Source organism: Meles meles, chromosome X, assembly GCF_922984935.1.
Source record: "Meles meles chromosome X, mMelMel3.1 paternal haplotype, whole genome shotgun sequence".
Taxonomy (NCBI): Eukaryota; Metazoa; Chordata; class Mammalia; order Carnivora; family Mustelidae; genus Meles; species Meles meles.
Window position 1 is genome coordinate 30,582,476 of NC_060087.1, and position 63,571 is coordinate 30,646,046.

At 36.7% G+C, this 63,571-nt stretch overlaps 2 pseudogenes; one reads left to right on the plus strand and one right to left on the minus strand.

The window, feature by feature from the left end:
- Positions 1-24,049: 24,049 nt before the first annotated feature.
- LOC123935078 lies at positions 24,050-24,602 on the plus strand (annotated as a pseudogene).
- Positions 24,603-41,053: 16,451 nt separating this feature from the next.
- LOC123934583 lies at positions 41,054-41,848 on the minus strand (annotated as a pseudogene).
- Positions 41,849-63,571: the final 21,723 nt, after the last annotated feature.

Consider the following 63,571-nt stretch of genomic DNA (forward strand, 5'->3'; position numbering starts at 1 on the left):
GAATGTAAAATAATATGACTACCTGGAAAACAGTTTGGCAGTTTCTTACATAGCAAAATGGTCCTGCTATAGAACCTAACATTCATACTTCTCAGTTAATTGAAAATCTATGTTCACACAAAAACCTATACATAAATATTTACAGCAGCTTTATTCATAATTGTCCCAAACTGGGAATAATCAATTGTCCTTCAACAAATGAATGGATAATCAGATTTTTGGATTTGGAAACAAAGGATACTAATCAGTGATAAAAAGAAATAACTGATTCACACCAGATGGATCTTAAATATTGCTAACTCAAAGATACCAGCTCCAAATGCCTATATATTGTATTATTCTGCTTATTTAATATTCTGGAAAAAAGCAAATTATAGGGATGGAAAACAAATCAGTACTTGTCAGGGGTTAGGAGGAACTGACTGACTACAAAGGGGACTCAGGGAAATTTTTAGGGTGATGCAACTGTTCTTTATATTACTAGGTGGAAAATACATGATTCTAAGCATTTGTCAAAACCTACAGAACAATTTATCACAGGGTAAAGTTTAATGTATGCAATTAAAAAAAACATGGTATTCCAGAATGGAATGTAGCCTGTGACAAAGAAATCTAACTGTATTACCTATACATGATATAACTGCACTGAAGGGGATAGAGAAAAAGGAGCTGACGTAAGTGACCTTGGAAAATGATGTTCTGATTGGGAAATGTAAGACTAAATGCAAAAATAACCACACATAAACACAATCTTAGTTGGTAAATTTGTTTCTCACCGGGTATGGTTTAAAAACATGAAATTACAGGGATGCCTACGTGGCTCAGTTTATGAAGCATCTGCCTTTACTTCAGGTCATGATCCCAGGATTCTGGGACCAAGTCCTGTGTTGGGCTCCTTACTCAGCGGGGAGCCTGCTTCTCCCTCTGCCTGCTGCTCCCCCTGCTTATGTGCTCTCTCTGACAAATAAATAAAATCTTTAGAAAGAATATGAAACTACATTCAAACAAGATTGAACAAATAAATAAATAAATGGTAAATCAAGTGAGTCACTATTAGTAAAAGAAGTTACAAATAAGCAAGGAGAGAAGGCTAGAATGAACTGTATGATATTGGATTAGAGTCATAGACATCAGTATAAACTCATGCTTAGTATGTATAGAGAGAGATACCTAAAGAAATTATAGATACGTGTGTATGTATCAGTTAGTATACATGCATATGTTTCTTAGCTCGATCTGCCTAGAGACTAGAAATAATGACCCCCAAGGAGCAACAAACACATCCAGCATCCAGATATTGGTTTCTAAATAGCTTTCTCCAAAATAATAACAACAAAAAAATCCAAAACATCCTTGGAGAATTGACTAATTCTAGGACTGGGGCAATGAAAATATAAGATGAACCTGAGCCATTATGTAATGCCAAAAAACAGGAAGTGCTCAAAAAGCAAAAGAATAGAAGCAGGTCAAAGAACACAGAAGCCAAACTAAAGGAGAACCAGATGGCCTACATTAGAACAATTTGAGCAATATAATTAACTAAACTTTAAAATTATTACACAATATAAAAGAAATGTCCATGAGTCCAAATTGATATACATACGTAAATACATAAATAAATGGGGAAGAAGGTACTAATCTTTCTTACGAAGAATTTAAAATAATATATGTAGATACTTCTCCCTTTAGGATGTGGGTTTTAAACACCCTCCTCATAGTATGGACTTGATTCAAAAAGATAGAGTATGAAAAGGGAACAATACTGGGGTGCCTGAGTGGCTCAGATGGTTAAGTGTCTGCCTTCAGCTCAGGTCATGATCCTGGGGTCCTGGGATTAAGGCCCTACACTGGGGTCCCTGCTCAGTGGGAAGCCTGCTTCTCCCTCTCCCTCTGCCTGCTGCTCTCACTCTCTGTGTCAAATTAATAAATAAAATCTTAAAAAAAATAAGGGAAAATACTAGCCTTACTTTACAGGGAAGAAATCTGGCAGACTTCACCTTAACTAAGTAATCAAGGTTAACATCACCAGTTATTAGTCATGCTAGTATCATGTACCCCCTCAAAACAATGTGATGAGAGACATTTCACTTTTATGGTATTCTTCCCTAAAACTCAGAATCCTGGTCTCTCATGACAAAAACACCCAAAAAAAACAAATTTAGGATCACTCTACAAAATACTTGGCCCAATAATTCTCAAAATTATTCTTCTGAAAGGTCATAGGGAAACATGGAAAGGTTAAGAACCTGTCAAAGACCACTGAAGACAAATGATGACAAGTTAATTCAATGTGATATACTGGATTGGATTCTGGAACAGAGAAAGTATGGTATTGTTTAAAAAAAAAAAAAGCCTACAAATCTGAATTTTAGCTTCTTGAGAGAAGCTAAAAGCAATACACCATTTTTAAAAGGTTTAATTAATTTATTTATTTTAGAGGGAGAGAGAGCGTGTAGCGGAAGGAGCAGAGGGGAAGGGAGAGAGAGGGGGAAATAATCTCAAACAGACTCCATGCTGGGCACAAGCCCAACACAGAACTCGGTCTCACAACCCTGATATGGGGCTAGAGCTCACAACCATCAGATCATGACCTGAGCCAAAACCAAGAGTAGGACACTCAACCAACTGAGTCACTCAGGCACTCCAGCAATTACCAATTTTTTTTTTTAAGTTTTACCGTATGTGTTACAATAAAATATTAACATTAGGGAAAGTTGGGTGAAGAGAACACATGGAACTCTCCACACAATCACTGCAAGTGTTTTATAAACCTAATACTCCAAAATAAAAGATTTAGGGTTTCTTTTTTGGGGGGGTGGTTTTTTTGAGAGAGAGAGAGAGAGAGTGTGAGCAAGTATGCTAGTGGGGGGCAGGGCAGAGGGGCAGAGGGAGAGAGAGAATCTTAAGCAGGCTCCATGCTCAGCATAGACCCTGATGCAGGGCTCAATCTTACAACCTTGAGATCATGACCTGAGGGGAAATCAAGAGTCAGCCATTTAACCAACTAAGCCCGGAGGCACCCCAAAGGTTTAGTTTTTTTTAAAGTGCATATTCCATTATGATGGATGAATATAGGATACCTACTGAGCAAACTAGAGAGAAACTACTACTCCTTTAAAATGCAGATTTTGTGGGCACCCTCTCCCCATATAAACTGTGACAGAATTTTCTAGGAATGAAGCCAAAAATATGCATTTTACATGGTCTTTCAATTATTCTTATGCACATCAAAATCTGAGTATTACTTTTTGAGAGCCCTGTGCCTTTTATAGGCCCAAGAGACTTTCAAAGGTTTTAAAAAACAAAGTAGTAATGGTATTACCCAAGGTAGCAAAATCTGGAGAAACTTAAAATTCGACATACACAGGAAGGAAAAAGAAACATCATATGTAAGTCATATATAAGTGTTTGTGTGTGTATATACATATATGTATACATACACACATGCACAAATATATATTAGTTCTGTTTCTTTGGAGAACCCTAATATACCGTCCATTCTGATTTTTTTCTAACAATAACACCGTGAGCATCTTTTATTTTAATGAGATAAAATGCTATTTTACCAATGCTATACCCACTGACATTATTTCCACAAGACATGAAATTCAAATAAATTATAAGCAATATGTAGACTTAGAGATTTCCGTTTTGTTCTTTGCATCAAATAGCACAGAATCACTATCCTATATCCTGGCTGAGTATTAGAATCATTTGTGGCACTTCTTAAAGGTGTGTATGAGAAAGTTTCATCCTGAATCTGCTCAACTGAAATTCCCTCAGTTGATTTTGATTCACAACCAAGGGTTGAAATCCCTGGGCATATAATCATTTGACCAGAATATCTCAGACAGAATATAGTCCAAGATCACTTTTTTTTTTTAAAGAACTTGAGACTAAGGGAGAACAAATGCTTTACTCAAATTCTTAATAAGAATGAACATCAAGCTAATATTTTTTCATACTTTTAACAGGTTCACTTTATTTTCTTATATAGATAAATTCCATAAAAAAATATGAAGGGTGTTTCTATCTCAGTGTATACATATTTGATTACCTGGTCCACATCTCTAATTCACTAATATAGATTATAATACACAGGTAATAAGCAGATGAAGTTCTATTTTATAAGGTGGTTCAAGCCAAGTATACATGAAATTCTCTGGTATATAGTTAGAAGACCTCTCAAGTAGCTAAAATCTTGGCCATTTTTTTTTGTGTTATTAAAGTAATAAAACTGTTTGAGGACATGTAAGTGTTACTACATTATGTCTACTGATTTAATCAAAAGAAGGCTGACGCACATTCCTATTGATGGAACTTTGATGGAAGCATTCAAAGAACTACCATAAATCTAAGCTTATTTTCTAATAGCTAGCAAAAAATTTTTCAGAATCATTTCATATTATGGATAAGAAAAATGCAGAATAATCAATAAACTCAGTTCTCTACTGGCTTAATCTTACTCCATTAGCTTCAAAATCAACATTTGTATTTTTTAAATAATCAAAAATTCACAGAAAATACACACATATAATCAGCTAAAATACATGTTCCTGGTAATTCTACTTTACCTGATGAATGTCCAACTTGGGAAGGGTGGAAAAAAATTCCATATTACTACTATTTATAAATTATATCACTCTAACCCAAATTATGAAATATAGGCTATTAATTCATGTTAATCATATGTCTTTAGAATAAGACATACTCATACCAAATCTATATTAAGGTCCAAATTTTAGCTAATATTAACATTAGCTATTAAATCATAATATGTACATACAAATATATGCATTCAATATATACATGCACATGATCTTCTAAGATGTTGTTGAACCTATCACAAATTATGAAATGAATGAATTATGAAATGAAATGAATAAAAGTAAAAATAGTCCTTTTATTATATTATTACCTGTTTTCTCTTGTTCATTTGACCTAACAACACTCCTTTGCAAGAAGATGGTCTTAGAGATGCTCCACATCATTCAGCTATTAAAGAGTTTTATAAAACCACGTGTCCTACAGAGATTTACTCCAATGAACTGGCTTAATTTAAAACGTAATCTAACCAAATATATTTAACAAGATAGCTAGGAGAATCACCACCATGGTTTATAAAACTGTCTCTGGGAGAAAAGAAAGTGGACTTCTGGTTCTGCAAAGAATCTTATGATTTCTATCTCCATTTCCCCTCCTACATTTATTAACAACTGATAAACTGAATATTTTTTTCATCTTGTACCTGTGATCTCTGATGACAAAACGTTAACTGAAATACTCTGATGTGATCAATGTGTTCACCAATCTGCAATAATGTAAGCATTGATTTTCGTATTTGGGGGAATACCTTGTACCTTGATTCATTTATAAATCTTTTTTCCCTAAAAATTAGGGACTGTTAATGTGAAAAAGAAAAAAGAATTAAGGGAGAAGGGCCACAATGGGAAAACTGTATTTCTCTGCAGCATAATCGAGGAATACATTTGATTAAGGACCAAAGTAATGTTTTAGGAGGGAATAAAAGCATTGATAATTGACAGAGACATGGCAAATAGGGAAGGAAGCACTGTAAATATATTATTTGGACACAGAACTGATATTTCCAGTTACCATTAATGTTTTAGTCTTCTAGTTTGCTAGGATCTCAGGAATGCTAAGGAATGTATGAATAGCAGCAGGTAAAAGAAAATAATATTCCCTGCCACCTGAAGCTGCTCTCAGCCCAACTTTCCGCTTCTACTCCAGGCCAGGACTTTACCACACACACAGTCAAAATGTTACCGCTCAGGAATTCTTTTCAATAGATTTCTCTCCCTCTCAATTGCAACAACCTCTATCCTTTCAAGAGGGCTGACTTTGGCCTCACCTTCCTTCCCAAATCCACCAGTTCCTCCACAGCCCATCTTTTTTTTTTTTTTTTTTAAGATTTATTTATTTATTTATTTGACAGAGATCACAAGTAGGCAGAGGCAGGCAGAGAGAGAGAGGAAGAGAAGCAGGCTCCCCATCAAGCAGAGAGCCTGATGCGGGGCTCGATCCCAGGAATCTGGGATCATGACCTGAGCCAAAGGCAGCGGCTTTAACCCACTGAGCCACCCAGGCGCCCCGCCACAGCCCATCTTTAATTCATGTTCTGAAAAAGAATGCTAGGTTTTGTCTTTGCACTAAATCTCTCTTCCAACACAACACAACACACACACACACACACACACACACACACACACACACACACACACACACACACAGTATAAATTCATGTCCCTGCCAATAATTTCAAAGAGTCAGCACTTTTCTGGCAGGACAAAATCAAGGGGTAACATTACTAATGGGCAACTGAGTATAAAGGCAAAAGTATTTGGCAGATTATTAATGAGCCTTTCCTCATCAGTTGTTTGTCATGTAAGAAATCATAACTTAAGAGCACCATCTACATAAGCAAAAGTGAAATGTTAAATAATCTTTCTTACTTAAAGAATATATCCTAATCCATTGACTCATTGAAATAAATGAGGTTTAGAATCATTTTGGCAGAAAGCTACTAAGAATCAGATATTTCCTAGGAATTTGAAATCCCCTAAATAGGCTGACACGACCTTAAATATTCAGAGATGTTTTTGGAATATGGCAAAGTCTTCAGAAAATAAGTCAAAGGACATCGTTTATTTTCCTGTATAAACAAGAACTGAAGAATTAAAAGCTCAAAGGGAAGATAATAAATGTGAATCATACACAGGAAGCACTTTACAAAAAAACTTCTGCTTTTCTAAGTTGTGATTTTCACTGAGTTTTTATATTTGCTTGTTGAAGTAATGACATTTTTATGAAAGAGGAAAACATCAAATAAGCCATTCAGAATGTGGAAGAAAAATTTAAAAATTCAAAAATGAGACTAAATCAGTTATTCATGTCAAATTATGAAGAATAGTGATCACATTAAATATAAGCTTATCCTATCATCACTCTGGGTTAATACTACCATAAGGTATGGAATCACAGGAAAATTTAAAAGGATTATGTTTTTCCCTAACTAGTCTGGAAAATCATACACCTGTGTTTAGTAAAACAAAATATCTATAGCTTTAACTAAGACATTCTGGATCTTTAGGTTGGTAAAACTAAGGAAATCTCATCTAAAACGGAGTTGGAAAGCCCTGAAGGGGGGAGCTCTCATACAATACCACTCACTGTAGATTGCAGACCCCAACTGGAAGAATCTGAGCTCACATTCCTCAGCAGAAAAATACTTAAGTCTACTACTCCAGCAGGAGGAAGGAAAATTTTCTTCTTGCCCATCAACAGCAACAGCCAATGAGAAAGTCCCACACTCAACCAATTAGAAGTCTGAACTCTCACGTTTCTCTAGTGGACTTTTGTCCTATATGGCCCCTCCCAATTTCCTTCTTTCATCAATAAAAGCAAGCCCCCCTCTTTTGCTCTCCAGAATCGCCTATGGTTTGTCATAGTTTGTCTGTCTTGAATTGCAGTTCCCCTATTATCCCCATATGAATTCATTGTGCTGGTAAAATAACTGCCCATTTCATTTTAAGGTTGACAAAGTTAACTAACATAATTTCACTGTATTTTCCCTAAACATAATTGCTATGCAGGAAAAGGTATGAGAACTTCTTTAACAATTTCTATATCTGTGACAACAGAAGTAAAGATTTGAAATAAAATATTTTTGAATACATGTATTTCAAACTAAATAAATACGTATTCTATTAATTATCAACTCATTAGCTACTGATGTTTTATTTGCCATATTTGCATTTTATTGGTGAACAAAGTGAACTGAAACAGACTCTTGTGAAATTAAAGTCAATGTCTGCTGCAATCATTCAGTACTTTTCACAAACCTGGACATTTATTAAATCCTAAATACTTACTGATTAGATACATGGTGTGTTCATGCCACCTAACTCAGTGTTCTCTAGCTGTATTTGTGAATTCCATGGATCTATTCTTGTCTTTACAACTAAATTAAAAATTACTAGAACCATTTTCAGGACCATCTTGATTTCCTCATAGCTCAATATGGCCACACAAACTTGATGGTCCACATTTGCATGTGTGCTCTGAATCATGTTGAATGTGACTGTTGTATGACTGGCATATCCTAGTGTAAAAATGACAACTGTCCCCTGTCCACCCTTAAGGTCATGTTGACTTGTTCTACCAGCTGCAAGGGCTGAAACTTCCTTTTAAAGTGATGACCAGGAAATGCACAATAGTTTAACAGAATGGAACTTCAGCACCATCAGTTACTGAAGTTACTGAGACTTTTAATACTTCATGAAATAAGCCACATCAGAATAAAGTATCACCTTATTTTATATGAGTTAATAAAAGAATAACATGAATGGACAATATTTAAATGATGACTTCCACAAACTGAAAGCAAATGTCAATCATTTGAGTAAAGAAGAGTGGCCAAGAATTGAGATGATGAATGAATATCGGGGCATAGAGGCACGGCACACTCATAAGAAAACTTGCATCTTGGCAACTAAATTTAGTCTCAGTGAAAACTGATTGTGCTTAAGACAAAAAGCATAGTGCAATACATAATTGGAACTTCTTAATTTTAATTTTATTAGTTTTATAGTATAATAAATATAAGTAAATATAAAAATATTAAATATATTTATTTGTATATATTTACAGTTATAAAAACATACCTTTAAGCATAGAGATTTTTATACCTAGTTTTGTGTTTATGCATACCAAATCAAAATTATAATAGTACTTTGTCACTATTGGTATCTGTGATTTTTTTCTTTCTAAAACAAATACAGTTTAAATACTCAAAATCCATTCCCACTCATTGTTTTAATTTAGAAAAATAATGAGACTAAAGCTTTTAATAGGCCTCTCAACCTTTTAATTCATGTTTTTGAGCCCCTACTATGTGAAATTTACCATCAAACAAGTTAAGTAGTCTTCGTCTTAAAAGAGCTCATCATGATGGTCCAGCCAAATTTTCTAAACTACCTAGAGAAAAATCAGTTCAGAATGTCACTGTCTGCTTTTACAAGATGTGTGCTTGAGCATACTATCTAATTCACAATTTTTTTACCTGTAAAATATGAGTGATAATTATAAAAATTAACTCAGAGAGTATCTGTAATACTGAGATAATACAGAGCAAACAGCCCAGAGACAGACTGACTCTGGACTGATACATCACTTTTCACTACCCCTTATTAAATGATTTTTTTGTATATGTGCATGTACACACACACACACATACAAGTTTACATATATGCAAATAAGCTTACATATATGCACATATACATATATACACATATACACATATTTATTACCAGAGAGTGACATAAGTCACCAACTGCTGCTATTTATGGTCTACTTACTGCATGTATTAATGTTTCTTTAATTTTTTTTCACTGTTCCAAAATTGTTTATGCACCACACCCAGTGCTCCATGCAATACGTGCCTTCCACAATACCCACCACCAGGCTAACCTCACCTCCTACCCTCCCACCCCCCACTCCAAAACCCTCAGTTTGTCTCTCAGAGTCCACAGTCTCTCATGGTTTGCCTCCCCCTCCGATTTCCTCCAACTCATTTCTCCTCTCCATCTCCCAATCTCCTCCATGTTATTCCTTATGCTCCACAAGTAAGTGAAATCATATGATAATTGACTCTCTCTGCTTGACTTATTTCACTCAGTATAATCTCTTCCAGTCCTGTCCATGTTGATACAAAAGTTGGGTATTCATCCTTTCTGATGGCGGCATAATACTCCACAGAATATATGGACCACATCTTCTTTATCCATTTGTCTGTTGAAGGACATCTTGGTTCATTCCACAGTTTGGTGACTGTGGCCATTGCCGCTATGAATATTGGAGTACAGGAGGCCCTTCTCTTCACTGCATCTGTATTATTGGGGTAAATACCCAGTAGTGCAATTACGGGGTTATAGGGTAGCTCTACTTTTAATTTCTTAAGGAATCTCCAAACCCAAAGTGGCTGCACCAACTTGCATCCCCACCAATGGTGTAAGAGGGTTCCCCTTTCTCCACATCCTCTCCAAAACTTGTTTACTGTCTTGTTAATTTCGGCCATTCTAACCAGCGTAAGGTGGTATCTCAATGTGGTTTCGACTTGAATCTCCCTGATGGCTAATAATGGTGAACATGTTTTCATGTGTTAGCCATTTGTATGTCTTTATTGGAGAAGTGTCTGTTCATGTATTCTGCCCATTTCTTTGACGTGATTATCTGTTTTGTGTGTGTTGGGTTTGAAGAGTTCTTTATAGATTTTTGGATATCAGCCCTTTGTAGTGTCATTTGCAAATATCTTCTCCCATTCTGTGTGTTGCCTCTTTGTTTTGTTGACTGTATCCTTTGCTGTGCAGAAGCTTTTGATCTTGATGAAGTCCCAAAAGTTCATTTTCTCTGTTCTTTCCTTTGCCTTTAGAGACATATCTTGAAAAAAGTTGCTGTGGCCGATGTCGAAGAGGTTACTGCCTATGTTCTCCTCTAGGATTTTGATAGATTCCTGCCTCATGTTGAGGTCTTTTATCCATTTCGAGTTTATCTTTGTGCATGGTGTGAGAGAATGATCCAGTTTCATTCTTCTACACATAGCTGTCCAATTTTCCCAGCAGCATTTATTGAAGAGACTGTCTTTTTTTCCACTGGATATTTTTTCCTGCTTTGTCAAAGATTATTTGACCATAGAGTTGAGGGTCCATATCTGGGCACTCTGCTCTGTTCCACTGGCCTATGTGTCTTTTTTGTGCCAGTAAGATGCTGTCTTGGTGATCACAGCTTCATAATAAAGCTTGAAATCAGGCAACGTGATGCCTTCCCCCAGTTTTCTTTTTCAACACTTCCTTAGCAATTCGGGGTCTCTTCTGGTTCCATACAAATTTTAGGATTGTTTGTTCCAGCTCTTTGAAAAATGCTGGTGGAATTTTGATCAGGATGGCATGGAAAGTATACATTGTTCTAGGCAGTATAGACATTTGACAATGTTTATTCTTCTCATCCATGAGCATGGAATGCTCTTCCATCTTCTGTGTCTTCTTCAATTTCTATCATGAGTGTTCTGTACTTCTTCAAGTATAGATCACTTATCTCTTTGGTTAGGTTTTTTCCCAGGTATCTTACAGTTCTCGGTGCTTTAGTAAATGCAATCAATTCTCTCATTTTTATTTCTATTTTTTCATTATTTGTGTATAAGAAAGCAACTGATTTCTGTGCATTGATTTTGTATCCTCCCACATTACTGAATTGCTGTATGAGTTCTAATAGTTTGGGGGTGGAGTCTTTTGGGTTTTCCATATAAAGTATCGTCATCTGCAAAGAGAGTTTTTCTTTGCCCATTTGAATACATTTTATTTCTTTTTGCTGTCTGATTGCTGTTGCTAGGACTTCTAGAACTATGTTGAACAACAGTGGCAAGAGTGGAAATCCTTGTCATGTTCCTGATCTCACAGGGAAGGCTGTCAGCTTTCCCCCATTGAAGATGATATTCGCTGTGGGTTTTTCATAGATAGATTTTATGAAGTTCAGGAATGTTCCTTCTATCCCTATGCTTTGAATCATTTTAATCAGGAACGGATGCTGTATCTTGTCAAATGCTTTTTCTGCAATAATTGAGAGGACCATGTGGTTCTTCTCTCTTCTCTTATAGATTTGTTCTATCACATTGATTGATTTGCAAATGTTGAACCACCCTTGCCTCCCATGGATAAATCCTGCCTGGTCATGGTGGATAATCTTTTTAATGTACAGTTGGATCCTATTAGCTAGGATCTTGTTGAGAATCTTAGCATCCATATTCATCAGGGACATTGGTCTGAAATTCTCCTTTTTGGTGGGGTCTTGGCCTGGTTTGGGGATCAGGGTAATGCTGACTTCATTAAAAGAGTCTGGAAGTTTTCCTTCTGCTTCAATTTTTTGGAACAGCTTCAGGAGAATAGGTATTATTTCTTCAAAAGTTTGTTAGAATTCTCCAGGGAATCCATCAGGTTCTGGGCTCTAATTTTTGGGGAGGTTTTTGATCAGTGCTTTAATCTCGTTACGAGATATTGGTCTATTCAGGTTGTCAATTTCTTCGTGATTCAGTTTTGGAAGTTTATAGGTATCCAGGAATGCATCCATTTCATCTAGGTTGCTATATAACTGTATAACTGTAGATATATATATATATATCTGTATATATAACTGTATATAACTGTATATATATATAACTGTAGATAATAATTTCTGATGATTGTTTCTATTTCCTTGGTGTTAGTCATGATCGCTCCCTTTTCATTCATAATTTTATTAATCTGGGTCCTCTCTTTTCCTTTGGATTAGTTTGGCCAATGCTTTATTGATCTTATTGATTCTTTCAAAAAACCAACTTCTAGCTTCATTAATGTGTTTTACTGTATCCCTAGTGTCTAGCTCATTGATCTTTGCTCTAATCTTGATTTTTTTCCCTTCTTGTGTGTGGGGCTGATTTAATTTGTTGTTGATTCTCCAGTTCTTTAAAGTGTAAAGAGAGCTGGTGTATTCTTGATTTTTCAATTTTTTTTGAGGGAGGCTTGGATGGCTATGTATTTCCCCATTAGGACCACCTTTGCCATATCCCGTAGGTTTTGAACTGAAGTGTCTTCATTCTCATTGGTTTCCATGAATTGTTTAAGCTCTTTGATTTCCTGGTTGAACCAAACATTCTTAAGCAGGGTGGTCTTTCACTTCCAAGAGTTTGAATTCCTTCCAAACTTTTTCTTGCGGCTAAGTTCCAGTTTCAAAGTATTGTGGTCTGAGAATATGCAGGGAAGAATCTCAATCTTTTGATATCAGTTGAGCCCTGATTTCTGACCCAGTATGTGGTCTGTTTTGTAGAAAGTTCCATGTGCACTCAAGAAGAATGAGTATTCTGTTGTTTTAGGGTGGAATGTTCTGTATATATCTATGAGGTCCATCTCATCCAATGTGTCATTCAATGCTCTTATTTCTTTATTGACTCTCTGCTTAAATGATTTATTACTGATGGTGGTGTGTTAAGATCCCCTACTATTAATATATTCATATCAATATGACTCTTTGTGTTGATTAACAGTTGTCTTATGTAGTTGGCTTCTCCTATATTGGGGGCATAAATATTTACAATTATTAGATCTTCTTGGTGGACAGACCCTTTAAGAATGTTGTAGTGTCCTTCTTTATCTCTGACTACAGTCTTTAGTTTAAAATATAATTTATCTGATGTAAGAATCGCTATCCCAGCTTTCTTTAGAGGCTCATTGGCATGAAAGATGTTTCTCCATCATCTCACTTTCAGTCTGGGTGCATCTTTAGGTTCCAAATGGGTCTCTTACAGACAACATATGGATGGGTTGTGTCATTTTATACAATCTGCAACCCTGTGCCATTTTATGGGAAAGTTTAACCATTCACATTGAGAGTGATTATTGAAAGATACATTGTTATTGGCATCATGTTGCCTGTGAAGTCCTTGTTTATATAGATTTTCTCTGTAAATTTCTGTTCTATGTCACTCTTGGGTTCTCTCTTCTTTTACAGAGCCCCCCCTTAATATTTCTTGTAGTTCCAGCTTGGTGGTCACATACTCTTTTAAACCTTGCCGATCTTGAAAGCTCTTTACCTTTCCATCCATTTTGAATGTCAACCTTGCTGGATAAAGTATTCTTGGCTGCATGTTCTTCTCATTAAGTGCCTTGAATATGTCTTGCCAGCCCTTTCTGGCTTGCCAGGTTTCTGTGGACAGGTCTGATGTTATTCTGATGGACCTTCCTCTGTACATAAGGAATCTCTTCCCCTCAGAAGCTCTTGTCTAAAATTATGATTCATCAGTCTCACAATCACATGCCTCGAGGTCTTTCTTGATTTGTTGATCTTGCAGGGGGATATTCTTTCTGCCTCTAGAACATGAAATCTGGTTCCATTCCCTCACATTGGTAAAATTTTCATCCAAAATTTGTTCAACTATATCTTCTAGTCTTCTCTCTTTCTCTACCCCCTCAGAGATCCCAATAATTCTGACACCGGAAAGATTCATGGCATCACTTATTTCCCTAATTCTGTTTTCATGTTTGTTCCATGCCTCCTCCTGATCTTTTTTCTCTATCAGTTTGTCCTCTAGATCACTACTTCTTTCTTCTGCCTCAGTTGCCCTAGCTGTTAGAGTATTTAGATTAGATTGGATGTCATTGATAGCATTTTTAACTTCTGCCAGGTTGGCTCTCACTGCCACCTTTAGAAATTCTTTGTTGTCACTAATGGTTTTCTCCAACACAGCCCTTGCCTGAATAATTGTTCTCGTGAATTCCCTTCCCAACATATTATTTATGTCCATATCCAATACTTCTGATGGACAGTGCACAGTCTCTGAATTTTTCCTCAGTTGAGTGTTCCTCTTCCTAGACATTTTGGTGAGAGATGGTTGAGGGGATGTATAGCTGAATGTATCAGCTGCAGTCCAGGCAAAGTTCACCCTGGAACGCTTCGGAGCAATCAGAAGTCACCACTAAAAAGAAAAAATAAAGAGAGAGAGAGAAAGAGAGAGAGAGAGGACCCAGTCAGAATGAGCCCCAAAGGTAAGATTTATAAGGTAAACAAACAAAAATGGACAAAAAAAAGACCAAGAAAAGTAAATGACAAGAAAAAAAAAGAGCCAAAATGAACCCCAAGGATAAGATTTATATAATACCAGAACAAAAACAAATACCTAGACACACTGACAGAAGAAAAAGATGGGAGGGTGGTTATAAATCCATGATGTGGGCGAGGAAGGTTATTTTGATTTTTCCTGGGTGTATCTTGATATCTTTGTTAAAGGGCTCAACTTTCCAGAGATACAGGAAGATTAAAACTGGTTTATATATAGGGGTAGTATTGATTAGGGAAAGAGGAGTACTTTGAAGCCTATGTCTATATGTATATTTAAAAATATAAAATAGAATACATGGAGACTAAACAGCATCATTCTAAAGAATGAATGGGTCAACCAGGAAATTAAAGAAGAATTGAAAAAATTCATGGAAACAAATGATAATTAAAACACAACGGTTCAAAATCTGTGGGACACAGCAAAGGCAGTATTGAGAGGAAAATATATAGCGGTACAAGCCTTTCTCAAGAAACAAGAAAGGTCTCAGGTACACAACCTGACCCTGCACCTAAAGGAGCTGGAGAAAGAACAAGAAAGAAACCCTAAACCCAGCAGGAGAAGAGACATCATAAAGATCAGAGCAGAAATCAATGAAATAGAAACCAAAAAAACAATAGAAAAAAAATCAATGAAACTAGGAGCTGGTTCTTTGAAAGAATCAGTAAGATTGATAAATCCCTGGCCAGACTTATCAAAAAGAAAAGAGAAAGGACCCAAATAAATAAAATCATGAATGAAAGAGGAGAGATCACAACTAACACCAAAGAAATACAGACAATTATAAGAACATACTATGAGCAACTCTACGCCAACAAATTTGACAATCTGGAAGAAATGGATGCATTCCTAGAGACATATAAACTACCACAACTGAACCAGGAAGAAATAGAAAACCTGAACAGGCCCATAACAAATAAGGAGATTGAAACAGTCATCAAAAATCTCCAAACAAACAAAAGCCCAGGGCCAGACGGCTTCCCAGAGGAATTCTACCAAACACTTAAAGAAGAACTAATTCCTATTCTCCTGAAATTGTTCCAAAAATAGAAATGGAAGGAAAACTTCCAAACTCATTTTATGAAGCCAGCATCACCTTGATCCCAAAACCAGACAAGGATCCCACCAAAAAAGAGAACTACAGACCAATATCCTTGATGAACACAGATGCAAAAATTCTCACCAAAATACTAGCCAATAGGATTCAACAGTACATTAAAAGGATTATTCACCACGACCAAGTGGGATTTATTCCAGGGCTGCAAGGTTGATTCAACATCCGCAAATCAATCAATGCGATAGAACACATTAATAAAAGAAAGAACAAGAACCATATGATACTCTCAATAGATGCTGAAAAACCATTTGACAAAGTACAGCATCCCCTCCTGATCAAAACTCTTCAAAGTGTAGGGATAGAGGGCACATACCTCAATATTATCAAAGCCATCTATGAAAAACCCACCGCAAATATCATTCTCAATGGAGAAAAACTGAAAGCTTTTCTGTTAAGGCCAGGAACACGGCAGGCATGTCCATTATCACCACTGCTATTCAGCATAGTACTAGAAGTCCTAGCCTCAGCAATCAGACAACAAAAAGAAATTAAAGGCATCCAAATCGGCAAAGAAGAAGTCAAACTATCACTCTTCGCAGATGATATGATACTATATGTGGAAAACCCAAAAGACTCCACTCCAAAACTGCTAGAACTTGTACAGGAATTCAGTAAAGTGTCAGGATATAAAATCAGTGCACAGAAATCAATTGCATTTCTGTACACCAAAAACAAGACAGAAGAAAGAGAAATTCAGGAGTCAACCCCATTTACAATTGCACCCAAAACTATAAGATACCTAGGAATAAACCTAACCAAAGAGGCTAAGAATCTATATGCAGAAAACTATAAAGTATTCATGAAAGAAATTGAGGAAGACACAAAGAAATGGAAAAATGTTCCATGCTCCTGGATTGGAAGAATAAATATTGTGAAAATATCTAAGCTACCTAAAGCAATCTAAACATTTAATGCAATCCCTATCAAAATACCATCCATTTTTTTCAAAGAAATGGAACAAATAATCCTCAAATTTATATGGAACCAGAAAAGACCTCGAATAGCCAAAGGAATATTGAAAAAGAAAGCCAAAGTTGGTGGCATCACAATTCCGGACTTCAAGCTCTATTACAAAGCTGTCATCATCAAGACAGCATGGTACTGGCACAAAAACAGACACATAGATCAGTGGAACAGAATAGAGAGCCCAGAAATCGACCCTCAACTCTATGGTCAACTAATCTTCGACAAAGCAGGAAAGAATGTCCAATGGAAAAAAGACAGCCTCTTCAACAAATGGTGCTGGGAAAATTGGACAGCCACATGCAGAAAAATGAAATTGGACCACTTCCTTACACCACACACGAAAATAGACTCCAAATGGATGAAGGACCTCAATGTGAGAAAGGAATCCATCAAAATCCTTGAGGAGAATGCAGGCAGCAACCTCTTCGACCTCAGCCGTAGCAACATCTTCCTAGGAACAACGGCAAAGGCAAGGGAAGCAAGGGCAAAAATGAACTATTGGGATTTCATCAAGATCAAAAGCTTTTGCACAGCAAAGGAAACAGTTAACAAAACCAAAAGACAACTGACAGAATGGGAGAAGATATTTGCAAACGACATATCAGATAAAGGGCTAGTATCCAAAATCTATAAGGAACTTAGCAAACTCAACACCCAAAGAACAAACAATCCAATCAAGAAATGGGCAGAGGACATGAACAGACATTTCTGCAAAGAAGACAACCAGATGGCCAACAGACACATGAAAAAGTGCTCCACGTCACTTGGCATCAGGGAAATACAAATCAAAACCACAATGAGATATCACCTCACACCAGTCAGAATGGCTAAAATTAACAAGTCAGGAAATGACAGATGCTGGCGAGGATGTGGAGAAAGGGGAACCCTCCTCCACTGTTGGTGGGAATGCAAGCTGGTGCAACCACTCTGGAAAACAGCATGGAGGTTCCTCAAAATGTTGAAAATAGAACTACCCTATGACCCAGCAATTGCACTACTGGGTATTTACCCTAAAGATACAAACGTAGTGATCCGAAGGGGCACGTGTACCCGAATGTTTATAGCAGCAATGTCTACAATAGCCAGACTATGGAAAGAACCTAGATGTCCATCAACAGATGAATGGATAAAGAAGATGTGGTATATATACACAATGGAATACTATGCAGCCATCAAAAGAAATGAAATCATGCCATTTGCGACGACGTGGATGGAACTAGAGCATATCATGCTTAGTGAAATAAGTCAATCGGAGAAAGACAACTATCATATGATCTCCCTGATATGAGGACATGGAGAAGCAACATGGGGGGGTAGGGGGATAGGAGAAGAATAAATGAAACAAGATGGGATTGGGAGGGAGACAAACCATAAATGACTCTTAATCTCACAAAACAAACTGGGGGTTGCTGGGGGGAGGTGGGATTGGGAGAGGGGGAGGGGGCTATGGACATTGGGGAGGGTAAGTGCTATCGTGAGTGCTGTGAAGTGTGTAAACCTGGCGATTCACAGACCTGTACCCCTGGGGATAAAAATACATTATATGTTTATTAAAAAAAAAAAATTTGGAAGGGGAGGCAAACCATAAGAGACTATGGACTCTGAAAAACAACCTGAGGGTTTTGAAGGGGCAGGGGTGGGAGGTTGGGGGAACAGGTGGTGGGTAATGGGGAGGGCACGTTTTGCATGGAGCACTGGGTGTTGTGCAAAAAGAATGAATACTGTTACGTTGAAAAAATAAATAAAAAAAAAAAAAGAAATGGGCAGAGGACATGAACAGACATTTCTGCAAAGAAGACATCCAGATGGCCAACAGACACATGAAAACGTGCTCCATGTCACTCAGCATCAGGGAAATACTAATCAAAATCACAATGAGATATCACCTCACACCAGTCAGAATGGCTAAAATTAACAAGTCAGGAAATGACAGATGCTAGCGAGGATGCGGAGAAAGGGGAACCCTCCTCCACTGTTGGTGGGAATGCAAGCTGGTGCAACCACTCTGGAAAACAGCATGGAGGTTCCTCAAAATGTTGAAAATAGAACTACCCTATGACCCAGCAATTGCACTACTGGGTATTTACCCTAAAGATACAAACGTAGTGATCCGAAGGGCCACATGCACCCGAATGTTTATAGCAGCAATGTCTACAATAGCCAAACTATGGAAAGAACCTAGATGTCCAACAACAGATGAATGGATAAAGAAGATGTGGTATGTATACACAATGGAATACTATGCAGCCATCAAAATAAATGAAATCTTGCCATTTACGATGACCTGGATGGAACCAGAGGGTATCATGCTTAGTGAAATAAGTCAATCGGAGAAAGACAACTATCATATGATCTCCCTGATAATAGGACGTGGAGATGCAACATGGGGGGTTAGGCGGATAGGAGAAGAATAAATGAAACAAGATGGGATTGGGAGGGAGACAAACCATAAGTGACTCTTAATCTCACAAAACAAACTGGGGGTTGCTGGGGGGAGGTGGGGTTGGGAGAGGGGGAGGGGGGTTATGGACATTGGGGAGGGTATGTGCTATGGTGAGTGCTGTGTAATGTGTAAACCTGGTGATTCACAGACCTGTACCCCTGGAGATAAAAATACATTATATGTTTATAAAAAAAATAAGAAATAAATATTAAAAATTAAAAAATATATAAAATAGAAAAGAAAAAGAAAAAGGTATATGTATGAAAAAAGTTCAAGTTAAAAGGTTATTATGGAATATGTTGTATTAAACCTCTAGTTGTAATGGTAAGTAGCTTAAAATACTTAAAAGAACAGGAATAGTGAGAACAAATTAAAAATAAAAGGTGTATCTATGAAATATACTGGTTTTAGGGCAATACCAGGAGTTTAATATATTGTTTACCCCTGATATTGGGGTTTTACAGTTTTATGGGGACCTTGTGGTGGTTGCCCTCTCATTCTTTTGGCTGGCTTTCTGGTGGAGGGGCCTGCTGCATTATTTTTCAGTCAGTTTTCCTTGGGTTGAGTCCTCCCACCCCCTATCAAGGGGCTGGGCTCTGTAGAAACTGGTTTTTCAGGCTTTTGTTCTCTGGAGGTTTTTGTTCTTTGGCAGATTTTTGTGGCTTTTAGGAGGTTTAGTGGTAAGCAAACTGCACCCAGAACTCGGTCTCAGAGAGAAGCCTCAGTCTGCTCCCGTATGTGTGGTCCAGAACACAGACTTCCCCTCTGCAATCTCCGTTGAGTCATGTAACCTCTCATAGGCAGCGCACATTCCCCCGCCACTGTCTCAGGGGTTGCCTGAAGTGCCTGCCTGTCCCTGCACCCTCCTGCCAAAACCACGAGCGATAATGGTCCAGGGAGCCCACTTCTGGCGGCTGCCTTTGCCAGGACTGCCTGGGGTAGTTCCTTTAAGTCTGGGCTGGGAGTGTTCAGATTCTCAGCCAATCCTAGGATCACCAGCTAGCACCGGCACAGAACACTCTCAAGCATGGGTGGGGAGCATGGTTCAGACCCCGGTTGTTGTAGTGAGCGCAGAGTGCAAAAGGTTGTGGTTCTAGAGAGTGCCTACCAGACTCCCTCAAGCTGCACAACCCTGGGGGCTCCGGAACCAGGAACTGGAAGCTGTGCGCTGCACTCCAGCATGGGTGGTTGCCAGCGGTGGCTGTCCTGGGCCCATGGGCTCAGGCCCATGCCTGATTCCACCAGTTGCCCCATAAGATCTTTTGTCCTTTGTGAGTGCTTTTAACCAGACTCCAAGTTAATGCTGGTCCCCAATCACAAGGCACTTTCATATTGGGGTATTACTTTCCAATAGGTTGCTTCTGGTGGCTCCTTCCCCTTTCTGTTTATCCTCCCATTTCAGTCCCATCATTCCCAGTATGCTTAACCTGTCCACTATTGTCTTCTGACCCACAGAGATCCAGAAGTGTATAATCCTACATCTCAGGCTGGTTTTATGGGTGTTCAGAGGGTTCTGATAGATAATTAGCTCACTTTAGGGGACCAGTTGAAACAGGGTCTCCTACTTCTCCACCATCTTGCCCCTCCTCCCCCTGCATGTATTAATTTTTAAAGAAGGGATTATATGGAACATTGAATAGCACATCACTGCAAAAAATGCAAATATGAATTTACAGAACAAGTTTTATGTTAGTATCTATAAAAATACCCAGCATACAATAGGTACTCACTAGAAATATACTGAAGGAATGAATATGAATTAATTACTGACACTGTTTCAGAACTTACTGTCTAACTATTAGTTCTGTAACATTTTTAAATGATGAATAGAAGTGAAAAGTCAAAGAGTTTTCACACTTATGGCACTCTAAGTTTTGTCTGTTGGCTCTGCACTTATTACGAATAATGCTATGATGGTTAATTTTACATGTCAACTTGACTAGGCCAGGGGTACCTAGATATTTAGTCAATTATTATTCTGTGTGTGCCTGTGAGGGTGTTTTTCCATGAAATTAACATTTTAAGTAGTGGAGTGAGTAAAGCAGATCACCCTTCCTAATATAGGTAAGCCTTTTGCAATCGGTTGAAGGCCTGAAGAAAACAGAAAGCTGACTACCACTGAGTAAGAGAGAACGCTCCCTGCTTGACTGGCTTTGACCTGGGACACTGATTGTTTTCCTACCTTTGACTTGAACTTTCTGAGTTTCCAGCCTGCTGGTCTTTGAGCTATACCATCACCTCTCCTAGGTCTCAAATTTGCCAAATGCAGACTTGAGGACTTGTCAGCCTCCATAATCATGTGAACAAATGCCTTATTTTTATATACATATACACACATTTATATGTATACACACATTTTTGTATATATGTATATATATGTGTATATATATACCTACTGGTTCTGTTTCTCTGTAGAACACTAATACAATACAAACAGTGACCACAAACATTTCAAGGAAGCCTTTATCTTACAGTCCTGTACTGATGTTTTTAAGAACCATCATCTGCTTTGAAGTTTCCTCATTCTATCTTTATACTTAGTTTTATATTCCTCATTTTAGAAAACTAAATGTAATGCTTTTGTTTCTATTTATATATATTTCCCTTGTGGAAATTTGAAGTTCCAGTCCATGCTTCTTTATTGATTTCCCTTAGAAAAGTTGGTTTTTAAGTCATGGGTTTTTCCTATTTATCATATATATTTTACCATTACCATCTCCCCTAGGAGTTAATGATGAGGAATGAAATATTTGAGAAACACCATTATCACCCTTTAGTAACCATTCAATAGTATTATTATTTTTAAGTATTTGAGGAATATAATTATAGTGATAAATTATTAAATAATCTTGAGATATAATGAGAAAATGTTCTACAAAATCCAGATCTCTTTTGCTTAAATGGATTCTTATAATGAAGACTACAATGGAATGTCCCAAGGAAATTTTGAGAGTCTACAATTATCTTAAGACTAAACACTGGTATTAAGCAAATAAGGAACAAAATTTTCTCATTGAGAAATTGATCATGTGGCACTTTCCCATCTGTAGTATGTGATTTTATCATTAAAATCAACTTCTCAAATAGATGTCTATTTATTTACAGAATCAACAATTAAATGCCTCTAAAACTGCATAGGTAAGTTTACATCATGACATTTGATATTTGATCCTTTGCTTTCATCATGAACAGTGATTATAAAATAGTGTAAATTTGCAAAGAGAAACAGAGACCAAAACAACAACAACAACAAAACCAAAGGTGCATTAATTAGAGCCATGGGATTAAATCTTTCAATAAAAACAGGTATTTTATTCTAACTTCATCTGAGAACATAGACCACATTTGATTCTTCTGTGTATCTCCAGAATCAAACACAGTGTCTAACACATATGTGGAGTATTTAAATGGATGTTGCATTAATGCACAAATAAATGAATTATAAATACCTAGGTTGGTTTTATGTCTTCTATTATAATATCCTTGAATTCTGAAGACATATTGCCTTTTAAATTTCCATATACATATCTTGTATGTGTGCACTTACAACAATAAGCGTGGGGGGGATAGCAGTTTTATGTTTGTTTAGTTTGATCTGGTTCTCCATTAAAATGCAAACATCATGGGAACAGAGATTTGTCTCTTTGTTATTAATATATGCCCAAATTACAGACTAGCTCCTTGGCCATATTAGGTAATCAATAAATATTTGTTGAATGAATGAATGAATGAACGAATAAAAGGTGATTTGAGATCAGTGGTATTCCCTGTCACATGGTTCTTTTCACAGAATATAATTTAAGGAATTAAAAAATAAAAACACAGTCTTGCTGAGTGGCAGTGAAAGTGCAGATGAGGCTGGAGGGAGGAATACATCCACATGGTTAGCAGTGCTTTCTGTAAGAATGCACCTAAAAACTTTTGTTTTCTGTGAGAAAAAAGAGGCATCTGCATTTCCCCAAGAGGAAGGGAATCAGCGAGCCAGGTGAGAGGCGGTGAGCAAATATAGGGTGTCAGTGAAGAGGTCACTGACGCTGTCCATTTTGGGGTCCAGACAGGGCAAAAGGATGTGTTCCTAGGACTGTGTTAAAATAGTAAGAGATGAGAGGGAATAGAGGGAGTGAGGAAGAAATGCAAAAAGAGTGGAAGATTGAGAGGTGGAAAGATTTGCTGAGACTTTGGAGGTGCTGCTCTGCTGTTGGAAAAGACTGAGCCTGATCGTGAATAGGAGAGAAGTGGAGGTCTGTGAAACAATAAGGTCTAGGAACTGAGTGAGGAGGCTATCAGAAGTGTCATTAATATGAATGTTGAGTCACTGAGGATAGCTGCCATGCAAATAAAGCTTTGTGATACTAAATATTCCAATGATGGCACAAAAGCACTATATTTGGTGAACAATCCCATCATGACAGTATTCAAGGAGATTGCTCAAAGAAACCATGCATGTGACTAACTCAAAACAGTTGCACTTATATTCATGACTAACAGTTAAAAATATTTAGGCCACAAGCTCAGCAGAGTCACACTGTGTCACCCAGCTCCTCTGAACCAGGAACATCGTTCTCATTCCGCTCCGCCTCCAGCCACGCCCCCAGCCACACCCCCTAGTCTCTCCAGAGCCTAGGGCCCCCTCCTCTCTGACCTGCTAACCAATCCTCACCCCACCCCCCCAACTCCCGCATAACGGACCCACCTTCCGGTTCCAGCCCTGAACTCGTGAGACACCAGCTCAGGAGCCTGCCCTCCTCCCATCTCCTTGGTCGGCCCCCCTAAAAAGCCACCGAGGACCTGCCACCACCGCCTTCAGCCCCGCAGCCCTCGCTTCCGCACCGCCTTCGCCTTGGTGCCGATGCTACGAACCATGGCCACCCCGCCGCTCTCCCAAGTGTGCCAGAACTACCACCCCGACTGCGAGGCCGCCATCAACAGCCAGATCAGCCTGCAGCTCTACGCCTCCTACGTGTACCTGTCCATGGCCTTCTACTTCGACCGCGACGACGTGGCCTTGAAGAACTTCGCCCGCTTCTTCCTGCGCCAGTCCCGCGAGGAGACCGAGCGTGCCGAGAAGCTGATGCAGCTGCAGAACCAGCGCGGGGGGCCACATCCGCCTCTGCGACATCAAGAGGCCGGACCGCGACGACTGGGAGGGCAGCCTGAAGGCCATGGAGTGCACCCTGCACCTGGAGAAGAGCGTGAACCAGAGCCTGCTCGACCTGCACCAGCTGGCCACCGACAAGAACGACGCCCAGCTGGGCCACTTCCTGGAGAGCCACTACCTGCACGAGCAAGTCGAGGCCATCCAAGAGTTGGGGGGCTATGTCACCAGCCTGCGCAAGATGCGGGCTCCGGAAGATGGCCTGGCAGAGTACCTGTTTGACAAGCTCACCCTGGGCGACAGCGACAAAAAGAACTGAGTTGGGACTGTTTTCCCCATAGCCCAGGGCGCATGGTGACTTTGCCTGGTCACCATGCCCAGCATGCATATTGTAGTATTGCTTCTGCAAAAGGTTCCAGTTTTTTTCTTCCAGTCTTGCCTTTCATCCAATAAAGTTATTTGGTTCCTAAATAAATAAATGTCTCTGGTTGATTCATGTGCGCAAATCTCTCACCTTTTAAGTTTTAAAATAGGTAACCAGTAGTCCCTCTACCCACACATGCCCCATCCACATGCAGCTCAGATTCTCTGAAGAGGAAGGGAGAAGGTATTCCATGGGACTCTGGAAAATACAATATCAATCTTCCCCTTATAAACGATGTGCGAATATGAGGATGGGGGTGGAGTGGGGAGAGGTGGGGCCCTGGTTAAGCGCATGTGAATAGTGAAAGTATAGAACATGGCCTGAAGATCAAGACTGCAGTTGTGCCTTGGGAAGAAGGAATGGGAATGGCATTGGGCAGGGATTAAATTAAATGGGATCCTGGCTTTATCTGAAATGTTTATGTTCATTAAATTCTTCAAATACCAATGGTTAAGTCTGCATAGCAAGATGAAGATATTGGAAGTCAGAATGTCAGAGTATCTCTCACAACCTCATGCTGGGCAACAGTGATAATAGGAAACAAGTCTTAGGCCAGCTTCCACACACACACTGGCAGGAACTTACTGTGGTTACCAATGTCTGGCATACATGTTGCAGTTACAAAACAACCACTTATGTATGCTTTCTTTAATATGTATCCTATGTATATCTGTATATGTATATGCTCCAACCAACAGCAGAGTTCATTGTGAATCTCTAGACAAGATCCTGAATGTTTGCTTAGGAAAACACTCTTTGTTAAAAAAAAGCTCTGCATTATCAGAAATGATATAGTTACTTTCTAGACCTTTCCTGAGCCCAGTTATATTTCTGCCTTTGGGTTTCATAAATCCAACTGTGATTAGCTTTTGTTATTTGCTACCAAGAAAATCTAAGCTAATATGTCTTCTTCTTATCATTACACCTTTACCAGGTCCCACTGTAATTATTTGCAGTAAATAGCTCCTCTAGAGTGCTAAGTGGCATTTTTTCCTTATCCCTAGGACAGAGTTCACTGAAAGGAATAAAATATTTTAAGTTACGTGGATGGAAATACAGAGCAGCTGAAGACTGCTACCACAGGCATCCCTTTCAACTGAAAGTACTTCCTTTATAATTTATAGGTTTTAATTCCTTAGACCAGCCTTTCCAAGACCGTGTTCAGTATCAGTCGGTGCCACAAAATATAAGCAGGTATTCAGTGAAAAATGAATTCAAGGATATTTATAAACACACACATATGTATATATATGCATGAATATATACAATGTTTGTATTCATTGAATTAGCAGGATTTTTTGTTTTATTTTTCAGTTTTTGTTTACTCTAGGAATTTTAAGTCTTTAATGTAAAAAATATATATATAGTGAATTTATAACAAGGGGATGTAATATTGTTTCCCAAATATTCCATCATAGGATCCTTTTTCTACCAAATCTCACAGAACAGTATTCCAAAGAAAATAGCTTTGGAAACAACGTTAAACGATCTCATTGTCTGTTGTTTGAGAAGCATATCTCTGCCAGCTAAACCACACTCACTTCCACTAAAACGTCATTATGAAAAACTGGAATATTTGCTGTCAAGTTTCCAGCATAAAAAGTTTTAAGGCAGAAGTGTAACACAGAGGCCTCACCATGAGGGTGGATAGATATTATACATACACCTTCCATTTGTTTCCCTGTTGCATAACTCCCAACACTGCATTTTCCATCATATTCTAATTTCCATTTCTAAAAGAATAGCTTTTGGAAATGATAACACTGATATTTCTCCGATATTTAAATCTAAGTTGAGAGAAGGTCCAAAGCTGCTAAGTAACTTATATTCGTCACCTCTTTCTACCTATGTATTCCTCTCACCAGTAGCAGAATTCTTCATTTTGATTTTCCAAAATAGACTGCCAAATTTTGGTCAATAACATACCTTTTGATGAAAAGCAGTTGGTGCCTGAATTTTCTGGAAATGAAATTTGTCTATTACTCTCACCAAAGCATGCTAAAATTCCTCAAAATTCAGACAGTTCATTTGTAGAAAAAAAGAATAAGGCATACATGCTACAAAGCATTTTTACAGTCAAGTCCAGAACTGCTAAATACATACATAATGAGTAATGTGCTTAGTGTGCAGCATCTTACACCACCACCTTTTTCCTCCAATAGAAATCATCAACATCCCATTGCAGTGTGTTCCTCTCTAGGTTCAATGGAGGACCTATCAAGTTTCTCTCCAGCCCAAAAGTACGTAATGCAATTCTATAAATTGAAACTCCATTATTCCCAAACAAACGTGGGCATGAGACAAGATCTAAATGTGAACTCTTGCAGATTTTTTAAGTTAAATTTGTTCTCACAAGTTTTAGGTATCAAGTCTCATGACACTGCCAATGAATTTGATTAAGTACCTATTTTATTCTCAGGCAGATTCAACATAATACAAAACTATTATCTTCTATATATGGAAAATATTCTATCATTTTAATAAATGATTATATTATGCTAGAAAATAACAAGGTGATTAAAGTAAGCTTCTCAACAAGAACAGTATCTCAGTCTGGCCCATTTTATTAACCACGACTTTCATTTGTCTACTGTTTGGCTACGTAATTTAATTCAACAAGCATTTATTCTTAATAAATGAATTCATGCAAGGGAATCAAAGTTAAACAAGACATGAACGTGGCCTAGTTAAACCAAATATATTAGCATTTTGCCAATTTTCTAAGAGTAAAATACAAGTCCAATATGAAATTATTTTAATAATTAAATCAGGAGTATAGGCAGAGAGTGTTTCCATTTATCACTCTCCACTTCACAAAGAGGTATGCTACACAATCATTCAACAAAATTTCACAAATGGCAATGTAGCATTTTTCAAAAAATGTATGAAGAAAGATATAAGCCAGCTATTCTTCTGCTCAGAACAGTGGACTAAACAAATCTAAAACATCATCATAATAACAATCATCCAAGTAAATTATGTTGTCAAAATAACATGTTAAGAAATTTCTCTTTCTGATAATGAGGGATGTTACCTAAGGGGGACAGAAACTTTGATGAAAAGAAGAGCAACAATGTAACATGAATAACAGATTAAATTTTAGCAAATAAGGTTACTTGTTTGTTTACATATTTTAGCTACTGGTGCCTGGAGAGAGAGGAGGCACTTGAAGGTATATTTTACTAGTATGGATCAATCACAAAGGAGTCTTCTTTTTTTTTTTTTTTAAGATTTCATTTATTTATTTGACAGAGAGAGAGAGAGAGAGAGATCACAAGTAGGCAGAGAGGCAGGCAGAGAGAGAAAAGGGGAAGCAGGTTCCCTGCTGAGCTCCATCCCAGGACCCTGAGATCATGACCTGAGTCAAAGGCAGAGGCTTAACCCACTAAGCCACCCAGATGCCCCCACAGAGGAGTCTTCTTAAGGACTGCTTCAAAAACATCTTCAAAGTTAAAGAAAAAACTCATTTTCACTGTAGATTTGAACCTGTGAGAAATTTATAGGTAAAGATAAACTAAAAAGATTTAGGGCAGCCTTACTAGCAGGTCTTAACATAAGAAAAAAGACACATACTTGTATTTTTTACAACATCATTACTTGCATCCATTAATAAACACTGCTTACACTTATTGAGTTTGCCATTTATCAGGCATCAAGTTATGATATTTACATGAACTACCTCATTTCTGCTTCACGACCACACAAGACACAGTGCTATTGTTATCCCCATTTTATAGATGATCACAGTGAATTCAGAGATACATTAATTCTCTGAGATCTCACAATAAATGGCTGAACTTGAATTTGAACACACATAGCCTAACTTGAAGACCTAGGCACTTAACCATTAGTCTATATGGTAATAACTAAACGAGAATATTACAAGTCCTATGAGTTATGATAATGTGACAAAGTTTGCTGTGACAAATTAGTAGGGAAGAGATCCTACAAGCAAGATTGTACTTACAGAAATCACAATCCAGCAGGACACACCTATAACAGATTAATCAGTGAAGGACCAATAATACAAACTGACACAGCCTCTGGTCTCAAAAGTCAAAGAGACTTCTGCAATTATTCAAAAGATAGTAAATTTGTACACAGAGCCTTCCATTTTGTATTAATATAACTGCACAAATCCAAAAAAGTGAACCCTGGCTGTGACTGGGCAGAAATCAGTTGCTGGGGTTTTCTAAAGAAATTCTTGGAGATAGGAAATAAAAATAGAAAAATTAAATGCAAATAGGAAAAGATTATTTGAAATGGCAATTAGAGTGAGCATATTTAATCAATCAATATAATACTTAGAAATAAAAATTACATGAATGAGCACTGATTTTCCAATCCAACATTTTTTAAAATTTATTTTCGACAGAGAGTGAGCATATGCAAGGGGGTAGGGGGAAGGGTAGAGGGAGAGGGACACAGACACAAGCAGACTCCAAGCGCTGAGCATGGAGCCCAACATGGAGCTTGATCTCACAACACTGAGATCACAACCTGAGCAAAACCAAGGGTTGGTTGCTTAACCGACTGTGCCACCTGGGTGCCCCCCCAATCCAACATTCTCTGATAACTAACAGAGTATAATTACTCTATTGCTACCAATCTGAATTTCACATTTTGAAAAAAGATTTTCAATCCCTTTGCTCTAGAGGCCTCTAATAGAGTACTAAAAATAGCACCTCTTTTTGCTATATTCCTCAAAAGTTTGCTCTTCTGATTCTAAATATCATAGAGTGGGAAAGCAGGTCCCAAGAGTCATTATTAGCCAAGAAGGAGAGGATGAATTTATGATAGGATACATCCACATACTTTAAGTACTTTCTCTAAGAATGTACGTAAACCTTTTCTTTTCTACCAGAGAAAACAAGTCTGTACTTTAAAGAAGGGAATTGGGAAGCCAGGCAAAGGGGGTGAACAAATTTAGGATTTCACTAAAGAGATCATTGAAACTGTTTCAGGTTCAGACAAGGAAGAAAGTGTGTTTCTAGGACTGTGCCGAAAGATAAGAGACTAGAGAGGATAAAGGGAGTGAAGAACAAGAAAGATGCAAAGGTAAAAAAAGATTCACTGAAACTTTAGAGGAGGTACTCTGCTGTCAGAAAAGTGTGAACCTGATTGTGAATAAAAGGGAGAAAAGTGGAGGTTACTGGAATTAATAAGGTCTAGGAACTGAGCAAAGAGGCTATCAAAAGTGTCACTAGCATCAACATGGGCTCTTTTCTGTCCATCTAGGTGATCTGCTTTGTGTTCCGAATTTCATGTCTGCCAAGGATGCCAAGACCTAAAATAATGAAAAAAATTAACTACATTTCCATAGCACTTTATAATGTGATACCATGGTGGTCACTTTTTCTAATTTTCACCTTACATAGAGCCCTTTGTTATTATAATTGCAAAATTCATTTAGATATTTTGCCTTCTATGTCAAAATTATTATTATATTTTTTTTGGCTGCTTCTCAGCTGTGTTCAGGAAACCACTTTCTTCAGATCTAGGGCTAGGGATAGTGTATGTGCCTGGTATTTTGCCATTCAAAGACTTCAGAGGGTTAGGGTTAAGGTTATATTTAGATTTAGAGTTAGGGTTTAGGCCTAGGTTTAGTTAAATATTAGGTTATGTGCCTGGTATTTTGCAGTTCAGAGGCCTCTTCAGAGGTAAAACCCTAGACTTCTGCTCATGTGAGGACAGACCTGTATTACCAAAACATCTTAAGAATATGAAACATGAGGAGGTCAAGATGCTAGATAGTAAGGTGTTAAGATATTTTTAGAACTGGAAAATTTGTCTGTGAGCATATATCTTAGGTTTGAGCAAAGCCAGTTTAAAGTGTGTTAAAAAAAAAAAAAACAAAAAGAAAAACAAACAAACAAAAAACATGATTTAGCTGATTTGGGACCTGAAAGAAAAAGAGAAAAGGAAGTATATACAATGTATTATGAGTTATTTAAAGAAGGCAAGAAGTTCAGGAATTGGTCCTCACTTGCCTTCAAAAGATTCCATGAAGTCATCTGGAGAACAAATGTATACTTTTGCCTTGGGTGGTTAAGTCCATCAAGGTATAGAACAGTAGGTGCCAGCATGGGAAATAATCGAGCTGCCAGGCTAAGCAGCAGCAATTCCATGGCTCTGAGTGGTGGAAAGAAAGTGATGTATATTTGTGCAAACATTATTCCAGCACCAAATTCTCAATGCTTGTTGTGTTAGCATTACTTTCCCAGGTATACAAAATTCCCAAATGCTACTGATATACTTTTCTTTTTTAAAGGGACATAAAATTCTGTATTGGTTGAAGTAAAAAAAAAAAAAAATCCACACATGCTTATCAAACTGAGTAAGTTGGTTTGTATATTAAAGTTACAAAATGTGCAAATTTATGTCATCTCTCTTACTTTGTGACAATTATGCTTATCTCATTTTTGTTGGAAGAGACTAATATATTTAATATAAAATATAAATTAAAATCTGAAGTCCACAGTGGGAACTGAAATTATTATTACAGTTTGAAGAATGGGGTGATATTTGTGAAATTATAGCTATTTATCACTGGACTTCATGTTCAAAGATGTCTCTCTGATGGTGATTATAATCTTTGTGTCTGGGTGTGATTGCGAACCAAATATGTGATAAGAATTTTAAGGCAGTAATTTAACTTTTTAACTAACAACATTTTCAAAGTTTTGTTCTATTAACAAGAGTGTATTATTACAAAAATTTTCTTAAATAGAGAACTACTTAATGAGATATTTCTAAGAGATCTCATTTCTTTTATTTATTGTTCAGGAAGCACCTAAATGCCCAGAGAATTCTCATATCTAGACAGTGATTAAATCAGAAATAAAAGTAAAATCTCCCTTCCCCCAGCCAAGTAAGTTTTTCCCTACAAAGTTAACAAATGTTTTTCTTAAAGCAATAAACTGTCAGGCTGATCAAATCGCTAGTGTATTATGATTCTGGAGCATCATTTTTGAAGGGTGTTTCAATGTAACCTTTTGGACCTTCTTGTATCTCTCCTCTTTATAACTCCTCTAATTTAGTTTGTTGAGCTATAGCTCTTTCTAGCCATGTTTTCCTTTTATCACATATTCGTTGCTAATAGTGAAAATGGCTCAACCACTTCAATCTAAACCAAAGTGAATGATGTGTCTATTGCCTTAAGTATCAGTCCTAAAGTGAAAACTTACTCTAATCACTCTGGTTTATTATGATCAGAAGACTTGGAAAATGTCTCACGTGATCTTCTGCCTATAGTCACTAATGTCAACATACAGGCCCTGTCTCAATTTTAAAAAAAGATTTGAAGTCTTGCTGGAGAGAGATCATGATACTCAGTTGATCTGATTGCTCCTATAGTTCTTTATGTTTCAGTTCTAGTAACTTGATTCCTCCCAGGGCTCGAGTCCTCACCCAGTGATTCTTGTCTCCTGTCTGAACTCTGCAATTTGTCCTGACCTTGATAAGCAACCCAGCACAGCAAGGGATTCTTCAGGATTGAGATTCTGATTTTCTCATGCCCCCATCCTTGCCACTTAAGACCTGATTCTGAACCTCAAACTCCATGCCTTAGGACTAACCTGTTTCCTCACATCTGTTGACAAGTAACTGACCTGTCTGCTTACCACCACATCTTAATATATTCCTTCCCTGTAGATTCCTGGCTTTTTGTCTTGTACACCAGCTATTACTGTAGCTTCTCAGACTGACTGGTTACTTGTCAGTTTCTCTCAAGATAACTGACTTTTCCTGTCTGTCTGGACTTTCTCAACTCACTAGCAACTTCTCTGGTGAGTACATCTAGTTCCAGGTCCAGACTCTCTAGGACTGGACCCCTGTCTTGCAATCAAACCTTCGGTGGAGACCCAATCTACAGAGACCCATTTCTACAGAGAAAACTGAAATCTTCCATGTTGGCTAAAACTACCTACTCCAAGATCTTTCTGAAGATGGTTTATCACAACGTTTAATATTAGAGGCACCTGGATGGCGCAGAAATTAAACATCGGCCTTCAGCTCAGGTCCTGATCCCAGGGTTCTGGGATGGAGCCCTGTCATCAGGCTCCCAGCTCATCAGGGAGTTATCCCTTTCCCTCTGCCATTCCCCCTGCTTGTGCTCTCTGGCTCTTCTTTCTCTCTCAAATAAATAAATAAAATATTTTTTAAAAACCATTTAATATTATATACCAGATATTTGATCACAACTTTCTGCAAATCTTTTCTTCTCTCTGAAAATTAGATTCACATCTCCAAAATCCAGTAGACATAAGAGCTACAAAAATTTAGATTAAATATGCACATTCGTTAAAACTCTCTTTATTTTACCACATGTAAAATATATCTATCAGAAAAAGTACAGTAACATTTCGGTTTAATGTATTAAAACATGTTACCTATTTAAATGAGTCATTATAAGCTTGTCATGTAAAAGGTAGCAATTTAAACATCACAAAAGAAAACTAGTACCTCCATTAACATGACATTCAAATTAGTACATCAACTACAGAGACAAAAAAAAACATCAAAATTAGAGAGGAAAAGTAGGACTTTGTACTTGCTTCTTTCAACATTAATAGATTTTAAAATTAAGGGTTAAGTTGAATTTGATTCACATTTTCAACTTGTGCTTAAACATATTATTGTCCAGAAAAATGAAGCCTTTTTCACACTAATTCCCTTAATCTATGTCATCTTCACTTACAGTCTAACCTGATGAAGACAGGTTACTTGCTTAAATATACCTCACATTATCCTCTCAAAATTTATCCATTAGCATCCTTTGACATAAGATATGGGAGGTAAATGCATAATAATGTAGTTCAGAAGCACATCTCTCTTTCTGAAACAGTGATTTTTAGGATGACACAAGGAAAACAGTATCAGATAAAATATATCAGTAACAAAAGCCCCTCAATTTCTAAAAATACATTAAAAACCAATGATAAATCTTTTTGAGAGGCCATATATCATGGATTTTAAGAATCTGAGCAAGACATCAATGGATAAAAATCCTGACTCTATATTTGCTATATAACTTTTGACAAATCTTTCCTCCATTTTATCATTTGTCTACATAACCATACTTCTAAACAATATTGAATGAGCTAATTTATATAAACTGCTTAGCAAAGTGCCTAGCAGGTAGAAAATGTTTAATAAACAGTAGCTAGTATTATCATCTTATTATCAATAATCATTGCATTCTTTCAGTTCTTGGCCTTTGTTTTCACTTAACTTACATTAAAATATTCTGAAATGCCTCTGATGACACTTATGACATTTTATCACAGACTCTATGTGGTTATTTTTAATATTTAACCAGGCTGTGGTATTTTGCTTTTGCAAAAGAGTGTGTTGAGATATGTAGAAAAGACAAATGAGTACATTAAAAAGGTGAATTTTAAGTAGTTTATTTCTTGACAATACATTCAGAGCACAGGAAAATCTATTCTTTTGTATGCGCTCTTTTGAAACCTCTTGCCCAGAGAGGCTGTAGGACCATTCATCATTTCCTACTGTTTCTACATCCATCACACCTTTTCCCTCTAGTCTCCATACAACCTCCTTAGATTTTCTGATTCCTGTAGCAAGCAGAACTACTCATGAATAAATTCACATTTTGGCCAAGAAGAAGCACAGTGGTCAGGTATGACCTGAGATCTCTATAGTCCATGGCCCTCAGGGTATTATCTATCATGAGAAAGAGTTTATTAGATCTCAGCTGTGCCTAAGACTAGGCTAAACATTATAGAAAGCAAGTTAAATAGGCATAATCTGCTAGCTCTGTCAGACATCTTTAGGTGTTGATTATTTAGCATTTGTCAAATGTCCCCTTGCTGTCTCTGTCAAAACAAATCAAGGGTTCTGCTTTGAAAAACCTTGTGTTTTTTTTTTTTGTTTTGTTTTTAAGATTTTATTTATTTATTTGAGAGCCAGAAATCACAAGTAGGCAGAGAGGCAGGCAGAGAGAGGAGGAAGCAGGCTCCCTGCTGAGCAGAGAGCCCAGATGCGGGGCTCGATCCCAGGACCCTGAGATCATGACCTGAGCCCAAGGCAGAGGCTTTAACCCACTGAGCCACCCAGGTGCCCTGAAAAACCTTGTGTTTTAAGAGGCCAAAAGAAAATAGCTAGAGTAGCTATATACAGAAGATGCTGGACATGAACTTATGCATTTTTTTTGGTAAGGAAAGTAAAATAATTGATTATGGTCTTTATCTTTCTCTGTTGTGCCATTGTGGTATTGGTATTTCTGAGTTAAAATGTTGACAGTAGAGAGAAATTCAAGATAATGTGGTGGTAGGAACTAATGCAAGCGCATCCCCATCTCTCCCTTTATTACAGAAGTCCTCTTTTCAGTTCTCATTTTCTCCGTAAGTCTGAAAATTTGCATTAAACATATTTAGTGTTCCCATAATTGTGCTCTCTTTGGGGTGGAGTTCCAAAATAGGATAGAGTCCCAACTTGCAAAAGCCTAAGAATTCCTCACCTTTGAGGAGAGGAGACACATATACTTGAAACAACTAGCAAACAATCCTAATAAAAATATTAAATTCAACACATTATCACATAGACAATAAGGGCAGGATGGGACTAGAAAAGAAATCACAGTAAACAGAACAGCTTAAAAATTTATGGATTCAACTAAATTGTAAGTGAAGTTTTAGTGTCAAATTTAAAATGTTGTATGGGGTTGTTTTCTTTATATTTATCCTTAACTTTTTCTTTAAGCTGAATAATCACGAGAGAATACTCAAGATTTGTAAATGCTATTTATTTATTTATTTATTTTAAATTTTATTTATTTATTCTGACAGAGAGAGATCACAAGTAGGCAGAGAGGCAGGCAGAGAGAGAAGAGGAAGCAGGCTCCCCACCGAGCAGAGAGCCCGATGCGGGGCCCAATCCCAGGACCCTGAGATCACGACCCGTGCTGAAGGCAGAGGCTTTAACCCACTGAGCCACCCAAGCGCCCCTGCAAATGGTATTTAAACACAAAGACATAAGTTCAATTCCTTCATAAAGAAGAAGGAAAGAGAGAGAACTTTTGCATAGATTGATGCACTCTCTTGTTTTGGGTGACAAAATTATAAAGGTAGTGAGTGACTGACTGAAGATCAGTGGAAAACCCCAGCTTTTAAGTATTGGACAAAGGAAGAAAATCCAGAAAATAAGCCAGAGACAGAGTGGTCATAATGATTAGAGGAGAGCCAGGAGTAGGGAGTCCCAGGATATTAATTTTCTGTTTTTTTCAAAATACTTCTGTTTTTGAAACACTTAATATAAGATCTGTCCTCTTAGCAAATTTTTAGGCATACAAGTGCTGCATCACAAATTACCACAAGTATAGCAGTTTAAGCCATTATCTATTTATCCTATCACAGTTATCCTGGTTTGGGCACAAGTTCTCACAGTCTAAAATCAAAGTATCAGCCAAGTTGGTCTATTATCTGGAGACTCCAGAGAAGAATCTATGTTTAAACCCATTGAAGTTGTTGGAAGAATTCAACCACAGCTACAGGACTGTAGGACTGAGGTCCACATTTTCTTGCTGGCTGTTGGTCAGGGGCATCTCTCAGCAAGTAAAGGCTGCCCACATTCGTTCACACCTACTACCCTACTCTCCACTCCATCTTTAAACCAGCATTGGTGAGTGAATTCCTTCTCGCACTTGGAATCTCTCTGACTTCCTTTTCTGTAACCGGCTGGAGAAAACCCTACTTTCAAAGGACTCACTTGATTGGGTCAGGCCAGGTAGATAATCTCCTTATTTTAAGGGCAACTGACTTGGAACTCTGATTCTATCTGCAAGATCCCTTCACAATAGTTCCCGGATGAGTGTTTGAATAATCAAAGAGCAGAAATCTTGGGGTGGAGACATCTTTAGAGTTTTGCCTACCACATCCAAACACCCAAGAAAAAAGACTCTAACAAATGAATAAACAAAGTATAAAGAATTATGGCAGCCTAAGGGAGGTCACGAACTAAGTAAAAGACACTGTATTGTCAATCTGGTAGGGCATGGTGACTTTTGAGTGGGCTAATTTGGCAGTGATGGAATAAAAGAGTGTATGGGAAGAGTGATGGAACTGCAAGGAAATGAATGAATGGGGGGTGACTGGAAAGCACAGACACTAAATACAGCAGAGTAAAATAAAAAGATAAATCCCTAGATATACTAAGAGTAATGCTAAAGAATCCCAAATATGAATAGAAAAACTTAGAAAGCACTTAGAAAAACAAATAAAAACTCAATAGCAAGCATGGAAGCCAAAAGATGGTAGAATATTATTTTCTAATTGTTCAGAAAAAATACTGTTAACCTAATAGTGTGTTCCTAGCAAAGCTGTCTTTCAACAAGGAGAGAAAAATGGGGAAAAAAATCTTTAAGATATTTAAAAATGGAGAGATTTTACCACAAGTCAGTCTACACTGAAGAGACTTCTAAATAATCTACTTACTGATGAAAATGCTTTGCAGTGAGGAAAAAAAGAAAAAAAGTAAGCACCTCTAACAAGTATTCTGTGTAAAATAAGAATAATAGCAATAGCAACAATAAGTTTAACCTATGGAGCTCAAAAGAGGGCAAATAAAACATACTTAATATATGTAAAAATTGGGATGATAAAAGTTGAAGAGTTCTAGGGTCTTCTTATTGGTCAGTAGGTGTTTGAATTATCCACTTTAAATTGTGTTAAATATTCAGAATGAAATATCAATTATAAATAAAATTGTTATATACATTCAAAACCATTAGACAGAAAAAGGATATGTGAAAGCAAACAAAAATAGCTCAAATAATCCCCAAATTAAAAAAAAAGTAGCTCAGAGAATATAAAACAAATTTAAAAGGAAAAAGAAATGTATAGAAACTAATCCGGCATTCAGTATTTATTTTATGTATTCTCATATATAAAGTTTATACGGCTAGAAGTCCAGACACCAGACATTTCTAGAGTAGTGTTTTGGGGGGAAACCCATAAAAATTAAAACAATAACTGGTGTGTATATCCTACATTACCCTTTCAATTTTAGGGGAATGAAGAGAATTTCAAGGTAGGTTTCAGACTGGAAAAAAGTCCTCACATATGAGCTGTGGCGCTTTTAAGTATCATTAATCTATGGAAAGCATTAAGTCTCTCCATGGTTAGATCAGGAGTCAGACTAATTAGCAATTTGACAAGGCAGAACCTTGGCTTTAACCCTGACCTGCAATCTCAGCATTTGTAGTAGATAGGTAGCATTACCTGCCCCTTCGGGTTCAAGCCATGTGACGGCAGCCATTTGATTTGTCAACATAGCAGCAAGATTTGACATGCTCTCTTCATATAACCTGGGGCTGGGGACCAAACCTTAATCTATACCAGGAGTAGTTTTCTTAGTCACCAGAACATAACTCATCTCCACAGAGCTTTATAGGAATTTATGAACTCAAATCTTTCTGGAAACCAACATGCAGTCAACCAATCTGGGATAACTAACCCTTACTTCTCAGTAATATATGAACTAAACTTATTAAGACATTATTTTCAGGTTATATAAAAATACCAATTTTGGCTATATGGTCTTTATAATACATGCACCCAAAACCCAAGGTCAAGTAAAAATTGAAATTAAAATAATTTATAAATATATACCAAGAAAACGCTAATGAAATTACAGTTAAGTCTATTATTCTAACATCAGAAAATAAATAGACCTAAGCAGGATGGATTTACTATATATTAAATACATATAGTATATTTATATAGAGAAAAGTATCAGTTCTCTAAGAATATATAAAAATGCTAATTCCTGTATGGGGTAAAATACTCTTATAATATATAAAAAACACTCTTATAATATGTGAAGCTAAACTTGCCAGAACTACAATTTGAAACAGATAAATCCAACAACATAGAAGATTTCGACATAACTCAGTTTCTTACAAGCCAAGCAGACAAAATAGCTAAGATACAGAAAATTTGAACCAAATGTCTACACAATTTACTTAATTGTCATATGCAGAACTCTGGAGCAACATGTGGAGAGTACTTAAGTACATACTGAACATTTAGAAAATGACCACCTAATTCATAAAGCAGGTCTCAAAAATTGTCAAAGAAGTGGTATTATACAGACCACTTTTATTTATTTTTTTAAGTAGGCTCCATACCCAACAAGAGTTCAATGCAAAACTTACAACCATGAGATAAAGAGTTGGATACTTAACTGACTGAGTCACCCTGAAGCCCCTATAACAGACTACTTTTAAACAACTCACTCATCTAAAAAAAAATCACAAGAGATTTTAAAAATATTTATAGTTAACCAATAATAAAATGCTATCAAAGATGCATTACAGACCATGAAAACTTATTAAAATATATCAGATATTGAAATACTGAAATAGAATCGTACTAGTGAATTATATAGGTGACTTCCTTTATTATTTAGGAAAGGTAAAAAAATGCCTTGCTGTGATTCAAAATCTAAAATAAAAAAGGAAATTCCTGATCATTTTGATACTAAAAATGTGCATGGTATGAATAAAGAAGAGAAAGGAAGGAGGGAGGGAGGGTAGGAGAGAGAAGGATAAATATAGTATTTGCATCCTAAATCACACACACAGTGGGCAAACATTGCTACTGAATAAAAAAAAAAAAAAATCTAAGAAATAAGCAGAAAAAGTCCAAAAGCTTTAGGAAAAATAAATAGGTAAATGACATAGAAAACAGTTCACAGGGGCACCTGGTTGGCTCAGTCATTTAAGCATCTTCCTTCGGTTCAGGTCACGATCCCAGCATTCTGGGATGGAGCCCCACATAGGGCTCCCTGCTCCGTCCAAGCCGGATCCTCCCTATCCCACTCCCCCTACTTGTATTCCCTCCCTCTCTATCTCACTCGCTCTGTGTCAAAGAAATAAAAACAAAATTAAAAAAAAAAAAAACAGTTCACAGAAGAAGAACCAGCAATGGCCCTTAATCACATATATACGAGAAATACACACTGAAACTACAGTGAGGCATCATATCACACTGAAAAAATATTCTGTTGCTAAGGCTGTGAGAAAACAATCACTTCCCTTTTTTTAAGGTTTTTTTGGGTTTTGTTTTTGTTTTGTTTTTTTGTTTTGAGAGAGAGAGAGAAAGTGAACGGGAGCAGTGAGGAGGGGCAGAGGGAGAGTAGACTCTATGCTGAGTAAGGAGCTTCATATGCCACTACCCTGGGATCATGACCTGAACCAAACGCAGACACTTAACGGACTGAGCCACCCAGGTACTCAACAATCACTTTCATGTACTGCTAGTAGAAATTCAAAACCATACCACCTCTAAGATTTTATATTAGCAAATTATTAATTAGCAAAAATAAACAGGCATTTATCCTTTGAACCAGAAATTTCACTTCTAGGAATCTGCCCTTAAGATACACTCACAGAAATATTAAGTGACTAATGCACAAGCTCCTTATTTTTCCTACTATTTGCAAAAGCACAAGAGTTGTAGGAACAAATGAAAAAACGTTACACATCTTTGGGTACATTTTGGGTAACAAAGGTGTAAGAATTCATACACACATACACATATGTGCTAATATTTTCAAAAAGAAACAGTGAGGGGATAAACCAAGTGTTAGAAGAAATAGTAAACTTTAGATAGGAAGAGGACAAAAGAGAGGTGCTGGAAAGAACAAGAATGAAAGCTAGCTATTTTCTAATGTGCCTTGTTTATAGTTTTTAACTTAGAACCTTGTTAATGTTTTATGTATTTGGAAGATAACATTAAATTTGAAAAAGAGAGACAATCCCTAAAATAAAAACCAAATTGAAACTCACTAATGTTATTTTATATAAAATTGGTAGCATAATGGCATGGATATTTATCTCAATTAATTTAAAAATAGAATTTTGACTGAATATACTCCTAAGTGGAACCAAAAATAAAGATCACTAGATCTTTAATTGCAGCTACTGGGCTTGTTATTAAGTTTAATGTTAGTATAATTTTAAAACTATTATGAGCATATAAACATACTCCACTACACACAAAATAGATTACAGCATATATGTTATTATACTAATATCACTAGGAACCAATATGTTCAGTATAAAAGACAAGATCAAGATATAATCAAACAAATTAAATAAAACTCTATAACTTCGATTTAAATTTGCAGTTTTATGAATGTGTAGTTTATTTACTTACTTTTTTAGAAACTTTTTTTTTCTGCCATCTTTATATTCCATCTTCTATTTAGGAGCCCATGAAAGAATAACCTAAGACCACTCAGGGAATGTTCATTCCGTAGCAGGAGCAGTGGGGGCTGCAGACCAGTCTTCAGTGGGGATGGTGGGGGGCATGCTCCAGTGTTCAGGAGGGATCCACTGGCAGGCACAAAGCGCACCTGCGTGCCTTTGGAAACAGCCGCAACCTGAAGTTTAGGTGCAGTAATTCAGGTGCTAGAGAGGTCCTTTCACCCTGAAATTCCTCCTGGTTCACAGATTTTTAGCAGCAGTACTCTTTTCAATCTCCTCAGGATCTCTGCGGAAGTGGAGATCCAATAGGACCGAGGGAGTGTGCTCCCGGAAATGGTGCCGCACATGCGCAGAATCTCCGCGCCCGGAATTCGCCGCACCTGACCCACTGAGCAGGTGTTTATTGTTGTTGTGTGAGGACATCAAATCCACATAGCACAGAGGAGAATCTGTGTTAACAGACTAATGGTTAGCAAGTTAACTTAAGTCGCCACTGTAAGAAGCTTGTGCTCGGTTCTGGGACATAGTAACTTCTGGAAGTCGCAGCTCCCAGAAAGAGGCCTGGACCTGATTAGTGAAGTTTCCAGGAGTAACGTGGCCAGCAATAGAAGTGGTCCCACTGGCAACTACAGCTTGAAGCACAGCCCACTGGCCAGTGTTCTTGAAGGATATGATACTGAGCATCAGCTGGATTTTCAGTGGCAACAGTGGAAGGAACTGCCGAAAGAAGGTTCTCCCTGGTTCTCTTCAGATCTGTGAAGTAGATGCCGTCACTCTTCCTTTTGTACATGGCCTGTTTCATTTGGGTGTCAAGCTTGGTGACACCTAAGAGGGTTCCTGCTGCAAGGAATTTAAGGACATCCTCCTTCTTAATTTTCAGGACGTCACAAGGTCCGGACACAGCAAACATTTCCCTTTCTCACAGGCATCTAGGACAATATTGTATGGATTCCTCTCTGAGCAGCAGGAAAAGGTAGAATTTACTTCTTTTTTTTTCTAAGATAAATACATATCTCTTGGGTCCCTACTAAAATGCTCAAAAACTGTGATAGCCCAGTAGAAAATGCAAACTTACCACTGAGATATAATTTCCAAATATTATTTTCCAGTGAAAGGAAGTACCAGGGCTCCTTGAAGATATATCTGATTCTAAGCTGTGATCAAAAATATCTAAGTTGAGCCTAGTCGTCTTGTCATTTCTGAAATCCTATACCTAAACTCTATCACAGTACAAAAGGACACAGGAAGCAAGATGAAGAGACCACCATTAGCCGAAGATAGGACAATTTGAGGTTCAAAAAGAAGAATAAATACTGAGATGTAACAAATTAAAATTGGTAATTACACTTAATAACAATTATACTTAATCCATCATTGTTCATCTCTTGAGATTTTACTTAGGCAAGAGCTCATTATTCCGGAAATTCATACATAAGATAAAACAATCAATGAGACTTGCATAGCACTACTTAAGAAATATTCTTGCCAAAATAAAATGAAATAAAATAAATTGAACCAAGTGGACATCTAGATCTAACAGTTACATGAATTCTGACAAAAAAAATAAAATACATGAGCATTTTAAAAACACAAGACAGAATAGTATATGAAAATACAATAAACCAAAGAATATAGGAGTTAGGAAATAATAAATATAAGATCAGAAATTTATGAAATTAAAAAAGAAATCAAATTCAAAGCAAATACACAAGGAGAAAATAAACAAGATAAAAGTTGATTATTTTTAAAACATAAATAAAAACACTGGTAAAATTAAGAACAGCATCACATATAAATAATATGAGGGATGAAAAAGGCAAAAAAAACCGTAAGTGCAGATAAAACTTAGATTATGGGAAGAAAAAGCGATAAAGAATTTTATGACAATGAGCTTGAAAATGTAGAAAAAGTAGTTAATTTCCTGGAAAACAATGTTATAAAAATTGACTCAAAAACATTCTTATCACAAATAAATTGAATCAATTTTTTTTTTTTTTTTAGATTTTATTTATTGATTTGACAGAGAGAGATCACAAGTAGGCAGAGAGGCAGGCAGAGAGAGAGAGGGAAGCAGGCTCCCTGCTGAGCAGAGAGCCCGATGCGGGGCTCGATCCCAGGACCCTGAGATCATGACCTGAGCCGAAGGCAGCGGCTTAACCCACTGAGCCACCCAGGTGCCCCTGAATCAATTTTTTAAAAATATTTTATTTATTTATTTGAGAGAGAAACAGCAGCGAGAGAGGGAACATGAACAGGGGGAGTGGGAGAGAGAGAAGCAGGGTGAGTGGGAGAAGGAAAAACAGGCTTCCCACTGATCGGGGAGCCCAATGTGGGGCTTGATCCCAGGATCTGGGGAGCATGACCTGAACCAACCTGCAAAGAAGGCAGAGGCTTAATGACTGAGCCTCCCAGACTCCCCTGAATCAGTATTTTTAAATGTAGAATAATAACAAACCCAAGGCCTAAGTTGTTTTCGCCAGATTCTACCAAATTTCAAAGAAAAGATTAATCTTATAAACACATTTTCAAAGAATACAGAAAAAAAAGGATTACTCCCTAATTCATTTTTTTTAAAGATTTTATTTGCTTATTTGACAGAGATCACAAGTAGGCAGAGAGGCAGGCAGAGAGGGGAAAAGCCAACTCCCTACTGAGCAGAGTCCAAGGCGGGGCTGGATCCTAGGACTCCTGAAATCATGACCCAAGCCAAAGGCAGCCACTTAACCCACTAAGCCACCCAGGGACCCCTCTCTAATTCATTAATGATGAGACTTTAACGTCAAAAACAAAACCAGATGGCCGGTAGATTGAGAAAGAGAAAGGGAAACTGGAAACCAAAGCACTCATTAACATAAATGAAAAGATCCTAAACACAATATTAGCAAATTAAACCAAGCACTGTAAAATATACAATACATCATGGCCAGTTGAGGTTTTTAGAGATTTTTAAGATTGTTTTCATAACAGTACTCTGGCTTCCATGTTGAGAGGAGACTGACAAGGACGAAGAGGCAGAGGTGGGAGAGCAGCTAGGAGTAGGGCTGCCAGATAGAATTTTTATTGGCTAAACCTGGCAACTCTAGTTAAGAAGCTATTGCAATTGGGGCGGCTGGGTGGCTCAGTGGGTTAAAGCCTCTGCCTTCAGCTCAGATCATGATAAGGGAGCCTGCTTCCCCCATCACTTGCCACACAAAAAAAGAAGATATTGCAATAGTTGAAATGAGATGGGTTGTTGGTTCAGTACCAGGATGGTGGCAAGAAAGATGGTGAGCAGTGATCAGATTCTGGAAACATTTTGATAATAAGTTTAACAAGTTTTTTGATGGTTCAGATATGGGTTATTTTCTATCCTTCTAACATCACTTGTCCCACTCTGTTCTAGGCCATTATCATCATTTACTGCAATTCTGAAAAAGCTTCCTAATTGATCTATTTCCTCTAGCCCTGTCCATTTACAGTTCTAAATTTCCAGTTTAAGTAATATTTCTAAAAATGGAAATCTAATTATTTACTACCTAAGTCCCTTCAATGACCCACTTTTGCCCTTTGGATAATGTCTGACTCCTAACAATAGGTCACATTCATTCTGCAAGGCCATCACTTCCACTATGCAACCTTTACCCTCTGTCAGGCTAGGTCCTATTCATTCTCTGTTTCTTAACCTAAATGTGACATTCAGAGAAAGACAATCACTAAGACAGGTCTGTACCATTGCAAAAGGCTCCCATAAAATTCTAGTTTCTCCTACCATAATATTCATCAAGCTGCACTATAATCATTTATTTAACTGGATGTTTTCTCAACTGTTTTTGTAACTTAGGGGAGGAAAGATATGTATCTCGTTTATTATCGTATCCCTAGACCTTGAAGAAAGTTTGACACAGAGTACATAATATTTTAAATGAATGATTAATAAATGAGCTAATTATGTATTTACACTTCATATTTACACAAGTATTATTGAGACCTACAAAATAACAAATGCTGTGCTTTGTAACAGCACCCAAAAAGGTATCACTAATTATTTACAAAAAATAACTATATAGAATGAGGTTTTTTTACTTAAAATCTAAATTGATATATATGTCACAAAACATAATTTTAACAGCACACACTCTAACATTTTACTATAAAAATAATTATTTCAACATCTGATTATCTGCAACTTTATTTCTACAAGTTGAAAATAAAATGAACTTTTATTTCTATGTATTTTATTTCACCACCTATCAACAAAAAGAATAAACACATTAGAGAACATTTCTTTCTCTTACTGTAACCAATAGTGAAAGACAATAAAGTGACTCTAAAATAGAAGTCAATGAGGTATATGAATTACTGAAAAAAAGGGCACTTTTAAAACTTTAGAGAAGGATTAATAATTTAAGTGTGCACATTACTGATAAACTCAGCTTCACATAAAAAAAAGATTTAATAACATGAAACAAGAAATATTGTGGAGAACATAGGCAGTAATCTCTTCGATATCAGCCACAGCAACTTCTTTCAAGATATGTCTCCAAAAGCAAAAGAAACAAAAGCAAAAATGAACCTTTGGGACTTCATCAAGATCAAAAGCTTCTGCACAGCAAAGGAAACAGTCAATAAAACAAAAAGGCAACCCACGGAATGGGAGAAGATATTTGCAAATGACAGTACAGACAAAAAGTTGATATCCAGGATCTATAAAGAACTCCTCAAACTCAACACACACAAAACAGATAATCATATCAAAAAATGGACCGAAGATATGAACAGACACTTCTCCAATGAAGACATACAAATGGCTATCAGACACATGAAAAAATGCTCATCATCACTAGCCATCAGGGAGATTCAAATTAAAACCACATTGAAATATCACCTTACACCAGTTAGAATGGCCAAAATTAGCAAGACAGGAAACAACGTGTGTTGGAGAGGATGTGGAGAAAGGGCAACCCTCTTACACTGTTGGTGGGAATGCAAGTTGGTGCAGCCACTTTGGAGAACAGTGTGAAGATTCCTCAAGAAATTAAAAATAGAGCTTCCCTACGACCCTGCAATTGCACTACTGGGTATTTACCAAAAAGACACAGAAGTAGTGAAAAGAAGAGCCATCTGTACCCCAATGTTTATAGCAGCAATGGCCACGGTCGCCAAACTGTGGAAAGAACCAAGATGCCCTTCAATGGATGAATGGATAAGGAAGATGTGGTCCATATACAGGATGGTTTATTATGCCTCCATCAGAAAGGATGAATACCCAACTTTTGTAGCAACATGGACGCGACTGGAAGAGCTTATGCTGAGTGAAATAAGTCAAGCAGAGAGAGTCAAGTATCATATAGTTTCACTTATTTGTGGAGCGTAACAATAAACATGGAGGACATGGGGAGATGGAGAGGAGAAGGGAGTTGAGGGAAATTGGAAGGGGAGATGAACCATGAGAGACTATGGACTCTGAAAAAGAACCTGAGGGTTTTGAAGGGGTAGGGGGTGGGAGGTTGGGGAACCAGGTGGTGGGTAATAGGGAGGGCACGTATTGCATGGAGCACTGGGTATGGTGCAAAAACAATGAATACTGTTACGCTGAAAAGAAATTTTTAAAAAGTGGAAAATATTGTGAACTTGTGGCCTTTTAAAAGTAGTAACTTTTCGGGGTGCCTGGGTGGTTCAGTGGGTAAAGCCTCTGCCTTCAGCTCAGGTCATGATCTCAGGCTTCTGGGATGGAGCCCCGCATCGGGGGTCTCTGCTCAGCGGGGAGCCTGCTTTCCCTTCTCTCTCTGCCTACTTGTGATCCCTCTCTGTGTGTAAAATAAATAAATAAAATCTTAAAAAAATAGTATCTTTTCTAGTTCTAGCTTGAATTTGACCCACCATTAGTCTCATCCTCTCTACCAGATTTACTCATGTGCAAAAATCTGATGCACAACCCCCAATGCCCAGAATTTACTTTCTGAAACATTTTCTCTTCCTTTGTAAGAAATGAACTAGCACTTCTTAGGTAATAGTTGATCTTTTGACCTGGAACATATTATGACTGCCCAAAAATGAAGAAGATTTCAAATGTACCTGGGATAATGCAAGGATTATTGTTAAGTTTGATATAAATACTAAAGCTTTAATATTAAAATAATGGGAACAGCCACTCCAGTTTGAATTATCTTAAGGGGCACAACTATATCCCATGCCCCACTCAAGAATTAATTAGTTGATATCCAGTACCTACAACTTTGACAGCTTTTCGTGACATTTGGATTGTTTCCAATCTAAATACCAGGATGACCATAGCTGTAAACATCCCAAATCTGCTTGGTGAGGCAGAATTTCTGTTTCGTTAGAATAGCTTTGTAAAAGTGAAAACACTCTATCCAAAGAGTATACAAATTTAAATATTTGAATAAAGGTTGCCAAAATTTCATTCAGAAATTTTATAGTAATATACACCATAAACAGTTGTGTATAAGAGTGATTTCCTACCGTTCCCTCCCCAAATGCCTATCCTCTTCTTTACTAACAGAAAGCACATTTCATTCCAGATGTGTTCAACCCAAAACTACATTTCCCAGTGACATTGCACCCGAGAGTGATCAACGAGTTGAAACATAAATGAGGTAGGTCTTCTGGATTTTCTACATTCTTCCTCCTCCTTTTTCTGCTTGGAATAAGGACATAAAATAGGGCTATAGAAGGAATCTTGGAGCTAAAGGAGAACAGGAGAATCAAAATTACTTGCTGAGGATGATGATAACCTTGGAAGTACCAGTTAAGGCCTGGATTGCTACACATGTATGTTATTTTAGATGAGAAAGAAATAAACCTCTATCTTATTAAAGCCATTTATTATATATGTTCTCTTAGGAATCCTTTTAAAAATTATGTTTACAAAAATATTTATTCTTAGTTTAACTTTAAATTCTTTCAGTTCATCTTTACCAGGCTTGTATATTTGTGAGCTCTTTTCTGTCTTATCCAGTTCTAAAGTTTTTATTAAATCCTACATGTAACGACTCACAGACTTGTATTTCTGTATAAGAACTCTCTTCAGAAATCCAGACCCAACTGCTTTCTTGAAATCTGAGATTTTCATTTAAATGTCTCAAAGGATACTCACACTTAGAATCTCCTGACCCTGTACATGTAACCTTCTCCCCAACACTAAGCCCTCCTCTTCTAACATATTTTATCTTCATGAAGAGATATTAATGTGCAATCAATTGCACACATCAAAAACCTAGTTTTCAGTCTGGTATATCTTTAAGATGTATACTTTCTCTGTATTCATCACCACCACTGTAATTCATCATCTCTGAAGGTGCACAAATAAAATGGTGTCACAGATGTTATCCCTATACCTAAATTGTCCCCTTTTAATCTATTCCTAAATACTTCAACCAGTGTGAACTTTTAAAAATGTAAATTTGAACATGTACCTAATACACAAACAACACACACACACACACACACACACACACTGTAAATCAGTCAGTGGTTTCTCATGATTTTCAGATAAAGATCAAAATTGTTAATATGTCCTATAAGGCTGTGCATGTTCTGGTCCCTACTACTTCCCATGCATCATGTGGCACTATGATCCTCCTTTCTCCTCTATAGCCACCGTGGCTTCTTTCAGTTCTATAGCCATGTCATGGTTAGTTTCTTCCCAGGATCTTTGAAAATACTTTCCCCTTCATCCCAATGACTGATTACTACCACTCATTTTTTACTTCTCAGCACAACGAAAACTTTGTCTGGGATCTTTTTTGATTCCATCTCTGAGTCATATCTGGTTTTCTCTCTAGCAATGTGTAATTACAAGTATCACCTTCTAGTACTGTGTGAAATTTTTATCCTTAGTGTCTAATATAGTATCTATTGTAATAGTGGTACACACATAGCTGTCATTAAGTATTTGATGACTAAATTAATAATGAATATTTGTGTTGGCTAGAATATATCTTCAAGTGTTTCTTATAAGAGAACGTGAGTGGTTAACTTTCTCTGTTCTATGCACATAACATGACTGACAAACCACCTGGCATATTAAGTATTTTTTACTTTCTTTCTCAAAATACTGTGGCTTTTACTCAATTGTCTTCTGCATTTATTATTGTAGAAGTTTCTAAAGTCATTTTTTTTTATTCCTTGGAGTAAGACTGATTTTCTGCCTCCTTGATTTTAGAATTACTAATTTTTCTTGAAAACTTTTATAAATTCACCAAGATAAGTATTTTTATACTTTTATACTTTTAACTTTTATAAATTCACTAGGAAAAGTATTTTTCTTGGTAAGCACTTTGTCTTTTAAGTCAAACCTTTCTTCAGTTGTATAATGTTTTCTTAAATCATATTGATTTTCTTTCATTACCTTTTGGTTTTGATTTCCTCCCTGGGGAGATAAATTTTCTCATTCTACCTTCCCCATGTCTTATCCTGTAGTTTGTGATTGTCTTCCTCTTTTTTGTTATTCTGTGTTCAGGGAAAGTGTCCTAGGTTTGTCCTCCAGAGTGTGGATCAGTTTTTCCAACACGATCACTATACTTAATTGTTTTCAAGACTTAATTCCTTTCTTCCTGACTTTGAAATCAACTCAGTTTTGATCATGTTTTCACATAGCTTTCAACAGTCTTACTGAGAACATAATACAGTATCAGTTTCTTAAAACTAATTTCCACTCATGTGGTACATCTTTCTCCTAAAGATTGGGTTTTTGGTTTGTTTTGTGATTGTTGTTGTTTTTGCGACTTGTGACATCTATGAAATAGAAGATATAAAACTTTATCTGCTGTTATATCAGTTTCAGGTCTAAATCAGTAAATTCTCCTTTCTTATTATATAGCTATGAGATTACTATTAAAATTATTTTCTTAATTTATAAAACAAAGAGATAGATAACTGATTAGCCCATCTAGTAGGTGGTGCAAAATAGTTTTTATTGTTGGTTGTTTTTAAATTGTAAGTTTTGTTTTTGTAGTTTAATGCTGTTTGTAATGTTTAAGTTTTCTGGTCTAAGGGAGGATATCTTGGTTTCATTGCCTGGTATGCCCATGAGGTAGATAACTGTTTCTGGATATTCTTAGAAATCCTTTTCCTCTTTGATTAGCAGGTACGGAAAATAACTATATTCTCCAAAGGGCAACTTCCTATAGTTCTTGCAACTCAGAATCAGACTGATTGTAAAAGGAGAGGCATGAATGAGGCAGATTTGGGAGAACAAATGATGCCATTCTTTCTTTTTGAGAGGGAGAGTGAGTCAATTTAACAGATAGATGAATGGAAGTTTGAATGGTCCCTCCTTATCTCTGTTGTCTACTACCTTCTGCTTTATGACCTCACTTATGCTTTAGTAAATAAAAATACTTCTTTGAGCCTTGTGATTAAAGATTCTCAGTTTTCAATGCTGTTAAATGTTTGAAACATTTTGGGATATTTAATGTGTATTCCAGTGGTTGGAGAGCAAAATAGTGGTCATTATCTGCCATTATAATTTGAAAATCCCTACTTAATATCTACAGCATTCTTACGGAGAACGTGATTACAGATTCTAAAGACTAACTGACAAAGACTTTGGTATGTAAAAAAATGTCTATTTTTAGACCACCTATCAGTATTTGAATTTTTGTCTTTTTTTGTACTTTCAACTAAATTTTAAACTCCAATAATATTTTTATGTTTATATTTACTGTTCAAAATAGCAATTAGAATGTTAACATGTACTGTAGGTGACAAAATATATATTCATGGGCAATATCAGATCTTTTGTTTCATTTAATCAACTGTACACTGATTAGTTAACATTTGTGGGAAAATGAGTATGTTTGATTCAATGTAAATTAATGGTGAGGTAATACAACCTAATACCTTATTTTTGTGCAGGTAATTTTTTATTTCAATTCACTATATTGAAGGCAAAACCTCCCAGAAATTAGAATGTAATTTTTATATATATTTAGTGATTTTTCTACACTAACAAACTACCTTTGATTATATTTTTCTCAATAGAAAATGTTGCACTTCTCTTACCAATGTTGTTACAGAACATATCGTAAAACAAAACTTCCATTACTTTAATAATTAACTTAAATGTATGTAACAGTTTTGTGGAAATTATTTAATTATTGAAAATTCATAATTGTCCCCTGATATAAAGTAGATGGAAACATTTCTTTCAAACTTATTTAGTTTTCTGAAGAATTTTGATGGACTAGGTATATGAATAATATATTAACTATAATTTCAGAGTTTTTAAAAATAGATTTTTCATGGGTTAGAAGTAAATGATATTTTTTAATGTATGCTTTATCTGATTAACAACAGAATTTGAAAGGACCTATAAAAATAAACAAGAAAAGTACCAAAATGGAAAGAAAAATTTTATGTTATTTAATTTGTAAGGAGGTAATATATAATAATGACAGGGGGTAACAGTTTTTGTCATTTATTAAACATTAAACTTTGCTAAAGCAGAATAAAAACATAAAATCTAAGTTGAATCTAATATAAAAATAGTAAGATTCAGAACATATGAATGCCTGGGCATGGAGCCTGCTTAAGATTCTATCTCTCCCTCTCCCTTTGTCCCTCCCATCCGGCCATCTCTCTCTCTCTAAAAAAAAAAAAAAAAATTCTTATATTATCATAGTGTTAAATGTACTTAAACAAGTCCCATCCATTCATTCATTCATGTACTTCATTCAGTTTATTAAAAATATATGTATTGAGCAATTACTATGTACCAGGCACATTTATTAACTGATATGTTATAGCAGGAAAATGGAATACAGACAAATATCTTTGACATCACGAAGTTTATAATTTAGTAAGGAAAAGAGAAAATTGGGGTGCCTGGGTGGCTCAGTGTGTTAAGCCTCTGCTTTCACCTCAGGTCATGATCTCAGGGTCTTGGGATTGAGCCCCGCATCAGGCTCTCTGCTCAGCAGGAAGCCCGCTTCCCTCTCTCTGTCTGCCTCTCTGCCTACTTGTGATCTCTCTGTCTCTGTAAATACAGTAAATAAAGTAAATAAAATCTTTAAATCCTTAAAAAAAGAGAGAAAATTAACAAATAAAAAGTAAGATATATGTTATATGTTGGTAATTGTTGGTCAGTTTTATGACTATGGGCTGGGGTGGGGGGAGTGTGAGTCTTCAAATTAAGGTACCAGAGAACTTTATTCTCACCCAGATGAAGTGACAAAATACTTTCTCACCTCCAAATAATTTTGCCTGTAGGCAACCATTCACTATATAGAAGGCAAAGCCTCCCAGATATTAGAATGTAATTTTTATATAAATATTAGTTATATAACCATTAGTTGACCCTTGCATTATTTCACATGCCTTAACAAATGGTTGATGAAGACCCCAGAGTTCTACTTTATGGAATGCAGTATATATACTTTACATAGTAAAGTTTTAAGTACATGTGTATTTAGTGATTCACCTTGGTCAGAGGAAAATTTCAGTATTGTTTCTGTGAAGGTAAAAAAAAATTCTGATTTTTGTGCAATACTATTTCTCAGCGGCCTATGGGGTTTGAGTCAGCTACTAAATATACATTGAAATAACTAAACAAATTGCTGCATTGACTTCATTAGTATTCACAATATGACCTTTGGAACGTATCTACCAAACACAATTTTGGTTTTGGCAGATTTACTATTATTCTGTCATTTCTGAAAGTAACTGGAAAATAGAACCAGTTATTTCTAGAAACAATTTCTAGTTCCTGACATTAAGACCATTTAATCTATGTTCAGAATGCCTGTCATCCTCTTTGTTATTACAGGATACATATCTAATTAATTTAAAGTCTGTATCAGAAAATTTAAATATAACCCAAGGTAAAAGGAGACTAAATTTTGGCCTTATTTTCTTCTTTATGATATTAAAGCCTTTTGAGAATACCCATATGAATTCTTATATTTATATTAAAATGCAAGTTTCTATAATCATGAATACATTATATGGGTCAAATTATGACTTTTAAAAAGTTAAAAATGACTTATAGAAATATAAAATAAACATTTTATTCAACTCATTAACTAATGAAGAAAACCACTAAGATAGTAAAACTGGCTCCAAGAGCATTTCATGAGAAGGAGTTTATATAGTCTAATAAGAAAACCATCTAAAATTTGTCAAAGTAAGGCTACTAAGTCATTATTGTCCTATGGGACAGTCAAACCATAAACATTAGGATTATCCTTTCTATCAGAGAGAAACTTATATTTTAGCAAGTAACTTCATAGTGTCTAGGCTGTAATCAAATAGTAAATAGTAAACTCAAACACAGATATATTCCCTTAGAAAACTGTGTAATTCTAGGTTGAATTTATTAAACAATGTTAGAATTACATTGAAAAGACATGCTGCCCACCTTTACAGCCTTTTTTCAAGTATTAATAATTTTCTTAACAATCTCCCTGTCTTAGTTTGGGCCAGTATAACAAATAAAAGACTGGATAGCTTAAACATTTATTTCTCACAGTTTTGAAGGTTGAAAAGACCAACATCAAGGTGTCAGCATATTAGGTTCTCATGAGGATCCTTTTCTAGTTTGCAATTGGCCATCTTCTTGCTGTGTCTTCATGTGGCAGGAAGAGAGAGATTATCTCCCTCATGTTTCTTCTTGTAAAGGCTCTAATTCCATTAATGAAAGCTCCACCTTTACCTTTTGCATTACAAAAGTCTCATCTCCAAACCCATTGGAATTAGGGTTTCAGCATAAGAATTTTGGGAGTACACAAACATTCAGTCCAAAGCATTCCCTGTTTTGGCCATAAATAATCTCCAAATATTGATCAGAAAAAAAAGTTGGCCTCGTTATAGTTTAAACTGTTTATTTTCACAAATGCAATAAGATGTTAAATAACCCCATAAGATATCTTGATCATGTAGTATTTAACAGATACTGAAGTAAAACTATTACCTTTTGTTTGTAAATTTTCTTAAAGAATCCAAGATTGAACCATTTAAAGGTTTCTGTAAAATCTAGGCTAGGAAGTCAAGGCCAAGAAAATTTCTCCCCTAGATTTTACTGTTGAATCCATAGAATAAGTAAATTCCTCTTTCCTTAAATACGCTGATTCTTGGCCTGCCAGGAAGTGACTATTTCACTGTATAAGCTAGGTACCAGGCCAGTTTCCTATGAAGGTTTTGTAGGCATGAGTGCCTTGTTCTTTAATGGTGAGCTTGCTGTACTTGATTAAAAGTGATTCATTCCCAAGTATAACACAGCAGTTGGTTTTTGGTTACACAATCAACCTTTCCAATTTGAGGTAAAATGGAGACAGATTTTTATGATGATAACTATTACCACAAAAATAAGAAAACTCTAAAAATATTTGTTTCTGAATTATGAGACTTCACTGAGAATTAGATTCCATTTTAAAATGCTTCATTTCAAGGGTTGGGAGCAAGATGGCCAAGCAATAGGAGACCCATTTCAACTAGATAGTTATCAAATTATTCTGAACACCTACAAACTCAACAGAAGATCAAAGAAAAGAATAGTAGCAATTTTATGAACAGAAAGCAACTACTTCCTGGGAGGTAGGATGTGTGGAGAAGTGAATCAGAGGTGATATCTGGGAAGATAGACCACAGGGGAAGGGGTCCTCTGTCAGCGGGCTACTGGCAAGTGATAGAGCAATGGAGCACAAAGTCAGAACATTTAGAAATTTACTCTACTGCAGGATGTCACTCCAGTGGCTAAGCGGGGGTTGGGGGTTGGGGGGTAGAACCCTTGCTGGGACAGTATGGTCTCAGGACCCTCAGGGTCACAGAAAGACCGGGGATGGCTGAGTGTGCCACAGCTCCAAGTATCAAAGTGGGGGAGCTGGCTGCAAAGACAGAGATGAGGAGTGGAATCTCAGCTCAGGTCTGCCTTAAATCATGATCCGCAGCATAGCTGGTCCACTACTTTTCGAGCAGGAACCTAACAAGCAGCAGATCTGGGAGACTTCCCTTCTTTCCCCAGGAGGAGCAGCACAGGAGTGCAATGCAGGAATCTGCTGGGTTTGGAGACTCCAAACGGGGTCTTGTGCCAGAGATAGAAATGCTTGGTCATAGGTCAGATGACCACAGAGTGCAGCCGGGACCAGGAAGACAAAAGTGAGTGACTGCTTTTCTCTGAGGGCTCACTGAGGAGTGGGGTCCTGAATTCTCGGCTCCTCTGGGGCCAGAGATTGGTAGGCCGCCATTTTCATTCTTGTCCTTCAAAGCTGTACTGAAAATGTTCAGGGAACAAAAGCTACTCAGAGCAAACCCAAGCAGATTACTTAGCCTGTCCCCTGGCAAGGGTGGTGTAATTCTGCCTCAGGCAAAGGCATTTGAGAATCATTGCAACAGACCCCTCCCGCAGCAGATCAACAAGAACATTCAGCTAAGACCAAGTTTACCACTCAATGAGAACTGCAACACTCTAGCAATAGAAGAATGCAGCACATAGAATTCTCGTTTTTTTCCCATGATTCTTTATTCTTTCAAAGTTAATTTTTCAAAAATTTTAGAAGACTCATTTTATACCCAAGGGCACCTCCAGGTTGAAAGTAGAGGGCTGAAAAACTATTCACCGTGCTAATGGACATCAAAAGAATGGTGGCAATCCTTACATCAGACAAATTAGATTTTAAGCCGAAGACTATAATAAGAGATGAGGGAGGACGGTAATCATACTTAAAGGGTCTGTCTGACAAGAAAGTCTAACAATTTTAAATATCTATGCCCCTAACATGGGAGCAACCAATTATATAAACCAATTAATAACAAAATCAAAGAAACACATCAACAATGATACAATAATAGTAGGGGACTTTAATAACTCCCTCACAGGAATGGACAGATCATCTAAGCAAAAGATCAACAAGGAAATAAAGACTTTAAATGACACACTGGACCAGATGGACATCACAGATATATTCGGAACATTCCATCCCAAAGCAACAGAATACACATTCTTCTCTAGTGCACATGGAACATCCTGCAGAATAGATCACATCCTGGGTGAAAATCAGGTCTCAACTGGTACCGAAAGACTGGGATCATTCCCTGCATATTTTCAGACCACAATGCTTTGAAACTAGAACTCAACCACAAGAGGAAAGTTAGAAAGAACTCAAATACATGGAGGTTAAAGATTATCCTACTAAAGAATGAATGGGTCAAAAGTTTAAAATAGAGCTACCCTATGACCCAGCAATCACACCACTGAGTATTTACCCTAAGGATACAAATGTAGTGATCCAAAGGGGTACCTGCACCCCAATGTTTATAACAGCAATGTCCACAATAGCTAAACTGGAAAGAGCCTAGAAGTCCTTCAACAGATGAATGGATAAAGAAGATGTGGTGTGTGTATATATGTGTATATATATGTGTACACACACACACACACAATGGAATATTATGTAGCCATCAAAAAATGAAATCTTGCCGTTTGCAATGACATGGAACTAGAGGGTAATATGCTAAGCAAAATCAGTCAATCCGAGAAAGACAATTATCATGTGTTCTCACTGTTATGAGGAATTTTTGAAACAAGGCAGAGGATCATAGGTGAAGGGAGGGAAAAATGAAACAAGAGGAAACCAGAGAGGAAGAAAAACCATAAGAGACTCTTAATTTCAGGAAACAAACTGGGCAAAAAAAAATTGCTTCATTTCTTTTTATAAAAGGGTAAAAAAATTGAGGGTAAGAGATCTTATATGATAATAAAAAATGCTTCATCTCTTTTTATAAAAGGGTAAAAAAAGTTCTAAATTGAGGGTTTAAGATCTAGAAGGAAAAAATGATTCCTTGTATATTCATCAGTAAATAGAGTATTAAAACAACATCAACAACATTCCAGACAAATAACCACTAATCAGATTTTCTCATCAGTTTAGTCAGTCCTGAGTAATTAATTCTTGTTCCCTTGGACCTTGGATCAGCAGTCTGCCTCCATGAAGTCATCTTGTGAAATAGTCTTAAGCCTAATTCAGTCCTCTAGCAAAGCTATCCTCTTGGAAAGACTTCTAAGTGATATAAGCTTGACAATCTTTAGTCAAGAGTCTTTTCTTTCATATATCAATAGTTAAGATATTTAGTAGAGTCCTTGGGTCACAGAGACTAACCTTCTTTGTTGAATACAAGAGTTCTAACCTGTGCGTCTTCAAGTAAAAATCAGAGAAAAGTAAAGTTCACCTACAGATGAGAATAAATGGCTGTTGTTAATTTATTACAGTAATCAAGAGTATCAAACTGGAAGTGAGCTATTAGAGTGTACAACCCAATACTACTTCATGAGATCCTAATCCATTGTCATTTGAGGATAGTAACTAAATATTATAAATAATGAGCACATTGACAAATACCCAGGGCCTTGCTGTGAAATGTAAAATCTCTTAAATTATAAATAAATATTATAATATTTATAGAGACTCTATAAAGTCTCTATAAATCTTCATCAAAGTCTTCATCAAAAAGAGATGAAGCATTTTTTATTAACATATAAGATCTCTTACCCTCAATTTTTTTACCCTTTTATAAAAAGAAATGAAGCAATTTTTTTTGCCCAGTTTGTTTCCTGAAATTAAGAGTCTCTTAATTAATTATAATATAAATATTATAAATAATGAGCACATTGACAAATACCCAGGGCCTTGCTGTGAAATGTAAAATCTCTTAAATTTTATATATAAATCATTTTATGTGGAGAAGTAACTTAGGTAAGGATGAGCTTCTTTATTTTTTTGATTCTTTTTATTCATCTTATTAATCTTAATCTTAATCTTAATCTTAATCTTAATCTAAACATCTTATTAATAAATGTGGAACAGACCAAATAACCTTAATTTTTATAGTATTTTTTTCTTGTTGTCAATAAGGAGAGGGGAGAAATCTTTGTGATTTTTTTTTTTTTTAGGGCCTGCTGGGAAATCGCAAAGATATTTTTTAGTGTAAAGATATCTTAATTTTTTTAAATTAAGGGTCTGATCTTGGGAAGAAAAAAATCAAAACAGTTATCAAAGGAGATTTAGATGCTTGATTAAGATAGCATGAGGGGTACCTGATTTACAATATTTGCTTATTTATTTGATCCAAATGGCAATATAGTGTCTTAAACCAGAAAATGGTGACAATGGTTGTAAGAATTTTAGCTCTTTAAAAATGAGCACTTTTTGTTCTTTTAGCTTTTAATAATCTGTAAAACCACGGCCTATAGGCCTAGTCATGAGTTCATGGGTACAGTTCATAAACTAAGAATAGTTTTTGTATTTTCAAATGTTTGAAAAATTTAAAATAGGGAAAACATTCTGTGAGATATGAAAATTCAATGCTTATAATATTGAATACAGCTATACTTGATTCTTTATACCATTGGGGAGGAAAAATTTTTCTCTACCTTTTAAGATTCTCTTGGCTGTTGTAAGAATTAAGTTGACGTAAGATAGATTGAAAGAAGAAAATCTAATTTAATTCTGTACATATGAGAACTACAGAAGAATGTAAGGCCCACGGACTATCAGGCAATTGAGACTTATGCACCATCCAGAGCCAAGAAGAATGGGATAGAGGTCTGGGGATTCAAAGTTAAGTAAGATAATTCAAAGGAAAATTAAGAAGAGTAAATGTTTAGTAAAAAAAAAAAAGTTTGCTGGCTATGCCAAAGCAATGGGACACAGAGAGGAATTTTATCAAACATCCTTTGCTATGTTTCTCTTGTCTACCACACCTAATTCATATTATAGCTTCATTATTTATAGTGGTAGCTCTCTCCTGGAGGAAGTCTTCTATTCTTTTAGGCAGTTAGTGGAGAGGCAAAAAAGAAAAACTTATTGGGTCTTCTGTTTATTCAAAATAACATAAGGAGCTCCTGGGAGACTCAGTTGGTTAAGCATCTGATTCTTGATTTCAGTTTTGAGATTGAGCATGTCAGGCTCTGTGCTGGGCATGGAGCCTGCTTAAGAGTCTCTCTCTCCCTCTCTATAAATAAATAAATAAATAAATAAATAAATAATCAATCAATCTAAAATAATCAACATGCCAAAGAGATACTGTGGGAGGCTGTGATAAGGCTTGAGACGAGGACCAAACCAGGCCCTGACTTGTGTCTCCTTTAAAGTCCGAATAGCCTAACAAGAGGTTTAGGACAGAAAAGTTGAGTAGCACTGAGAAAGGGTCTGTGCTATGTGTTGTGTGCTTGCCAACATGGCTTCCCACATGTTTACTAGTTAGATGAGACCAAATTGGTTGGGGTCATAAACTCTTAACTGGTCCTTGCTGTTCCAGCACAGCTCATAAATCACTTTCAGGTTTGCTGTTACTTCTGGTATCAATATGGGACAATTGTACTAACATCAGCCATTGCCTGCAGGTGCACCTCGTTCGTTTCTCACTAGTTCTCACAAGAAACCAGAGGGTCTGCAATTAGACCTTGAGAAGTAGGTAATGGGGAAGTCCGGAGGTTTTTTGTGTATGCAGCAAATTTTTTTGTAACCAGATGAAAATAATTACTGTTGGCTATATAATGCCTCACTGCCATGAATAAAGTCGGCACTGTTGGACATCCTCCTCAGTGCTCCTCCTGCCCCCATCTCTTTGTCTCTCAAGTCTTTTTCTTTCACCATCCTCTTACCCTCACGTTCCTGATCGACTTGCTGCACTGGCCGCGACAAGATACATTTTAGGGTGGCACATTTCTCCCTTCCACATATTGTCAATGGCTACTTTTCCACTATAGTAGCAGAGTAGTTGTGACAGATCTTTTTTTTTAAAGATTTTATTTATTTATTTGACAGACAGAGATCACAAGTAGGCAGAGAGGCAGGCAGAGAGAGAGGGAGAAGCAGGCTCCCCGCTGAGCACAGAGCCCGATGTGGGGCTCGATCCCAGGACCCTGGGAGCATGACCTGAGCTGAAGGCAGAGGCTTTAACCCACTGAGCCACCCAGATGCCCCTAGTTGTGACAGATCTTACAGTCCTTATAGACCTCAAAGCCTGAAATATTTAACAGATGGCCCTTTACAGAAAAAATAATTGCTGACTACTGTTCTAGAACTCGATAGTCAACACAAAGCACTGAAAAAAATTTTTTTTACAGATTTCATTTATTTATTTAACAGAGAGGGAGAAAGAGAGCACAAGCAGGAGAACAGCAGGCAGAGCAGGCAGAGGGAGAAGCAGGCCCTGCCAAGCGAGGAGCCTGAAGTGGGACTCGATCCCAGGACTCTAGGATCATGACCTGAACTGAAGGCATCTGCTTAACCGACTGAGCCAACTAGATGTACCAAGCACTGAATTTTTTTGAGTGAGCAGATTACACAGAATCAGCTTTTTACTCCTCCTTGTTAAGACTTAAAATTTTAAGATCAATTGTCATTTTTTTTTAATATTTTATTTATTTGACAGAGAGAAATCACAACTAGGCAGAGAGGCAGGCAGAGAGAGAGGAGGAAGCAGGCTCCCCGCAGAGCAGAGAGCCCGATGTGGGGCTCGATCCCAGGACCCCGGGATCATGACCTGAGCCGAAGGCAGAGGCTTTAACCCACTGAGCCACCCAGGAGCCCAAGATCAATTGTCATTTTAACAAAAAGAAAACCAACTAAAAGATTCACAGCTCCTTTTTTTTCTATAAATTATCTTGTGAATAAGCTCATTAACATTGAGCAAAATTTGTCAAAATGTTAATACATTTCAACTCTTCTTTTCAGTCCCATTATTTCTAGTTATATAAACCAAGACTAAATTTCCTTACTGCAAAGATTCCACAGCTTTCTCTATGGATCCAGGATTTATCTTTTGAATCAGACACCTTATTTTACAGACTTCTTTTTTCTTTTCTTCTTTTTTTTTTTGATAAAATACATTCCAAAAAAAAAATACATTCCATTACCTTGCAGACACGTCTGGGCTTTTCTGCTATTATTACTGTAATAGAGTCTCAGTTACCCACAGTAACTTTTAACCAAATTAACTTCTTTTTCACAAAGTAAACATCCATCATACAAAATAATTAACAGATGAGCAAAACTCATGAATCCATATAAAAATCTTGGAAAATCATGTATTATCATCCATACTACTTTGTACGTAATCACTACTTTATAAGAATTTTGTCAAAATTAGGGCACCTGGGTGGCTCAGTGGGATAAGCTTCTGCCTTCAGCTCAGGTCATGACCTCAGGGTCCTGGGATAGAGGGTCACATCAGGCTCTCTGCTCAGCAGGGAGCCTACTTCCTCCTCTCTCTCTGCCTGACTCTGCCTACTTGTGACCTCTCTCTGTCAAATGAATAAATAAAATCTTTAAAAAAAGAATTTTGTAAGAATTATCAATATAGTTTAAAATTTTTCACAATTATAGTCAGTATGTAGAAATAAATTTGCTACCTGATCAATAAGCCAATAAAAAAGTTTGTGAATTTCAGGATTATTAGTCTCTTCATGAAAAAACAAACAATATAATAAAAAATAAAATACATTGCATTATATTTAACACATAAAAATTTGAGAAAAGTCATAAAATTGTTTTGAAGCCAGTCTAATTTGTATGAAGATTCACTTTGAAAATGTGAACATAAACATGTTCACAGTTTCTGTAAGAAAAATGTCTTTCTCTTAGTTTCAGCTTCTTTATTTCCTGTAAACATTTAGAAATGTTAGATATAGAAACACATTTATAAATCTCTATAAACCCATTAAAATAAAGCTCCATTAATTTTGGAGACTCTGTGACCTAATTCATTAATTCTCTCTGGAGATAGAAAAATATTTCAGATTACAATAGACTTTTCTTAGTTAAACACCCCAGCAGTAGAGAACTTATAGCTTGATTTCTCTACTTCAGCCATAAGTCAAAAATAAATGTAGACACATATAAATGTACCTTTTCAGGTATCAAAAGACTGTTTTGGTGCTATGCTAAGTTGCAACAGGGTGACTTTTTTGATGGTGTGACTAAGAATGCAATTGGCAAACTTTCTTTTATAACTTTCATGGAGTGGGACTAGCAGATGATAAAGAGATACCCACCACTGGGTCCTGCAGGACAGGGAGCTGAGAAGCCAAAAGCTTGGTTGCATTCTAAGAAGAATAAGAGATAATATCCTTTGGGAAACCCCCTGATATTGGACTGAAAGAAAGCAAAATATACCACCCTAAAATATGTCTCTTTAGCATATTAATTATTTTAAGCTAGTTATTTTTAAGAAATAGTAGACACAGGTGAAGCTCTGAAAACTGAGTAGACCTTAATCTTTTGTAAGAAATATTTACATTTATAAGGGAAATCTCCACTTGTAAGGGTCACTCTTTCTCTGTATCAGGAAGAGAAGGTTGACTCTAAACCTCTAGAAACTGGTTGATACAGAAGGCAGTGACTTAAATCTGCATAACAACCTTACTACTGTTTACTGTCCTTTTTGGGTAGCCTCTCATAAGTGACTCCTCACCTAAAACATCTTTTGTCTTTAGCTGGAGATGAGATTTAAGATGTTGGTTTTGTTGGGGGTGCCTGGGTGGCTCAGTTTGTTAAGGATCTACCTTCAGCTTAGGCTGATTCCAGGGTCCTGGGATCAAGCCCCACATTGGGCTCCCTGCTCAACAGGGAAACTGCTTCTCCCTCTGCCCCTCCCCCTGTTTGTGTTCTCATTATCTCTCTCTCTCAAACAAATAAATAAAATCTTTTAAGAAAATGATGGTGGCTTGGGCCATTTGGAGGAAAAACTCAGTTTTTCTGGGTCTTCACCATGTATACGTGAGGTATACATGTTATTAAACTTCTGTTTGTTTTTCTCCTGTTAATTTTTTTTTATAGGAGGGTTTCAGCCAAGAACCTAGAAGGGTAGAGGAAAAATTGTTTTTCCTGCCCCACAGGATGTTGAAATTTCACTCAAAGGCAGTAGCTATAATCTTTCCCAGTGGTTTCCATTTTCATTCATTAGTGCTTCCCTGGTTGCTCTAAAATGTTACTTCTACCTTCTGGTATGCTAGTTCTTAAAAACAAAAGTCATAGTAAGTGTATCTGAGTTGGAGAATCACAGTGGACCTCTCTATAGGAAAATATTGCAGAGTGGAAAGAGAAGATAGTGCTCACACATACTTGTTTAAATTCAATAATGAGGATTCTGAAAAGGAAATGACTCTTGATCACTCCCAGAGTGATTCAGAATCAAGACTTTAATACCATGTGCAGCTTTTATTGTGATATTAAAAAACAGGTGCTACTACATTATTTCTCAAGAATTACTGACTTCAAGAATGGCAGAGGGGCACCTGGGTGTCTCAGTCAGTTAAGCCTTGGACTCTCGGTTTCAGCTCAGGTTATGATCTCACAGTTGTGAGTTTGAGCCCCACTCCAGGCTGCGTGCTCGTGGAGCCTACTGTAGATTCTCTCTATCCCTCTCCTCCTCCCCAACCCTGCTTGCGCACATGCTCTCTTTCAAAAAAAAAAAATGGAGGAAAATGCAGTTTATTAAACTTACCTTTAGATTTATTGTATGAGTCATCTATAAAGCTATTGCTTAAAGGTAAGAAACTAAGGAATCTTTTCTTTAGGTTTCATACCTTGTTTGTCTAGCTTCTTACCAGTTTCATAATATTTATTGTTAATAAATCATTTACTACAAATTTAAAGATTATGAGGCAATATTTCATGTGTACTCTGATCGAAAG